At 32.8% G+C, this 56,332-nt stretch overlaps 2 protein-coding genes, 1 long non-coding RNA gene and 1 pseudogene across 4 annotated transcripts in view; all 4 read right to left on the bottom strand.

Moving 5' to 3' along the window:
- The window catches only part of LOC127732575 (BTB/POZ domain-containing protein 2-like), a 5,079-nt gene extending 1,690 nt beyond the window's left edge, over positions 1–3,389 (bottom strand). The window contains exons 1-2 of the mRNA XM_052241643.1: positions 3,329–3,389; positions 1,623–1,882 (exon numbers count right to left, since the gene is read on the bottom strand). Coding sequence (XP_052097603.1) covers positions 1,623–1,882 — 260 coding nt within the window. The 5' untranslated portion in view covers positions 3,329–3,389. The remainder of the gene's footprint in view (positions 1–1,622; positions 1,883–3,328) is intronic.
- Positions 3,390–12,745: 9,356 nt separating this feature from the next.
- Positions 12,746–32,057, bottom strand: LOC127732482 (glyoxal reductase-like; annotated as a pseudogene).
- Positions 19,527–27,164, bottom strand: LOC127732589 (uncharacterized). Its single transcript, XR_007996326.1, has 3 exons — positions 26,804–27,164; positions 22,144–22,235; positions 19,527–20,448 (listed from the first exon to the last, which is right to left on the bottom strand). It is a non-coding gene; the product is annotated as an uncharacterized LOC127732589 (long non-coding RNA).
- Positions 32,058–43,825: 11,768 nt separating the features above from the next.
- On the bottom strand, positions 43,826–51,721 carry LOC127732572 (BTB/POZ domain-containing protein 6-B-like). 2 transcript variants are annotated; one of them, XM_052241639.1, is made up of 4 exons: positions 51,668–51,721; positions 50,572–50,629; positions 45,823–46,076; positions 43,826–45,117 (listed from the first exon to the last, which is right to left on the bottom strand). In XM_052241639.1, the coding sequence occupies exons 1-4, from the start codon at positions 51,712–51,714 to the stop codon at positions 44,058–44,060; spliced, it is 1,419 nt and encodes a 472-aa protein (XP_052097599.1). In that variant the 5' UTR covers positions 51,715–51,721; the 3' UTR covers positions 43,826–44,057. The 2 variants fall into 2 exon arrangements, with proteins under 2 accessions (XP_052097599.1, XP_052097600.1); XM_052241640.1 differs by lacking the exon at positions 50,572–50,629 and having other exon boundaries at positions 51,668–51,714.
- Positions 51,722–56,332: the final 4,611 nt, after the last annotated feature.

The raw sequence follows: 56,332 nt of genomic DNA on the forward strand, positions 1-56,332 counted from the left end.
ACGTCCATTCTGTGGTGTTGTTGTATTTTGATGTATTTCTGCTTAGTTTCCTTTTCAACTGATTTCTCAAAATAGTGGCTGCGAGGTTAACTATACCCTTTTTCGACCGTTGGAAGTAATACTTTGCTGGTGACAATACTCAATCAAAACCTAGTTACATAAAACTTAAACAAAAATTTCGCATATATTCGTTAGGTTCCAATATAATATTAAATGTAAAGCTGGCGGCTCTGACGGATGAATGATGTATACACAAATATCAACACTTAAAGGGCAGACGTACACACATGGCTGCTTTTAAATTAACAATAACAATGTTCAAATCTCACAAATCAATTGAGAAGACAACTCAAGACAGAAAAAAAAACCAAAAACTGAAGGAATCGCATGAACTCTAAAAGGAACGATATCGGGTTCGTCTCCTTTTACACAATGTAAGCATGCATCATGAAACATGGTTATCCACTGTAGGTAAAAATGTAACAACCGGATACAGGACACAATCGGTAATTTTAGAGATTAAATGACTGTTCTGGTATCCAAGTTTGTGAAAACATGTCGCTAGTGAGTTGAGACACTATACATATCGTCTCGGTTTTTAATCATCGATTTTAATCAATTTTTCCATAATTCCTTTGTTGAAGCAGTTAAACTACTTTTTTAAGATAACAAATATTTCCCTTTTTATTTAGATCAATAAAAAGGTACATAAATTATCAGACATTAAAACAAGGAAACGAAGAACACTTAACTACTGTACATTCAGATATTAATGCGACGTTTTTATTAATGCGAATATTACAACTCCTTGAGTATCGCAATAATAACTCGCGTTGTGATTTATGATATATAAATATACATTATATATGTTAGAAGCTTTAATAATTAAACTCGCATTTTCGTTAATTTCTTCACAAATCGCAAACATAAATGCATGCAATAATTTCTGAATTGACAGTATATGAAACTGGAGTAAAAAATTACAAAAAAAAAAGTTTTAATCAATATCAAAAGATTGATGATTGATTGTTAGTGTTTAACGCCACGTTAAGCACTAATTATTAAAAGAATATGTGGTATGATTCCCAAAGAGACAACTCTCCACAATAGACCAAATGACACAGAAATTAACAACTATAGGTCACCGTACAGCCTTCAACAATATAATAAGCATAGCCCATACCGCATAGTCAGCTATAAAAGGCCCCGAAATGACAAACAATTCAAACGAGAAAAACTAATGGCCTAATTTATGTACAAAATAGTGAACAAAAAACAAATATGTAACACAGCAACAAACGACAACCACTGAATTACAGGTTCCTGACTTGGACAGGCACATACTAATGGCTATTTCATGGCTTCCAGTTTTTATTGCTTCGGTTGATGGAAAATAAACAATGCTACATTTAATATTTAAAGTTTATATTTACATTAGGTTAAAATGGCTCAAATGGCCGTGTTGACATGAACATTTTTCCAGATGCACAGGTTTGTCTGTACGCAGAGTTCGTTTTGTGATGTAAACAAACCCATTTTACTCCAAGGGTAAAGATGAACCTTCACAATGAATACCAAAATGTGGTAAACATCATGTCAAGGGTTTGAAAAATAAAACTTACACTAAAATAACGTTAAAGGTGTTTTCCTCAATATCCGGAATATCTATCTCTCCTGTCTCCGGCATAGAACCCTCAAACATAGTGTAGAATACTGGACTCCGGCTAGCTAACATGTATTTGTGTGCTTTGATTGGTGATCGTCTTTCCCCTACCCTCAGTGTGACGTCACACATTATCTCGTTCTTCAGCATGTGCCTCATGCATTCTGCCAAAGTTTTATCATCACGCCAATCACCTGTTTGTGTTTCACAGACAGCCATCTAATACAAAATAATTTTATGATATACAAGAAAATAAATTATATAGACGACATTTACACCAGAAAATGACTGAAGATAAAAAACACAAATATGTCCTTCCCATAAATCCCAATTTGTCAATTTCAGTTTTTTTACAATAACTTCAGATTTTCGAACTAATATATTCAGGATTTTTTCTTAAACGATGCTCCATTGTCTACTCTTATAAACCTATTAATTGTTGACCGTCACAATCCACAAGCACTTGCAGTCTTCACGATGAACTTTAAAATCTACAGGTCCGGAGCTCAATTTTTTGAAAATTCTAGTTAGATTCTGTTGGCCTGTAGATATGATTTTTACAGGCCTGAGAGCAATTTTACAAGCCTAGGCTGCTTGGCCTGTGAAGACTGGACAAGTTTGTCTCTGAAAAAAATACCTGTGTACTTTTTTATTATTAAAGAAAAAAATCTCAAAGACAAGTGCCTGTGTCACAATCTCTATAAATTTGTCCACAATTAACTTCCAAGCTCATAATCTCACTTGGTCAATTTCAGTTTTTTACCCTAACTTTAGATTTCCGAACATAAATCTTTTGGAGTTTAAAATTTCCTAAACGATGCCCCATTGTCTCTTCTACACTATCTGTACATATCCTCATTTTGATATAGTCGTGGATCGTCACAATCTCCATAAACTGGTCCAAAATCAACAAAAAGTGTCCCCACCCCTCACAAAATCGCAGTGTGTAAAAGAGGGACGAAAGATACCAGAGGGACAGTCAAACTCATAGATCGAAAACAAACTGACAACGCCATGGCCAAAAATAAAAAGACAAACAGACAAACAATAGTACAGATGACACAACCTAGAAAACTAAAGACTAAGCAACACGAACCCCACCAAAAACTGGAAGTGATCTCAGGTGCTCCGGAAGGGTAAGCAGATGTGTTGCCATATGATCATTGTAGTTGAGCTGTCTACTGAATTGCAAATTTATCGATTTATTAAACTACAGAAAGGAAAGTTTTGTATTCTTTCTCAAGTATGATATCTCATTCGTTTTAAGCGATTTTTTTCGTTTTTGTTTAAGATCGTATGTATTCTCATAATTGTTGGCTAGCTTTCTGTATTTCTTAATTATTTTTTAGTTATTATACCTCGTAACTGTAGCTAATTGTTCACTATAATTGTTCGCTAAATAAATTCAGTTAACTAACTTAAGATTTTTAGCTAGGGAATCATGGATACCTGGATCCGTCCCTTCTGGTACCTTTGTCAATAGCACACCTTCTTGTTTTCTGTTTATTTTGTCAACCAAGCTGATTGTTTGGGTTTTTGTTATGAAAGCCGTATATCAGAAGGAAATTTTTATAACTATTTTAAAAACTATTACAGGTGACTTCAATTCAGTATTTTCATGTATAATTCAATACACGTGCATTTGAAAGAAAAAATAAAACTTACCAGTTAACTTATGTGGTCAACTTTCGCAGGTTAAGTATTGAAAACGCTTCCTTCTTACTTCCTTATCGTAATATTGATCATAAATAAAATATCGACAACGGAGATGTGTAAAATTTCCGGAAAAAAATACATAAACACATTAGAATATTTTCCTATTTAATGCGTACTCCATTGTATATAATTTTTCGAAAAATTATATGTGATGAGATCTTCTGATCCTCGTTAGATATTGGGGCACACTAACAGAAGTAAAATAAAGCTTACAATCGTTGTAATTAGGGGAAAAAAATAATTGTTTTATGTTTTCTATACACGGCAAAATCATATGAAAACAGTTACCCCCCCCCCCCCCCCCACACACACTATTCATCGATTGTAAGCCTTATTTACATCCTGATATAACATCACATCTTTAGCCCTCCCTATCCAACGTAGCAATGTTTTCCAGTGGAAGTTAAATTTCCCCGCCCCGTGATTGCCTCCCGTCCCACCTTGCAGAATTAACCTTGTTTATTATATTTGAGTAGTTCTTCGTCCTGGATGTTTACCCGCACAATGGACGGAGCTTGAACAATTTTCCCCTTTTTAAACTGTTCCCACCCCCCCTCACGCACATACAGTAGAAAATTACAATACGGTGCCCCATAATTAGGATGAGTACATCTTTAATCCTTTTACAAGGATCTGAAAACGCATCACACAGTGTAGCTGACATATACAAACCCTGAAACAAATTTTCAGAAATCCTTGTATTGTAGTTCCTGAGAAAGATGCGACGAAATTTTTTAACTGGCTATCATGTGTGAAATGATACAAGTATTTTGTAAACAGGAAGTTGTTGAGTGTTAAATCTGAAAACGCATCACTCGGTATAGCTGACTTATATAAACCCTGAAACCAATTTTCAGAAATCCTTGTATTGTAGTTCCTGAGAAAGATGCGACGAAATTTTTTAACTGGCTATCATGTGTGAAATGATACAAGTATTTTGTAAACAGGAAGTTGTTGAGTGTTAAATCTGAAAACGCATCACTCGGTATAGCTGACTTATATAAACCCTGAAACCTAATTTCAGAAATCCTTGTATTGTAGTTCCTGAGAAAGATGCGACGAAATTTTTTAACTGGCTATCATGTGTGAAATGATACAAGTATTTTGTAAACAGGAAGTTGTTGAGTGTTAAATCTGAAAACGCATCACTCGGTATAGCTGACTTATATAAACCCTGAAACCAAATTTCAGAAATCCTTGTATTGTAGTTCCTGAGAAAGATGCGACAAAATTTTTTAACTGGCTATCATGTGTGAAATGATACAAGTATTTTGTAAACAGGAAGTTGTTGAGTGTTAAATCTGAAAACGCATCACTCGGTATAGCTGACTTATATAAACCCTAAAACCAAATTTCAGAAATCCTTGTATTGTTGTTCCTGAGAAAAATGCAACGAACATTTTCAACTTGGCTATCATGTGTAAAAGAGGGGCGAAAGACACCAGAGGGACAATCAAACTCATAGATCGAAAATAAACTGACAAAGCTATGGCTAAAAAAGAAAAAGACAAACAGACAAATAATAGTACACAGGAAACAACATAGAAAACTAAAGACTGATGAATCTGAAAATGCATCACACGGTATAGCTGACTTATCTTAACCCTTAAACCAAATTTCAGATATTCTTATGATGTAGTTCCGGAATAAGATGCGACGAAAAATATTCATGGGGAGAATGGACGGACGGACGGACGGACGGACGGACGGATGGATGGATGGACTGACGGACGGACAGACAGAGGTAAAACAGCATACCCCCAATTTTTTAAAGCATGGGTATAAAAAAGCATATAGACAAGCATATTAGCAAAAATGAAAGACACGAAAACAGAATCATAATAGAACAATTACACAATAACTAGATGCATAAGTACAGAGCCACGTCAAATGTAACAAAGAATCACAAAAAAGGCATATAGACAAAGCATGTTAGCAAAATTGAAAGACAAGAAAACAGAAATAATCATAGAACAATAACACATTAACGGGATGTATAAGTACAGAGCCACGTCATATGTAACAAAGAATCACAAAAAGGCATATAGACAAAGCATATTAGCAAAATTAAAAGACAAGAATACAAAAATATCATAAAACAATAACACAATAATGGGATGCATAAGTACAGAGCCACGTCAAATGGATACAACACAATAACGTGATGCATAAGTATATATAGAGCCACGTCAAATGGATACCACCAAAACAGTAAAAGTAAAATTCAAAAAGACAAATAAAAGAATACTGTAACGCGTTTTTAAAATGATAAACAACGTCAGTACCAGGAATCTATACTTCAAGACCATCGTGTATTATTTGTGAAGTTGATACCCAATATTTATCAACAAGGTCTTGGTACCTTCCGATGAACCTTTTTTTAAAAAAAGGACGAAACGTTCTTTGACATAACCCTGATTCATCAACTTTCTGCTCAGACACTGATGACGTTTTACAAAGTCTGAGTAGTTGCTGCATGCTCTTGAATACCGAATAAGTTGGGAAATGTATACCCCATATGCAGGTGAAGTTAGTATATTGCTACTAAGGTGGGGGAAATTGATAATTTCGAAATTAAAATCGTCTCGTTTGTCATAGATTCTGATACTGAGATGACCATGTTTGTCAAATTCGAGGTAAAGGTCTAAAAATGAGGCGGAGGAAGCCGTGTCTGTTGTTCCTTTAATTTCTAGTTCTGGGGAATATATTAATGGAACCCAATCATAAAAGTTTGGATTGTTAATGGAAAGAACATCATCAATATATCTGAATGTGAAATTAAATGACCTGGCTTCTTTAATCTTCTGGTTTTTGACAAGTGTCTGAAGAAACTCCGATTCTAATGAAAATAGGAAGAGGCCGGCAAGGAGATGCAAACTTTTGAAAAAGCCCAATGTTTAATATCTTTTTATTATATTCTTTCATATAAATACAATATTTCATAAAACAGATTAAAATAGGTACATCACAGGGGTTCCATGGTTTGCAGGATTTGTCGGGGAAATTATCCTGAAAAAAATAGTATTCATCATAATGGTCATAAACTAACTGAATGTAGTAATTGTTTTCCTAAAACTTTTTAATATTTTGTACACCTACATGTAATTAATTCTAACACGGGACAATTTGTGTAATTTGTAATTTATGAGTGGTTTGAAATATACGTACATGTAGTTTTATTAATATTAATTAAACAGTGATAGAAGATTGATTTTTAGCGTTAAATGTTTTATGTTTATTCAGGACGGTTGGGTCATGGGACTTTATGAGACTGACCGATGAGTCAGATCTTTTAATAAAACTTTAACGTACAAAAAGTGGTACTCCACAAAAGGAGAGATATACTCCACAAAAAGAAAGATTTACTCCATAAAGCGGAGATATACTCCACAAAAGGAGAGAAATACTCCACAAAAGGAGAGATATACTCCACAAAAGGAGAGATACACTCCCAAAAAAGGAGAGATATACTCCACAAAAGGAAAGATACACTCCACAAAAGGAGAGATATACTCCACAAAAGGAGAGATATACTCCACAAAAGGAGAGATATATTCCACAAAAGGAGAGATATACTCCACAAAAGGTGAGATATACTCAAAAAAAAGGAGAGATATACTCCACAAAAGGAGGGATATACTGCACAAAAGGAGAGATATACTCCACAAAAGGAGAGATATACTCCAGAAAAGGAGAGATGTACTCCACAAAAGGAAAGATATACTCCACAAAAGGAGAGATATACTTCACAAAAGGAGAGATATACTCCATAAAAGGAGATATACTCCACAAAAGGAGAGATATACTCCACAAGATATACTCCACAAAAGGTGAGATATACTCCACAAAAGGAGATGTATACTCCACAAAAGGTGAGATATACTTCATAAAAGGAGAGATATTCTCCAGAAAAAGAGAGATATACTGCACAAAATGAGAGATATACTCCAGAAAAGGAGAGATATACTCCACAAAAGGTGAGATATACCTCACAAAAGGAGAGATATACTCCACAAAAGGAGATATACTCCACAAAAGGTGAGATATACCTCAAAAAAAGAAGAGATATACTCCAGAAAAGGAGAGATATACTCCACAAAAAAAGAGATATATTCCAGAAAAGGAGAGATGTACTCAAGAAAAGGTGAGATATACTCCTCAAAAGGAGAGATATACTTGAGAAAAGGAGAGATATACTCCACAAAAGGAGAGATATACTCCAGAAAAGGAGAGATATACTTCACAAAAGGTGATATATACTTCACAAAAGGAGAGATATACTCCACAAAAGTAGAGATATGCTACACAAAAGAAGAGATATACTCCACAAAAGGAGAGATATACTCCAGAAAAGGAGAGACATACTTCACAAAAGGAGAGATATACTTCACAAAAGGAGAGATATACTTCACAAAAGGTGAGATATACTTCATAAAAGGAAAGATATACTTCACAAAAGGAAAGATAAACTCCACAAAAGGTGAGATATACTCCAGAAAAGGAGAGATGTACTTCACAAAAGGAGTGATATACTGCACAAAAGGAGAGATATACTCCAGAAAAGGAAAGATATACTCCACAAAAGGAGAGATATACTCCACAAAAGGAGAGATACACTCCACAACAGAAGAGATATACTCCAGAAAAGGAGAGATATACTCCACAAAAGAAGAGATATACTCCAGATACTTCACAAAAGGTGAGATATACTTCACAAAAGGAGAGATATACTTCACAAACGGAGAGATAAACTCAAGAAAAGGTGAGATATACTCCAGAAAAGGAGAGCTATACTTCACAAAAGGAGATATACTTCACAAAAGGAGAAACATACTTCACAAAAGGAGAGATATACTTCAGAAAAGGAGAGATATACTCCACAAAAGGAAAGATATACTCCAGAAAAGGAGAGATATACTTCACAAAAGGAGAGATATACTCCACTAAAGGAGAGATATACTTCACAAAAGAAAGGAGAGATATACTCCACAAAAGGAAAGATATACTCCAGAAAAGGAGAGTATACTCCACAAAAGGAGAGATATACTCCACAAAAGGTGAGATATACTTCACAAAAGGAGAGATATACTCCAGAAAAGGAGAAATATACTCCACAAAAGGAGAGATATACTCTTGAAAAGGAGAGATATACTCCACAAAAGGTGAGATATTCCTAACAAAAGGAGAGATTTACTCAAGAAAAGGAGAGATATACTCCACAAAAGGTGAGATATACCTTACAAAAGGAGAGATATACTCCAGAAAAGGAGAGATATACTCCACAAAAAGGAGAGATATACTCCAGAAAAGGAGAGATGTACTCAAGAAAAGTAGAGATATACTCCACAAAAGGAGAGATATACTTGAGAAAAGGAGAGATATACTCCACAAAAGGAGAGATATACTTAAAAAAAGGAGAGATATACTTCACAAACGGAGAGATAAACTCAAGAAAAGGTGCGATATACTCCACAAAAGGAGAGAAATGCTCCACAAAAGGAGAGATATACTCCAGAAAACGAAAGATATACTCCAGAAAAGGAGAGATATACTCCAAAAAAGGAGAGATATACTCCACAAAAGGAGAGATACACTCCACAAAAGGAGAGATATACTTCACAAAAGGTGAGATATACTCCACAAAAGGAGAGATATACTCCAGAAAAGGAGAGATATACTTCACAAAAGGTGAGATGTACCTCACAAAAGGAGAGATATACTCCAGAAAAGGAGAGATATATTCCAGAAAAGGTGAGATATACCTCACAAAAGGAGAGATATACTTCAGAAAAGGAGAGATATACTCCAGAAAAGAAGAGATATACTCCAGATACTCCACAAAAGGAGAGATATACTTCACAAAAGGTGAGATATACTCCACAAAAGGAGAGATATACTCCAGAAAAGGAGAGATATACTTCACAAAAGGTGAGATATACCTCACAAAAGGAGAGATATACCTCACAAAAGGAGAGATATACTCCACAAAAGGAGAGATACACTCCACAACAGAAGAGATATACTCCAGAAAAGGAGAGATATACTCCACAAAAGAAGAGATATACTCCAGATACTTCACAAAAGGTGAGATATACTTCACAAAAGGAGAGATATACTTCACAAACGGAGAGATAAACTCAAGAAAAGGTGAGATATACTCCAGAAAAGGAGAGCTATACTTCACAAAAGGAGATATACTTCACAAAAGGAGAAACATACTTCACAAAAGGAGAGATATACTTCAGAAAAGGAGAGATATACTCCACAAAAGGAAAGATATACTCCAGAAAAGGAGAGATATACTTCACAAAAGGAGAGATATACTCCACTAAAGGAGAGATATACTTTACAAAAGAAAGGAGAGATATACTCCACAAAAGGAAAGATATACTCCAGAAAAGGAGAGTATACTCCACAAAAGGAGAGATATACTCCACAAAAGGTGAGATATACTTCACAAAAGGAGAGATATACTCCAGAAAAGGAGAAATATACTCCACAAAAGGAGAGATATACTCTTGAAAAGGAGAGATATACTCCACAAAAGGTGAGATATTCCTAACAAAAGGAGAGATTTACTCAAGAAAAGGAGAGATATACTCCACAAAAGGTGAGATATACCTTACAAAAGGAGAGATATACTCCAGAAAAGGAGAGATATACTCCACAAAAAGGAGAGATATACTCCAGAAAAGGAGAGATCTACTCAAGAAAAGTAGAGATATACTCCACAAAAGGAGAGATATACTTGAGAAAAGGAGAGATATACTCCACAAAAGGAGAGATATACTTAAAAAAAGGAGAGATATACTTCACAAACGGAGAGATAAACTCAAGAAAAGGTGCGATATACTCCACAAAAGGAGAGAAATGCTCCACAAAAGGAGAGATATACTCCAGAAAACGAAAGATATACTCCAGAAAAGGAGAGACATACTCCAAAACAGGAGAGATATACTCCACAAAAGGAGAGATACACTCCACAAAAGGAGAGATATACTTCACAAAAGGTGAGATATACTCCACAAAAGGAGAGATATACTCCAGAAAAGGAGAGATATACTTCACAAAAGGTGAGATATACCTCACAAAAGGAGAGATATACTCCAGAAAAGGAGAGATATATTCCAGAAAAGGTGAGATATACCTCACAAAAGGAGAGATATACTTCAGAAAAGGAGAGATATACTCCAGAAAAAAGAGATATATACTCCAGAAAAGGAGAGATGTATTCAAGAAAAGGTGAGATATACTCCACAAAAGGAGAGATATACTTCAGAAAAGGAGAGATAAACTCCACAAAAAGAGAGATATACTCCATCAAAGGAGAGATATACTCCACAAAAGGAGAGATGTACTCCAGAAGAGGAGAGATATATTTCACAAAAGGTGAGATATACTTCACAAAAGGAAAGATATACTCCACAAAAGGAGAGATATCCTCCACAAAAGGAGAGATATACTCCAGAAAAGGAGAGACATACTTCAAAAAGGAGAGATATACTTCACAAAATGAGAGATATACTTCACAAAAGGAGAGATATACTCCAGAAAAGGTGAGATATACTCCTCAAAAGGAGAGATATACTTCACAAAAGGAGATATATGCTCCACAAAAGGAGAGATATACTCCACAAAAGGAGAGATATACTTCACAAAAGGCGAGATAAACTCCACAAAAGGTGAGATATACTCCAGAAAGAGAGAGATATACTTCACAAAAGGAGATATACTTGACAAAAAGAGAGATATACTTCACAAAAGGAGAAATATACTTCATAAAAGGAGAGATATACTCCACAAAAGGAGCGATACACTCCAGAAAAGAAGAGATATACTCCACAAAAGGAGAGATATACGCCACAAAAGGAGAGATATACGCCACAAAAGGAGAGATATATTGCACAATAGGAGAGATATACTCCACAAAAGAAGAGATATACTCCACAAAAGGAGAGATATACTCCACAAAAGGAGAGATATACTGCACAAAAGGATAGATATACTCTACAAAAGGAGAGATATACTCCAGAAAAGGAGAGATATACTCCAGAAAAGGTGAGATATACTCCAGAAAAAAGGAGAGATATACTCATCAAATATAGAGATATACTCCAGAAACGGAGAGATATACTCCAGAAAAGGAAAGATATACTCCACAAAAGGTGAGATATACTTCACAAAAGGAGAGATATACTCCAGAAAAGGAGAGATGTACTCCACAAAAGGAGAGATATACTCCACAAAAGGTGAGATATACTCCAAAAAAGGAGAGATATACTCCACAATAAAAAAAAAAAGATATACTCCAGAAAAGGAGAGATGTACTCATGAAAAGGTGAGATATACTCCACAAAAGGAGAGATATACTCCACAAAAGTTGAGATATACTCCAGAAAAGGAGAGATATACTACACAAAAGGTGAGATATACTTTACAAAAGGAGAGATATACTCCACAAAAGGAGAGATATACTCCACAAAAGGAGAGATATACTCCACAAAAGGTGAGATATACCTCACAAAAGAAGAGATATACTCCAGAAAAAGGAGAGATATACTCCACAAAAAGAAAGATATACTCCACAAAAGGAGAGATGTACTCATGGAAAGGTGAGATATACTCCACAAAAGGAGAGATATACTTCACAAAAGGAGAGATATACTCCACAAAAGGAGAGATATACTCCACTAAAGTAGAGATAAACTCCACAAAAGGAGAGATATATTCCACAAAAGTAGAGATATACTCCACAAAAGGAGAGATACACTTCACAAAAGGAGAGATATACTCCACAAAAGGAGAGATAAACTCCACAAAAGGAGAGATATACTCCACAAAAGGAGAGATAACACAGAGCTAACCAGTCAGAGAAGCAACATATATCATCTTGAAAGTCTTTGAGTTGAATGAGCCAAGGATGAAACCCAAGACTACTCAATATGAAAACATAGGGTTGCTTCTAATTTTCAAAGAACTTTGCTTCCCATTTTTATAAACGGACATTTTCGTAATGTCGATAAATAGTTTCCTCTTATATACAAGGAACGAACAAATGTACTTTCGTTTTTCGTTGGTTTTGTTTGAATCTTTATGTTTTCGTTTGATTTGTTGGTGTTTTTTTAAATTCTTTTGTTTTGTTTTTTGTTTTTATAAATAAAAAAGATTAGAAGGGGTATGGGTTACCTATCCATGACACAAAATCAGTATCTACACAGCAAAAAAACACAAATAGCAAAGGACCAGCGCTTTTACTGCTGTTTTTCGTCTCAAAGTCACAATGAGGCCTTCAACACGGAGCAAAAAAAACCCCAACTCTCACCTTACTGCAAGTTTAAGACGGCCCCTAGCCCCTTATTGTTTGTTTTATACCTAAATTATATAATTCTTGTTTTTCCTTTGATTTTACCCAATAAGAAAACAACGCCAAATAGTCGCTGAACAAAACCTGTACTCACTAATATTGCCATATCTTCGTCATTTAATGACCAATCAAATACTAGCATATTTTTCTTCTATTCTACCATATTGTACAGATTTAGGAATTGTTATGAAACCATATTGTAAACTCCATCTAATAAGTATTTGTGCTGGTGATTTGTTGTTTCTGAAGAACATAAATGAAGCTCATTTGTTTAAATCAAAGAAAGAACGCTTTATGCACCAAGACAGGTATAATGAATGGTACAAACAACACTTTTATAGTATTATGAATACTGTACATAATCAATGTAAAATTAAACAAAGATGATATAAGGAAGAAAAACATTTTCGTATACTTTTATCGTCGGACGACATTTTTATTTGGGACCTTAAAAGGCTCTTTTTTGACAGTGACCATGGGACGAGAACGAAATGAGTTGTTTTATCACCAATAATGCTCATTGTTCGCAATAGGATATCTTACATGCATAAATTGTTCCTATATTTTTGTTGAATATCCTTTATGATTTAACGCTGACCTTTTGTCCCCTTTCATGAGTTGTCTCATCGTGTATTTTTTCTATGTCCTCACGGCGATATCTTCGTTATCCTTGCAATACAGTCTGTCTAGTATTGCTTTACTTCATACTTAGATATAAGAAGATGCGGTATGAGTGCCAATGAGACAACTCTCCATCCAAGTCACAATTTGTAAAAGTAAACCATTATAGGTCACAGTACGGCCTTTAACATGGAGTCTTGGCTCACACTGAACAGCAAGCTATAAAGGGCCCCAAAATGACTAGTGTCAAACAATTCAAACAGGAAAACCAACGGTCTAATCTATATAAAAAACGAGAACCGATAAACACTTATGAACCACATCAACAAACGACTACCACTGAACATCAGGTTCCTGACTTAGGACAGGTGCAAACAAATGCAGCGGGTTTGAACGTTTATCTGGCGCCAACCTTCACCCTAACCTGCGACAGTGGTGTAACTTAGTTTGCATTTACGTCATATTAATATATATTTTTATTTTTCGTCTTATTTCTCCATGGCAATGGTCTTGTATTGTCCTTTTCTTCATCCGCTTTTTTTTAATTTCTGCATTTAGATTTATTCCCACGATATAAAGAAAATTATATCATGATTTTAGGCCAGAAATATGGCTACAATAATGCACACGAACCTTTTTGCAATCTCACAAAGTGATTTGTCATCAAATCGTTGTCCTTTGACCAGAGGAGCATATCCCATAACTGCAATATTATTATTTCTACAGTATTTAACTATATCTGGTTTCTGTTGCCATGGATGCAGTTCTATCTGATTAACTGATGGCACAGGAAGTCCATTAGACTTTTTACCCTCTAAATGTTGGATACAAAATTGGATACACCTACAGATCTATAAGGTAAATCTTCCGTTACATGCATAATGAATTTTGAAAATAACCCTCTCTCTTAAACTAATGCTGTCTTATGTGTCACATTAAAATTATAGCACAACGATTATTAAATTTTCAATGTTTGTTTGAGATAAATGTACAAGTTCATAGCTATCTTCATCAACAGAAAAGAAAAATGGAACAACACTTCGTTTTGCTATTCTTTAATAATTTTCAAAGTAATAGTAAGGCTTTCAATACGAAGAAACATCTTGCATTTCAGTAAGGTTCAGACTTCTCTCATAAAATAGAGAAATAACTGAAACAGTCAGACAACCACGTGGTACAACACAATATTAAATAAATATAAAAATTAGAAGCTGGTATATAATTGCCAATGAGACAACTCTCCACCAGAGACTAAATGACGTACCAATTAACAACTATAGACTATATATATATGATACGTAATTGAATAATAATGATGTTATAGAATTACTTACCTAATAAGACCTTGTTCCGTCAGTTCCAACATTGCTTTGTATGATATGATTATTTTACCACTTTTTGGTGAGTGCACTAGGTAAAGATCTATATACGGCACATCTAGTCTGAAAAATAAATATAATACTTTTTGTTTAAACATATTATCTCTCTCTCTTTCTCTCAATATGGGTGTGTGTAGTAAAAGTCTACATAGGGCACATCTAGCCTGAATGTTTTAATGATCATGTAATTTTTTTAAAATATGTTCCATTTTGAAATGCCATGTGATTTCTTTTGAATAAGTCGTCTCTCTCTATCCCTCCATAAATGATTTTTAATTATTTTGGAAAATAGATTTTGTTTTAATATGAGTGAGTGTGGTTAGAATTAGGTCTTGCATTTATGCTTCGGTAGCAATAATTACTTTTCTTTTGATCAACAATTCTTTTTTTTTATACATTCGATGTGAGACCATGCTTTATTTTCTCCACTACATATATAAAATTACCATTGACTGATTAATCTATGATTCAAAAGTAAAGTGTAGATTTTCCCCCCGGACACTTGTTTTCCTGGTAATATTAATGAATTCAATTTATTAAATTTACTGAATGATGTATATATGTTAATTTGTACCAAATCGAACTCGACTGAATATTTGTCAATCGACTGCGGTCGATTGAACCCGTTTAATCTTACCATCACGGAAACGCGTTTGGACAGATACATCTGTTATTAGATAGTTACTTGGGTGACATTTTTGAACGTGGTGTCAGCAAAAGTTACCTACTTTTCCAAGCTTTCTTTGAATATTTTCTTGCATCGATCGTAACCATTTTCACTGAGCTTTGTGAAAATAAACACATCTCTGTTTAATCCGGATTTCTTTAGTTCTCTTCCTACGTCGGGTTCATCCTGAAACAAAACGAACAAGCGTGTTGTATTATAAACAGGAAATGTCACTCACATCAATATCACGAGAATTTAAATTCATGTGAATCTCACGTGAAATTCACGTGAATTTCATCTCAAACGAACTTATACGTGAAACTCACTTGAATTTTTTGAAATAAAGTAATTCAAATAACATCTTAATTTTTAAACTTAATTAAAATCATGAAAAGTACCAAGGTTTTTCGGTAAAATTCTCGTGAGATTTATGTTAATCTGAATGCATGTGATTTTCATGTATAAGCTTGTTTGAAGTCAATCTCACATGAAATTTTTCACGTGAATCTCATGTTAGATTCATGTGAAATTCACGTGAGCAAATTTTGCCTGTGTATGTCACGTGGTGTAAACAGAAGACAAAAAGCGAGCAACATACATCAATAGACATAAAATTATGTCATGCACTAAATCTCGATTCCAAAAAAGTTGTGAATGAAATAAACAGATACTATAAAAAATCTGCCATCAACAAATAAAAAAGAAGCATACATGACATAAAACAACCACTAAAGAGGTTCCTGACTTGGAACAGATACATAAATATATATTATGTCTTTGTAAAATTTGGATTTTTAGATCTCAAACCTTCCTTTAAAAATAAACTGTTGAAATAGTGTCTCGCCAGTCGGCACAAAATTCAGAAAAAAGACAATCTGATGGATAGCAACATTGCTTATTTATTGATAGTCCCAGGACCATGATCTAGTGGGCAGTTGACAAACTGTGATGAACAGACGGTAATGTAATTTTACAGAACATATCGTTGTCTATTGTAAACAGTTCCAAATAATCTAACTTAAGCAAAAAACTTTTCATTGAAAATTGCTAATGGATTTAAGTTGCAGGGCCATGTCCTAGGGGGCAGGGCATCAAAATAGTCGTCAAACTGAATGTACTGATAGTAATGCAACTTCGTACAAAATATCAATGATCTTTCACAAATAGATCCTATCATACTAGCTTAAGCAGAAAACTTAACAATGAAAATTGCTTATTAATTCAAAGTCACTGGACCTTGGCCTAGGGGGCATGGTCTCAAAATAGTCGTCAAATTGATATGTACTGATAGTACGCAGGGACGTTAAGGGCGTTTCAAGAAATATCCCATTTTTATACACAGGAAAAATCATATTGAACTCAAAGTTAGTTTTCTTTGCTTAACGGTTAAAATGCACGCCAAACGCGTAAACAGAGGGAAAAGGGTCTATTCTGAATCACATTCCAAACTTTTATTTATAGAAAAATATAAATACACTAGTGTCACGTGACTTCAAACTGAAAGTAAGGACATTTCCTAAAAAAGTCAAAAGGGCAGGTGCAAGATGAAATCCGATCGCCCTGGTTTTTGGCTCACTGTAATCAGGATAACTTATTTTGCTTGAAAAGTGCTGTGCCTAGTTTTTAATAGAGGTGTTGTAAATAAAAAACAATAAAACGTGGAGAATTTTTTCGATTTATTGACTTTTTGGCACTTCGGGTTGTGAAATTTCTTTTACACGAACGCTATATAACTAGGCACAGCACTTTTTGAAAAATTTGAAATGTGGCCTTTCTACCAATACCAGAATCAAGTGGGTTGGTATAGCTCTTGCACCTGCCCTTTTCAATTAATTTAGCATGAAGTAGCATTATCGCCTTGAAATGTGAGAGAAAAACGTTTGAATGACCCTGCAGTAGTCGGATCGGCTGACGGAAAAACTCAAGTGTATTTTTTGTACTCACCGTGTAGCGTTTCATATAATAACGTCATGTTGGAGCGAATAAACAAATATTCTCTTATTGCTTGCTTAATTTATTGAAGCTTCCTATTCAGTATTGTTTTTTTTCAGGGAATTTTTATTGTGACAGGCTGGACTTTCATAAAATAGAATATTTACATCTTCTTGCATTCCGCCTCTTGTGTATATCACCGCAAATGGCTGAAACGGCAGAGGCGGATTCATGTGGGCTCTGATCCCTTGTGTATCAACCAATTTATGGTTAATGTATACACTTCTTATATGTCCATAACTTCGATTAGTGTTGGGACACGCAGCCCCCCCCTTTTTTGTCTAAATCCGGAATCCTCATCTGGGGTCACTCATAGTGCAGTTCTCATTTTTGCAAATGCAAGTTCATTATATAATTAATAGTATACTATAAAGTTTCTTCTAGTGCTTGTATATTGGGAACCATTAAAATTTTAATGAAACAAGTTGCATTTTCATACAGAACTTTATACCAAAATTCATGATTTTTTTGTTTGCTCTTTGTCATTGACAATGAATGTTTAAATCATAAATATTAACTCCTACCTGCATATAAATATTCACATTTTACTAGTTAAATATCTCCTGTATCTCAAGTGTGACTGGTATCAATTTGTAAATCATGATTGGGAGGTCTTTTTGAATTTTATTCTGGTGTGGTAGGGTTATTTTTTTGCCTATGAATGAATATGAATTTTCACCAGTTACCAGGCCAGTATTTTGTATGGCTTGCTACAGCATTGAGTACCCCATACTTCAAAAAAATGTACCTTGAGCTCTCATTATTTATGCTTACACTATATCATAAAGCGATAACCAGTTTGACAAATAACGGATGCATATATATACACGACTAACTTTAATCGCATCTGTGAAAAAAACCCACATCCAATTAGTTTCAGATACATGTACATGTACCTATGATTCAATCAACAACCTTGTCATATATATCATCTCAATTTCTCAACCTTATAGTTTACATTTATCATGTTTATACCATGAAGTTGGAAATAGTGACCTATTTTTTTTCTGCTGCTCATTTCATATTAAATCCCTGTCTACCAGTGTTCACCAATACAAATGGACAGCCAAGAAATAGCCAAAAGTGCTTACATGACATTCAGCACAATCAATCAATTGTTTTTTCATTATCAAGTGCCATAATATTTTAAGGTTCATCTCAAACATGTCAAAATCAGAAAACTTATTTCCCATCACCTGCTGAGATTGGAGGCAACTGAATGGTATTTCTTTTCTGTCAGAATAAAAGAAATTCTATGTACCATATATAATATAAATACATTGTACACAGAAATGACTAACTCAATCACAATTAATACATATATACACAATCCAAAAGTTTCAGGCAGTGTCAGGTGAATGAATCATGACATAGCGGACAGGACAAACTAGTCAGCATGGAAATTAAAATGATGTGTAAATGCTTATAAAACTACTGCCTACAAATATCATTGACAAGGGTACAATCAGTGGTTAATCTTTACCTGAACCAATCACAAGAGTAAAAATAAAAAATGACTTAATTGTAAATCAAAACTTCATTGGCAAATATACCACATCATCTTTTTTTATATCAAATTCTAGCTGTAATACAAAAATATGTGTGCAATTTCAAACTGAGAACAAAGCAATTTCTGTCTGTTTTGGGGATGCTGTCTCATTGCCATACATGTATACCCAACATCTTTTGCTAATCATGCTAGATATAAGAATCTCTAAAACAGTAACTGTGAAAATATTCCATCGCAAGTTTCCAAGTTTATATATCCTTCAAAAAGACTCAGAATTTTTTGAGTAAATTTATTCCCAAGATAATTTTAATTATTGAACAATGTAAGGACAATTAAAGATGCGAGATTAATTATTGCAGTTTCAGAAAATCCTGGATACAAATAATACCATCATTTAAATAAATTTATATATTTTTTTTTGCCAAACGTATACAATTGTATAACCAATTTTAATTTAGACAAGAAATGAAAAAAAAATCTGATTTCTAAGTATAGATAAATATATAAGTATAGATAATTTTTTTGTTCAAACATTCTGTGGCTGTTACAGAGGTCTTGCTCAGTATTGAAGGCCAACATCAATATGACTAAGTCACTTTAAGATGAACAACAACTGCAATTAAAACACTTTTTTATGCTTCTGAACTTTTTGTATACCTTTATTCTGTGTTAACTGTTATGAAATGAAATGAAATTGAAATATAAATCATGATATAATATGATCTTCTTGTTCTCTGGTCATGCTGGTGGACAATATATAATATGACTATTTGTTCTCTGATGAAGAGTTGTTAATTTATTGGCAATCATATGTCATATTCTTAGTTTTATAATTACATGTAACTCCATTAGTGGTGCATAAGTGAATTGTATGCCTACATGTATATGATAGTATATCTCATGTATATCTAGGTAGGATTAATGTTTAAATCAATTACTACATGTATCTTTTCCCCGTAATTGCCATAAAAATAACAAAACACTCATATAAGTCTTATAAATGAATATCTCCTTCTTCACCATGTTTACAGTTCAACTTAATATCATATGTCTATTTGTAGATCTCTCACTTGGACAGATACAAACGTATTGCAGATTTTTCAAATATTTCACGAAAGAAACGACAAATTACATCCATGAAATATAATTTTGTTAAATTAAATCCTTTTTTGAAACTCCAATTGTAAGAAAATTCACAAATCTCCAAACTGTCCATATTTAGAATTCATTTTAACTGAGGTAAAAGCTCTTTAAGATGGTAAACATCAACTTCAGTGATACATGATGATGAAAAAGAAGCTAAATTGTGTAGTTAATTTTCCTCTGTCTCTCAGCATCAAAACACTAAATTCCAATTCATTTGGTCTTGAAACAGTCAATGCTTCTGCTTAGTACTTATATGTACATTATATAGAATTGCTGTCTTTTTTCTACTTTTCATGGACATATTTGGTGGCTTTCTAAACAAATTTTAATCAGATCTTCCGTAATGGCCATGATGAGTTATAAGGAACTTTCTACTGCAGGTCATCATCCCTGAAATATGAAAATGCAAATATTCAACATGTGAAAAGTAATCAAAAGTTAGTGCAAACATATTTCTTCAAGAAGTTACTGTTAAAATGCTAACAATATAATTTCCCTGTCCTTATTTAATAATGTCTTCATTCATCATTTGAACAAGGATTTAATTTTCCACACACATTTTAATAAGGTGCACTACATGTACTTTTATAAAATTTAAAGTTAAATGAGAATAACTGTTATCACAGAGATATGTCTCGCCTTTTTGTAATTTTGATAATGCAAATGTTGAAATTAAAATAGCAATACTTTAACATGTAAGTTATGCAAATATTCAAAGTCGATGAACCATGACTGAAGGTACATGGCTAAACAATCTCCATGGAATGAGATGTGCCAATGCTAATACAACTGCATACCAAATACCATTGACTTATTATAAGTCGTTCCCTTAAAACAAACCTAAACACAAACATTAACTTGTAAACTATGTAAAAGTTTCAAAGTCAATGAACCATGATCAGGGGTGGGGCTACATAATCTCCATGGAAACGATACTTGCAAATGCCAATACATTTGCATACCAAATATCATTGACTTAACATTAGCAGTTCATCTTAAACTGATCTAATCACAAAATAATACATGTAAACTAAGCAAAAGTTTCAAAGTAAATAGACCATGACTGAGGGGGCGGAGCCAAATAATCTCCATGGAAATGAGATATGCCAATGTTTATACAACTGCATACCAAATATCATTGACCTACCACTAGTGGTTCCCCATAAATTGACCTAATCACAAACTAATACATTGTTGACGCCATCGCCAGAAACAGCATACCTATGTCTCGCTTTTTGACTCCGTCAAGGCGAGACAAAAACCCAGATGTGCCTATAAGATGTATTATGTAATAAATATTTATTTATGTTAATTTACTTTGTTTTGTATCTCCTTTTCCGACAGGAATACTTCAATATCAATATCAGTAATCCACAGCTAAAAAAAATTTGCTAGCAAGTTCAGTACATTCTTGTATTAATATCTGTCATGTCTGTGTAAATAAATTTTATTGCTGGTACAGATACTTCATTAACATTGATAAAATTAAGAAATTATGATTATTGGGTACATTTATTTTTGCAATGTTTGAAGAATGGACAAAAATGTGAGATTTATAATTACGATTTCAGAAAAATCTGCATAATTGTACAGTTATATGTATAGATTTCAGAATGTGAGTTCCTTTTATTGCGATATTCAAGGTTGCCTCATAAAAACATTGCAATAATTTCTGAGTTTACATCATACAATATTCTTACATTGTACATGATGTAAGAACAGAAATTTATTTGGACAAATTATAAAACAGGAAGAAAAACCAGGCTCGCTAACATGTTTAACCCATCCACATTCTGTATGTACAATGTATGTTCCTGTAATTCAGTGGTTGTCGTTTGTTGCTGTGTTACATATTTCTTTTTCATTCATTTTTGTTTACATAAATTAGACCATTAATTTTCTCCTTTGAAATGTTTTACATTTGTGATTTTGGGGCCTTTTATAGCCAAATATGCAGAATGGGCTTTACTCATTGTAGAAGGCCATTCAAAGACCCATAGTTGGTAATGTCTGTGTCATTTGGACTCTTGGGGAGAGTTGTCTCATTGTACAATAGTTAGCTGATATCAGGATAAAACAATTTACCTGTCTATAATAATAAAGCTCTCCAAATCAAACCATTACTTTATTTCATCAAAGCTGGAATGGCATACTGTATCTTGTAATTGACAGGGGAGCTAAAAAAAATAAGAGAAAGTAATTATTTAATTACATATAGGTACTTTTTTTTAAATAAGGAGCATAAACATATGTATAATGTTAGATTCATATAATTTTTAAAATAAAGAAATAACGTCTGCCACACAACCCTAATTTGATATCAGGATTTCCTCCATAGATATATACATGCCTATTTTTTCTTGGATTTCTAGAATTGCTGCATCCTATGCTAAATAAAGAGCTGTGCTAAAAAAAAAGCCAGCCCCCCCCCCCCCTCCTCCCCAAAAAAAAAAATCTAAAATAAACAAGTGAATCTGTGAGCTACTAATATACCCCCATACCCTTAAAGTAAAAGGTAAACAAAGGTTGTTGAGTGATGAATCTGAAAAAGCATCACACGGTATAGCTGACACATATAAACCCTGAAACCAAATTTCAGAAATCCTTGTAATGTTCCTGAGAAAGATGCAAAGAAAAATATTCATGGGACGGACAGACTGACCAGACAATTGATTATGTGATTTGCGTACTTTAGCGATTCCACAAACTGGTCTGTTGTCATAGAATAAACGACTTTATTACAAATGGGGCTTTTTTCTGCCTCTCTAACTAGTGGTCTCCCAAAGAAAATTTTATAAATGGGTCCCTTCTGTTTACCGGGGATACATCTTCAAGTAATAGATTTAATTCCTGCCAACAGGGATACAGTTCAGATATTTTATGTAATACTCTATTTTTAGAACGATGATGCATGCAGTGTTTTTCAATTTAAATACTGTTTTACTTATACATATATGTAGGACTCTAAAGTGAGATGGGAACGCTAAAATGCGATGGTCACCCTAAAGTGAGATGGTTTGATACGCTAAAGTGCGATAGTCTGTGCTATTTATTGAACACGCTAAAGTCTGATGCTGTGATACGCTAAAGTGCATTTGTTCGCGAAAGTATTGACGTTTGCAACGTTAAATCGCATTATGACGCCACAAGCCTTTTGTACAAACAAAAATGGACATGCCCGTAAACCAGAATGTTAGTGCAGATAAAGATTTTTTAATAGACAAGAAACAAATGACCCCAATCCTGAACATTTTTGGTCGGTGCTTGAAGAGTGTGTATGTGGAGGAGTTACTTCCCAAAAAATCATCCACAGTAACAGAATGCAAACCTTTGATCCCGCTATGTCGGCGGGGACAAACATGATTCTGTCAGTATACTGGAAAAAAAATACTTTTCATAAACATAGACTGAAACTGACGTTAGTAAGGGGACGGTGTATACCATAAAAGAGAGCGAAATGGCAAAATACACCAAGTGTCAAAGTATTTAATTCGTCCCATGTCATTTACTGGAAAAGCATAAAGCTCTTCAACTGTTTCGGTACTTATCATGCTTATACATCCTCGGATTTCAAATGTTTGGCTTTGAGCGTTCCTGATGAAGGTAAATCCAGAAAAGCGCTTCGGACGCATGAAATTATTAAACATTTTGTTTTCAAATTTTTACTTGCGTGAAATAAAAGCCACTTTTAAACTTTCGAATTGAATAATTTTGTAAAAACAATTTTTTAAAATATGGTTCGTCATGTCCATAAAAGAGATGGATACTCGTCGACAAGACAGTAACATAACGACCAGAGGTGTAGTATCATAATATGATTGCCAATGCGACAAGTCGCTATCCAATGCTAAATGTCATTAATGTAATTAACTATAGGTTACAGTATGGCTAACCCCGCAGATAGTATTTTATAACGACCAAAGAGTATCAAAACGACCAGTGTATAACAATTCAAACGAGAAAGATAACAAACTGATTAATATACAAAATAAACAATAAACAAAAAAACAGATAAGAAGATGTGGTGTAATTGTCAACGAAAAAAATTCCACCAAAGACCAAATATCGTTGATGTATGCACCTAATAACGTTATGACCTTCAATGTGGAGCCTTGGCTTACGTCGAATAGAAAGCTATACAGGATCACGAAATGACTTGTGTAAAACAATTCAAAAGAGAATAACAACGACATGATTTAGAAACAATACAATAAACGAAAAATTAATATGAACACAGCAAAAAACAATCGCCTGAATCCCATTCCCGTTACACCATCGCACTTTAGCGCGTCATCTGATCGCACTTTAGCGTCTGACACCATCGCACTTTTAGAGTCCTACATATATATAAATAGAATATGTCAAAGTGGGCAGTCTTGATGAGCAAACTACATATTAATTAGTATAATATTATTGTGTCATGAAAAGCTTCTTCAATTTTTTGCTGCGGTTCCTTCCTAATAATGACGGTCATAGGAACATTAGGAAGGCGTCCCAGTTAATCATTAACAAAGCCTTTCAAGAAATTATAATATTATTTTGACTATGTATTAAAAATTGTTCTATTTAGCCAGCAATTTAAGTACATAAACTTGCAATTGGTTATATATATATTTCTGACTTGGTAATGATTTAAAAAATACTGGTTCACAGATAATAAGATAATTTATTCAAGGTGCACAGGCTTTTTCCAGAGAAAGACGCACTGTCCAGGATATTTCCAAATAATTACCCAGATACTCAGCCTTCTGTAGTCATTTTTAATGGACATAAAGATGTAATCATATTGCTGTCACCTTTTAACTTCCTTAACAGCTTAAGTTGCATCCGATTTCAAAAAATTATTATTTATTGTACATTTAAATTTGAAGTTCTTTACCACATATGTAAGTGATAAATTTGTCCTGGTAAAATATGTACGGGCGGACACATATTACTAGTATAAAAAGTCCATGGTTACAGAATTTACTAGTATTTTTAGTCCGATGTTAGTAATTTATGTCCCCAGACTAATTTTCCTAGGAATTCAAGTCCATGTCATTAATATTCCTAGGTAAAAACGTCCATGTTCTTTTTTTAATAGGAAAAATATTAATGAATCTAATCATTTACATTTATACAATATTGGAAATTTAAATATTAAGTTTTAATATTGTTTAAGAGTTGTGTATTTATATTTTTAATAAAATTCATGTCCCCAGACTAATTTTCCTAGGAAATCATGTCCATGTCATTAATATTCCTAGGTAAAAACGTCCATGCCCTTTATTTTAAAAGGTAAATATAAATGTTATGTTTTAATATTGTTTAAGAGTTGTGTATCAATTTTTTTAATATAATGTTTGTCCTCAAACTAATTTTCCTAGGAAATCATGTCCATGTCATTAATATTCCTAGGTAAAAATGTCCATGCCATTTATTTTAAAAGGAAAATTTTAATGAAACAAATTATTTACATGTAAACAATGGAAATTTGATTTTTATGTTTTAATATTGTTTAAGAGTTGTGCATTAATATTTTAATAAAATTCATGTCCCCAGACTAATTTTCTTAGGACATCATGTCCATGTCACTAACATGCCTAGGTTATAACGTCCGGCCATGTCCTTTATTTTAATAGGAAAAATTAATGAAACTTTCCAATCTTAACTAAGAAAAAATGTTGTTTTTTTATTTGCAATAATTTTTAAAATATAATAAAAATTACTAGAAAAACAAGTCTTAGGACAATTTTTCCTAGTTAAATAAGTGCCAGACATATTTTACTAGCTATGGACTTATTTTCCTAGGAAAATTTGTCCTGGGACTTAAACTCCTAGTAAAATAATGGTCATGGACTTGATTAACAAGGAAAAAAAAACTGGCGGACAAATTTTACTACCGGACCAAATTTACTGTTACAATTACATAAACCATAAACATTCAATAGAATTGCAAATCTTTTTCGACAAGCATGAGAAATAAATTGTATGACAGGAAACATGGAAATAAATAAGGGGAAACATGTAGCATGCACATCGAACCAAACACGAGATACATGTATTGAGAGGTCAAACGTCAAAACACGAAAACAAGTGAAATAAAATATAAACACTGGGTAAATAGAAAACATTGCATAAAATTAACCCTTTACCGCCCTTTTAAATTCAAAGTTGATTAATACAGCACTAAGCAGAAAATAATATAATAATATAGTATGGACTTCACACTGATTAAATGGTGGGAGTAGAAGTTGGAAAGAGAGTGGGGGGGGGGGGGGGGTAGTCCAAATAATTATGTCTTGCAAGGCTTCCTTTTGAGCAAGTTTGTGTACCCTGTGTTACAAATTATGAGCTCTATGCTATGAAAGTAGGGTTCATGGCTCCAGCAATGTGGGTGCCGGAGAGAAGTGAACGGTGGAATCCCCACCCCCTTTTTCCCCGAATGGCAGGTACCTGCTAAACGAAAATTAGAAACGAATTTCAGGGTAAAAGTTGAAAATGGGCTCTCGGTATAATGGAGGGATCTTGTTTCATTCGATATTCTGTTCATTTATTGACGGGATTCGATAAATTATTCAAATTTCAGATATTTGTTGCAGTCTAGTTTCGTTTTGAACACCATGACCACGTGTATATCATGCTTGCCAACACTGAACTCGTTTTTATCTATAAGTATACAGTTTTTTTATTTCTGAAGCGAATGATTAACAAAACAAGCAACGTATGTTTCATAAATAATACATATTTGGAGGCTCACACTTACTTTTCTGGTTAGATTTTCACATAGAAGTGAAAATAATTTTCGCTGCAAGGTTCTTTCCATTCTGCAAACTACAAACATCTACTTGACGGCGATCGTCTACTGATTGGTTAGTCTGCAAAAGGAGGCGGGGTCCACAAGCCGACAATCTCGTCAACAAAAACAGCTATTGCAACTGTTTGCCATAATAATTAAAGCACAAACATACAATATTCGTGTTTCGATAAACAAATTACATCATATGGATACCCGTTTTAGTTAACAGGCATGTATGTAATTTGATTTCATACAGTTTCATCGGTAGACGCAGCTTACGGAATCTTCGCCATTAATGAATATATGAATACATAATGAGGTCCTTACGGGGTTATCTGCCCTTGACAAAATCTTATCGAAATTGCCTTAACATCGCTGCGTAATGCAACTTTATATTGAATATCGATGATCTATCACATATAGTTCCTATAAAACTAATTAACCTAAGCAGAAAACTGAACAATTGTTGTCATCACCTTCACCGAAAAAGCAATCCCTATGTCTCGCTTTCCGCGAAGATTTAAGGTGGATCATCGGTATATATTTCCTCAGATAGAAGTTTTTTATACTTTGCCAAAATGAAGATTTTTCAATGCTTTTTTTCAAAAATACAATAAAAAGTATGGGTCACCGTGCTATTTTTCAAGCTACAAGTCATGCAAAATTGCCCAAATTTGTATAGATTGTTCATGATAAAACACATTTTTTTGAATAAAAAGAAATCTATGAGATAGAATTTTGAAATAAAATATGAGAAGATAGGTTTTATAATATGCGTTAAGAAAATAAAAATAAAAAATGGTGTCACCAAATTTGTTTTCTTGCTACAAGTAAAACATGAAAATTTCACTATCATTCCAGTATGAAATTTTTACTATAAGAGTTATCTCCCCTTAAAAGGCCAAGTTGAATAATTGATTCTAAAAACATAAACATTTAGTTTTGTTTAAACATTTTGATAATGCAATGAACCACTTATTTTTCTTTAAACAAATAAGCAGTTTTACACATAAATTGCAAATCTGTCTCAAAATTTGAAGATTTAGGCAAAGAACTAGACCGATTGTGTACTGCTATTGTACAATCCAAGATGGCAGTATACAGTGAATCTACCTTATTGTCAAAAAGCAGTTTAACAACGAAATATATATTGATGCGTCGTTCATGTGTTTGCAGTCGTTACAGTGGTCTTAATCCACATGGTCTCTTATATTGAGTAAGTTTGCGCTGATGGAAGATCTTTGATAATCACCTTTAAATCTATTCGCTTCCTCTCTGCTTCACGTGTATATTTTGAGATATAAAATAAATATGTTGAGCTCCAAATTATGTGTAGGGTTATTGTCTAATTAACTCCGCATCTCCATTTACATGTTTAAATCGAAATATATTTTGAAGAGATTTGTTTGTAAACAAAGGAATAAGACTTTGAAGTTTTGAAAGTTTGCTGTTTACTGTTATAGTCAAATACTTGGTTTGAGAATACATTTACAAATACTAAAAACATTGCATCGATGTTGGCGTGATAGCGTAGTGGGTTTATAATCCACATGAGTCAAACCAAATTCTTCAATATTGGTATTTGTAACTTCTTTGCAATGCACGAAATTAGTCGGCTTAAAGTCAGAAACATAAATCCGGGTATATGTCTTCCTGTGGACTATTGCCATGTGAACTAGCATGTAAACATATATATCCAGCCCCATATCAGGGTCAGGTACAAAGAAAGGCTTTTCCGTTCTGTAGTTTTTAATTTTCATGGCATATTTCTCTTAATAAATTCAAGACTTTTTTCAGTTATATTCTAAGTTGTAGCAGTCTATTATAATGCAAACACAAGGGTGACTGTGTAATAGCAATAGGGTCATTTAGGTCCTGACTGGCCGTAAAACCAGTGGAGCGTCCGTATGACTGTGCGGGATATACAAGTTTGCAGCCACGTCCGGTGAGAATGGGGATATTGAATCCAGTGCCTCGTGTAAAGAGAGTGCCACGCCCTCTGCACTTTAAGAACTCTTTCAACAACTCTTTGAGGGGTCCTTAAGTGATCTGTTGCAAGGCAAAATTTCTGACCCTATCCAATATATCCTCATTTTTCAGTGGCAGTCCTTATTTCCCCGACCTTCATCCCGGACGACCTCTATTACAGGACCTTCGTATTGCATTAACTGTAAATTTGTTTTCGTCCTGAAAATGCATGAAACATTTGTCAATGGAGTTAAGAAACAAAGAATCAATTAAATTTGTTCTCGTCCCGAACATGCATGAAATATTTGTCACTGGACGTTAAGCAACCAACAATCAATCAATCCACTATTATGGACCATTATGCTCTCTATATATCCCTATTCATAAAGTCCTATGTTGTAATACAGAATATCATGTTGATTTGGTGTATTGTTTTATTTTGTTGCTTTTCTGTCTCATTATCAAAAACCTCACATTTCCCTTAATTCATATTGATATCGGCTTTGAAGAAATGAACGTGTAATTATTGACATCATGCAATGTATGATACTTAGAAGATTTTGCCGTTAGTTATTCTAATAAAATTTATGAATCAATGATCCTTACATACATACATGTATATATGTCTTAGTGATGAAGTTTGTTTTATAGTTACCTACTCATACATTTTAGCCGTGTCTATCATTTGATATCCTTTCTGTAGTGCTAACTCCACGGCTTGTTATGTCTATCCACCCGGTCCCGGCGAGGATCGCCATACACCAAGTCCAAACAGTGGCATACTCACTCCATTGTTTAGTGTAATCTTAGAAGTGATATTTGTAGCTACTGATACCACTCTTTTTCTCATAATATAGAGTTTTGGTTCTCTGCATATATCAATATGTGTTGCTCATTAAGTATTGATTCAAGATAATTGTCGCAATCAGAGATTTAACTCGTCCTTAACACAATCGTTTCCAACATTGTAGATTTTGTTGGTACATGATTGTTTTCCGTTTTTTTTTGTTTTTTGTTTTTTCATGAATGAGCGTTTTTTTTTGTTATAATCTGTATAACAATAGCTTCTATATATGCACTTCTCTCAATAATAATGAAAACTAGACAATATGTATTTGTATGTATATTTCTGTTTATATGATAAGGAGGTGTGGTATGAACTATCCACCAAAAATTATTTGAAGTGGATGTAAGCAATTATAGGCAGCCGTGCGGCCTTAAACAATAAGAAAAACACATTGTTTAATATATGAACGATTGTGGTTTCAAAATCAGCATTGTTTCCGACGTAAAAAAATTATTGTGTTGCCTACATTTATCACAAGAAATATTTTTCTATTGTTTCATGCACTCAAAGTAGGTCGATATGTAACAGTAAATTTGATCCGGTAGTAAAATTTGTCCGCCAGACTTTTTTTTCCTAGATAATCAAGTCCATGACCATTATTTTACTAGGAATTTAAGTCCCAGGACAAATTTTCCTAGGTAAATAAGTCCATAGCTAGTAAAATATGTCTGGTACTTATTTTCCTAGGAAAAATTGTCCTAAGACTTGTTTTTTTAGTAATTTTTATTATATTATAAAAATTATTGAAAATAAAAAGAAAACAACATATTTTCTTAGTTAAGATTGGAAAGTTTCTTTAATTTTTTCTATTAAAATAAAGAACATGGCCGGAAGTTATAACCTAGGCGTGTTAATGACATGGACATGATGTCCTAGGAAAATTAGTCTGGGGACATAAATTTTATTAAAATATGAATACACAACTCTAAAACAATATTAAAACATAACATTTAAATTTAACTTTCAAAATAAAGGGAATGGACATTTTTACCTAGGAATATTAATAACATGGACATGATTTCCTTTGAAAATTAGTCTGAGGACATGGATTTTATTAAAATATTAATGCACAACTCTTTAACAATATTAAAACATATAAATTGAATTTCCATTGTTTTGCATGTGAATAATTTGATTCATTAAAATTTCCTTTTAAAATAAAGGGCATGGAAGTTTTTACCTAGGAATATTAATGACATGGATATGATTTCCTAGGAAAATTAATCTGGGGACAAACATTTTATTAAAAAAAATTGATACACAACTCTTAAACAATATTTAAACATAACATTTATATTTACCTTTTGAAATAAAGGGCTTGGACGTTTTTACCTAGAAATATTAATGACATGGACATGATTTCCTAGGAAAATTAGTCTGGGGACATGAATTGTATTAAAAATATAAATACACAACTCTTAAACAATATTAAAACTTAATATTTAAATTTCCAATATTGTTTAAATGTAAATGATTTGATTCATTAATATTTTTCCTAAAAAAAAAAAGGATATGGACGTTTTTATGTAGGAATATTAATGACATGGACTTGAATTCTTAGGAACATTAGTCTGGGGACATAAATTACTAACATCAGACTAAAAATACTAGTAAATGCTGTAACCATTGACTTTTTATACTAGTAATATGTGTCCGCCCGAACATATTTTACCAGAACAAATTTATCTCTTACAGATATCGTTGCTGACCAACATTGTTGTTGTTGGGTTGTCGTATCCCTTTTATTATACAAATTCCCTCCATATTTTTAAGTTTCTTTTCGTTTCTTCCAAACATTTGATATTGTTAATAATTTTCTGTGTATTGTTTTCATAAAAAAATAGTTTTTAAATTTTTGTAAACACATTTAATGATATCGAAAATAAATATTAAATAAGCAAGTAAACAAAAACATCTTTTAAAATTACATTCATATCTTCATTAATCAAGTATGAATAAATATAGTAACAACTCAGATGTGTTTACCTTGTCATGTGTTGTGTGTAATGGTTTATTTACCTAACACACACTCACAGGTACGTTTCACAGGTTTTGAACACTACCTTATATGGATATGCATAAATAAGCATGGTTATGTCCTTGCACATGTAATTGTCTATTTACGTATGACGTATTTTTTTTACCTGGGTTTTTGACCAATCCACTAAATGAGTAACAATGCATGATGGACTACTACGTGTTTACGATCAACCGAGAACTTGTGTTATTTACTAAAATACAATACATTTTTTCAAGCATTGCGGGATAAACAATTTCGCTTAGTTTTTCATTTTTTGTATCCACATTTATAGTCCGTTGTATAAAATATTCGTTCCATGGTCAGATTAACGAAGAATTGTTTCTATGCGAAGAAACGAGTGTTTGAATTACCCGAAATATAGCCATTAATATGATTAATGATTACACGAAGATTTCAGATATTCGTCCACAAGACAGGAACGAAACAACAGTGAAAACACTTTTACCAATAAGATAAACTATCATTCAGATAGTTAAAAAATTAAGGGATCCTTGAATTTTGGGTTCGTAAAAAAGGGGAAGACTTAAAGTGTGTCAAATATCTGTTGGGGTCCTAAAATTTCCCAGCTTTTCACAAAATTGATGTTATGATATTGTACCTTCTTTTATGATTCAAAAGTCATTTAAATCGAGGAAGGGTATATGTTTATTAATTTGTCTTTAAGAAACAAACACGTGTAATCATCAATCGGGGCCATTTATACCCGACTGTACGGTAAAGGTTTTTCTCATTGTTGAATGCCTTACGTTTGCCTATAATAGCTTATATCCACTTCATTTGAACTTTGGTGGATAGTTGTCTCATTGGCTATCATACCACATCTCCTTATTTTTACATACAAACACCTTTCAGAAAGATTGGTTTTCCATTATCTTGAAAAGAGATATTTACTATAAAATACTGTGTAATATTTTTATATTTAGAATTTGACAGGTACAGAACATGTATAAAGCCTATATCATCTATCATATTTCATCAAAACTGCTCAAGACATTTCTTAATTCTTGCCTGACAATTTTAACAAAATCTATAAGTATTTTTTGGCATATTTCAGTTTTTTGGACTTTTTTTCTATTTCAAACTGTTCCCTTTATTCTGAAGGTAAGGAAGCAATATTTTCCTCAATCATTACAAGCAGTTGTAGTTTCGTTTTGTTTTTGTCTTTGCAAAGTTCGTTTTCTCCTAATGCAGATATTGGAATTTTTGATATTCTTAACGGACTTGGATATTTGCCAATCTTGATAAAATCATGTATGATGCTATCCATGTTTATGTGTGACAAGGACGTGAACGTTGACATGTTTTGTGAAAATTGCAGCGTTGGATCTAAACCTATTATATTTCTCTCATTTATTGGAAACATAATATGTATTTAAATTGATAACAACAGAAAATCTATAATGGCCCTGTTCGTTCAGAAGTGACCGGCTCATTCATAATTGCCAGGTGTAAGTCTGTAATGGACTGGTTTGGCTTTTATTGATAAAAGGTGAAGTTTTATTTATAATACACTTAATTATATATTGGTTAATAATGCAAAACAATATAAGTCAAACTATCACGTACTAAAGACTATAAAAACGACAAATAAACTTTCTCTTCTCGTCTTGTATATAAATCAGGTCGTTGGTTTTTTTTTCGTTTGCATTGTTTTACAATAGTCATTTTTGGTCCCTTTATAGCTTACTTTTTTCAGCGTTGAAGGTCGTACTGTAACCTTTGATTGTTTACTTTTCTAGATTGTGTCTTGGATGGAGAGATGTCTCATTTGGCACTCATACCTCATCTTCTAATTTCTATATACATAGCACGGTTTAGAAAACCTAAATGGATAAGATGGCACCCACTATGATCCGGAGGATTTAAAAGATTGAAGATATTACACGCAAGTCAATAGGACAGCAGCCGAACGATAAAAATACCTCTTAGGTATATTTTGGGATAAAATTAGCAACAGACGGACTTCATCGATGGACAAAAGTATACAAAATATGTTAAGCTATTTACCGTTCCCGTTTTTAATAACACATTTTTTTGAGAATACTGAACATGATGTACTTACATTTAGATCAGGTCTTGATAAAAAGTTTACACATCCAATGCAGATAAGTCTGCGTCTATCGTTACATCCATATTGCCGGGCAGCCTGTAACGCCACAACGGGAACATGCTTGAAATTAAGCAGTGTTTCAGTTCCATGTTCTTTGTGTTTTGCGAAGCAGCAATGTTTTTGAAATGACATTATACAGGATACGAAAAATCCAATAGCATATATATAGATAGACGTGTAACCCATTCCTTCTAACCGTTTTGACAGGTTTAAAAGAGGTCAAATGATGTTTATACTGTACAGTGGTCACTTCATTGGAAATTTCACTGTTTCACGTGAAATTAATGCACAGTTACAATGATGCATAACAATTGACAAAACCGGTGCAACTACTTTTACAAGGCGAAAAAGAAAGTTGAATCTTATATATTTTACATTAAACACATTCGCTGAACAAAAACATTTATTATGAGAGTCCCAACCACTATATTAGTTGACAGTTTTCCCACTAATTCAACGTGTTTGTAAGTGGTAGTAAAATTGTAATAGCCCACAATGCATTGTAGTTCATTGAGTCGATTGGTCAGTTTTTCAAGGCCATGTTTACCTTCTATATGGGAAATTACTATTCAAATATATTCTGACGTCAAGAAATCTAGAGTTCCTGACCTGTTTCAGATAGGAAACAAATTATCTCCCTTTCGGAGTGATACCTATTAATATAAACCTTGACCTACAACACTCACAACGGGTAATTTTAAAAAATCAACCAATTTCAATTTCATGATAAATGTATATGAGTGCATAGATGTATACATCTATGATGAGTTTATAACATGTCCGGTCTTTGTTTTCGTTAGATGTTTTCGACTTTTTCAATTTAATGCAAATTTTCAGTTTGGAAAACGTTCTACCAAAACTTTTAAGTGTTAAATTAGAAATTACTGGATCCTTTATAAAACGGTCTTTAGAACATAGTGCAGGGGACTCATGATCTTTTCAACTTCATTTCATGCTACTTTTGAATTTACAGTTAATAATACTTTTTTGTGGTGAACCCTGGAGTTTTTAAAAAAAGGAGTAAGAAACCTACTGAACAGCATTGAAGAATCAGAAAAATGCAATGTAATAAATAATATTCTACTAAAAAGGGCCTGCCCCCGCACCCACAAAAAATCCACACACACTCAATCCGCCCCATTTTTATTCCCATCGACAATAACATCTGAATTACACTTCATATATAATTAAAGGGGCACTAGCTACGAAATATAGAAAATAAATAAAATATGATTTTTTTTTCGATCATCAATGAAAGTGAAATAGTGAAATATAAATTCGTATTTAGCATCCAGTTTGGTTCAGTTTTGTCAGAATAAGCAAAGAAACATTGCAACTGAATTATTCACTTGCAAGTGAATAATTCGACCTCATTAAATCCGTATTCATGCGAACTTCAGTTGAACCTCTTAGCTAGCGATAGGTTACGCATGAACCAGGCGTGTTCAGCTAGTGAAAGGAAAAGAATGTCAACATTGAAAGTGAAACAAGGGTAAACCATTTGATTGACTGATTCGATCTACAAAACCTCATTCTTATACAGGTAAAAACGATTATTAACATATTGTTTTAACTAAAAATATGAAATCAAACAGACCTAAATCCAATTTCACGAGTTCGCTATCTATTTATATCTATGTTTGTGTTTACAACGGGTTTTATAGCAGTCGACAGTCTTCGGAAGGTCGCCGCGATAGTTAATAAGATGGTGTCTAGACTAAAATACACACGAAATGCTGATACATAATTTCGAGTCTATGCAGTGTAATTTGTTTATTTTAGACTTTTTTATTTGGATATACGTTTTAGTATGTTATAAGTCGAATATGAGAATTTGAATCAAATCGGTGAACACGAATTTGACAGCTAGTGCCGCTTTAACAATTTAAAGAATAGTTTATCAGCTTAACACACTATATGTATGTACGTGTCAATCGAAATTGTCTATGCTTACATTAGATTGTTGACATCACAAATATATACTGTACATGCACAGGCACTTGTCTCAGATAAGAAATTCCTATATACTTTAATATATTAAGGTATATAAGAATTTTGTTCTGAGACAAGGCCTGTGTGTACGTGTAATTTATAAGATGTGACAAACAACAATATATACAAATGAATGATACTTGTTTATAAAATTTAAGTGTTAGTACACCATTATAAAATAGTAAAATAACAAAATTACCGAACTCCGAGAAAAATTCAAAACGGAAAGTCTGTAATCAAATTGCAAAATCAAAAGCTCAAACACATGAAACGAATGGATAACAATTGTAATATTCCTGACTTGGTACAGGCATTTTCTTATGTAGCAAATGGTTGATTAAACCTGGTTCTATAGCTAGCTAAACCTCTCACTTGTATGACAGTCGCAAAAAAATCCATTATATTGACAATGAAGTGTGATCAAAACAAACAGACATAATAGGTAAAAATGTCAAAATTAGAAGTACAGCAGTGAACCTTGTGTTATAATAATCTTAATCACTATAAAAACAAACAAATATGTAACAAAGAAACACAAAAAGGCATATAGACAAAGCCCATTAGCAAAAATGAAAGACAAGAATACAAAATTTAATCATAGCACAATAACACAATGACGGGATGTACAAGAACAGAGCCACGTCATATGTAACAATGAAACGCAAAAAGGCATATTGACAAAGCACATTAGCAAAAATGAAAGACAAGAATACAAAAATTAACCATAGCACAATAACGGGATGTATAAGTACAGAACCACGTCATATGTAACAAAGAAACACAAGAAGGCATATACACAAAGAACATTAGCAACAAGAATGTGTCCATAGTACACGGATGCCCCACTCGCACTATAATTTTCTATGTTCAGTGGACCGTGAAATTGGTGTCTTAACTCTAATTTGGCATTAAAATTAGAATTAGAAAGATAATATCATAGGAAACATGTGTACTAAGTTTCAAGTTGATTGGACTTCAAATTTATCAAAAACTACCTTGACAAAATATTTTAACCTGAAGCGGGACGGACGGACGGACGGACGGATGAACGGACGAACGAACGGAAAAACAGACCGAAAAACATAATGCCCATAAGTGGGGCATACAAATGAAAGACAAGAATACCAAAATGTACCATAGCACAATAACACGATGACGGGATGTACAGAGCCGCGTCAAATGGATACACCAAAAACAGACTAAACAGTAAAAGTAATATTCATAAAGACAAATAAAAGAATACTATAACATGTTATTAAGATGACGAACAACGTCAGTACCCAGAATCTATACTTCAAGACCATCGTGTATTTTTTGTGAAGTTGATACGGAATATTTATCAACAAGGTCTTGGTACCTTCCTATGAACCTTTTTTTTATAAAAAGGACGAGACGTTCTTTGACATACCCCTGGTTCAACAACTTTCTACGAAGACACTGGTGACATTTTACAAAGTCTGAGTAGCAGTTGCAAGCTCTTGAATACCGAATAAGTTGGGAAATATATATCCTATAAGCAGGTGAAGTTGGTATATTGCTACTAAGGTGGGGGAAATTATCAAACTGATGAATGCATTGGTTTCGTGGCTTGAAAAGTACTTAGTTTTAACATTTGGTTTTGTTTTTAAACCTAAATACACTGACACATAACTTTTTAAGCTATGGGAAATTTGTATAATCACTCGATAAAACAGACGCACTATAAAAAACTCGGACTGCTCTCGAAAAAACCCGGACATATAGAAATAAATTTAGTCTCAAAATGTCGTTTTCAATACAATAACAAGACTTTTTTTTAAAGTGTCTGTAAATCTAAATATATATAGACTCCATGGATGCATTTCAGTCGACATTTGCAATGGTATGTGTATAAAAAATGGCTTTATTCTGTATTTTGGAATAAAAGCATTGTAAGGCTCAATTAAACTTTTTTAAAGAAAAATAATGTCAGATTCATAATATCTTTTTATCTCAAATACTAATATACCTTGTATAACCTTGTATATTAAACTCAAGCTTCTTTATCACGTCTTGTCAGAAAAGATGTCTGTTTGTTTTCATTTTTGATCATTTTCACTCACGGCCCGAAAAAAAAGTGGTCACACTCGAAAAAACCCGATCAAATCACTCGAAAAACCACGATCCTAATCGGACACTATACCTACCGTGTTGTTCGCATATACAGTAGATGAAATAACTGACTTGATGCATGGGAGTTAAAAGTAAACATAAAGTAATTTGCATTGCGATCAACAAATGTGCGAACTATGTATAAATTTGTAAAACAAAGATCAATATCACCCAAATAATTGATTTATAATGTCATATTTATGCACAGTTATGGAAATATGAGATTTAAATCTCATGTGAAAAAAATTAAATACCTTTTGTTGTCAGCATGAATGATTATACGTGAGAATAATTACTGTAACACCTTCATAAATAAAAGCAGAGCATGTCAACTGATAGATTTATCCGGATGTAGAGTGGTTGCAAAGAATGTTGTTTAACGTCCAGTGGGAAATATTATGTGATCACCAAGACGCGATATGTTATGGAATCTGCTATATGTATTAGACAATAACATTTAGTCGTTAACATGTTGTTATAGTTCACAAGGTAATAGACTTGGACAGGCACATACATAAAGTGACGGGCTTAAACAGGTTCCGGGCCTTTTATAGCTGACTATGTGGTATGGGTTTTACCCATTGTTGAAGGCCGTACGGTGACCTATAGTTGTATGATTTCTGTGTCATTTGGTCTCTTGTGGAGAGTTGTAACATTGGTAATTATACCACATCTTCTTATTTTTATATTTATTACCTATTTTGTTACACCCATAAACCATTTCAAGAAAGGAGTAGGCCCCTTTTTGGCCCCAAAATATAGCGTTTTAAAAATTTGTTACATAAATATGGGCTATTTCTGACAATACAATGCACATGCATCAGGTACTAGCATCATTAACCCATGCAAAATTACTGAAATCTTCACAATTTTAGCATTTGTGCTAATTTTTAAACGATTTTTGTCTAAAATGGAATTGCCCTCACTAAAGTCTTGTGTTCAGTCTTGATATTTAAATATATGTTGTATTTAATGATTATACATAACATATATAAAGGTAGTGACTGAACACGAATGCGGCCACTTCCATTTTAGACAAAAACCACCTGAAAAGTGATGTTTTGTGGCAAATTTGAGAGATTCTTTATATTTAAACTCGAGTTTGAGCGTCTATAATGACCAAACCAATTCAAATCTTTTACCTAAACTAATTGAATCGACTTAAGTAGACACTTAGGTGTTTATAAAATGTAAAAAATCTCTCATCAGATGTACTTCAAATTTTAGGCCAAAATTAGCCCTTACCGGACCTTCTCCTTCAGATATTAATCATATATGACCAACAATATCTCAAAAGGTATAGTCAATTAAGAGAACGGAATTGGTAGATGTATCTAAAAAAGTTATGCTTTACCTGATGAAGCTGTTTACTGAATTATTAAAAAGTTAAATAATTAATGAAAAATACTCCTTAAGGATACCAGGCTTATAATGTTGTAAGTCAGACGCGCGTATCGTCTACAGATTATACGATTCCAAATGGTAAACAGTTTTATTTATGCGGAGATTTTAATTCAAGATGTGGTGATTTAAATGACTTTGTTGAAGGTGAAGATACCTTGCCATAGAGACAAGTAGTTGATTATAAAACTAATAAATACGGCAGCATTTTCTATGAATTTTTAGCGGACATTACCTGTTGTATGTTGAATGGTAGGAATAATAGTCATAATGACTATACTTATGTATCGAAAAGAGGATTAAGTGTTGTTGACTATTGTATCGTGCCATGCGAAATGTTGAAATCTTTTGATTTGTTTGAAGTTGGACGCGTTTCTGCGCTTATTCAAGATCTGGATATTATCGGTATTGTAGACCCGACAAGGTGTATGCCAGACCATTCTTTACTTAATTGGTCAATGCACTTGAACTTTCCTGTTGATCAAAATAACGTACCAAAAGCCAACGCAGCTAGCTTGAAAACCAAATATGACCTTGGGAAAATACCCGACGACTGGTTAAGTAGTGAATCATTTATCTCGGATATAGATCGTATACTATGTGTATTAGAAGAGTCTGAAGCGAACCAGTGTGATATTGACAAAACATATGAAAGCTTTGTTAATAGCATTAAGTCGGAAATGTCGGAAAAAATCCCTAATAAGATGATTCATATTAACAACGGTTCCAGTAATAAGCATCGGAGATTCAAGAAACCTTGGTGGAATACAGAATTAACGGAGCTTTGGAACGAAGTGTGCAAATCAGAAACTACGTATCTTAAAACCAAAAGTCGTCATTCTAAAAAGCAGTTGCGCCATTTATATTGTCAAAACAGAAAATTCTTTGACAAAAATGTACAACAGGCAAAACGTCGTTATTGGTATAAAATGCAGGATGATTTGACCATGCAGTTCATGTGATAATCCGAAGGAATTTCGGCGTAAAATTGGAAAGATAGGCATTGGTTCAGAATGGCAACGTAACATACCGATGGAAATCAAATTAGATGATGGTTCGTCTGACCCCAGAGATCGTCTTTCATATCGTGGGATAAATTTAGCTCCAGCTACTTACAAGTTGTACTGTGGTGTTCTTGACTGTCGGATGCGGGAAAAATTTGATGCATCTGATATTATCCATGATGAGCAGAATGGTTTTCGAAAAGATCGTAACACAATTGATCACTTTTTGTCGATAACAAGTATTATAGAGTCTAGAAAACTACGTAAACGGTCTACATTTGCTGCTTTTATTAACTTTAAAAAGGCATACGATACTATAAATAGAGCATTGTTATTTAATAAATTAGAGTTACTTGGTGTTAGTTCTAAAATGATAAAGGCATTAAGATCTTTATATAATAATGTTCAGTCTTGTATTAAGTTAAATGGTATTTTAACTGACTGGTTCCCAGTTAATACTGGTTTAAAACAAGGGTGTATAATTTCACCATTATTGTTCAATTTTTTCATAATTGATTTAATTGATGAAGTCAAAAAGTTAAATGTTGGTATTAACATAGGGGGAGAAAAAGTGTGTATAATGTTATATGCAGACGATGTAGTTTTCTTAACAGAAAGTGAAAGTGAATTACAAAACATTTTGAATACTTTAGAAGACAAGAAGATCAAAGAAGCCAGGCTATTTAATTTCACTTTCAGATATATTGATGATGTTTTTTCCATTAACAATCCGAACTTTTCTGATTGGGTCCCATTAATATATCCACCCGAACTAGAAATTAAAGAAACAACAGACACGGCTACCTCCGCCTCATTTTTAGACTTATACCTCGAATTTGACATACACAGTCATCTCAGTACCAGAATCTATGACAAACGAGACGATTTTAATTTTGAAATTATCAATTTCCCCCACCGTAGTAGCAATATACCAACTTCACCTGCATATTGGATATACATTTCCCAAATTATTCGGTATTCAAGAGCTTGCAGCTCCTACACAGACTTTGTAAAACGTCACCAGTGTCTGAACAGAAAGTTGATGAACCAGGGGTATGTTAAAGAACGTGTCGTCCTTTTTCTAAAAAAGTTCGTCGGAAGGTAACAAGAACTTGTTGATAAATATTGGGTATCAACTTCACAAATAATACACGATGGTCTTGAAGTATAGATTGTGCGTACTGATGTTGTTTATCATCTTAATAACGTGTTATAGTATTCTTTTATTATCTTTATTAATATTACTTTTACTGTTAAGTCTGTTTTTTGAGATATCCATTTGACGTGACTCTGTACTTATGTATCCCGTCATACTTTGAACGACAAAATTATTTTATTTATTAATATTACTTTTACTGTTTAGTCTGTTTTTGTGATAAACATTTGACGTGACTCTGTACTTATGTATATCGTCATACTTTGTACCACACAATTATTTTATTTTATCTATTAATATTACTTTTACTGTTAAGTCTGTTTTTTGTTATATTCATTTTACGTGACTCTGTATTTTTGCATCCTGTCATACTTTGAACGACAAAATTATTTTATGTCTACCTGTGCGAATTTCAAACGCGTGATTTTACGCCAGTACTTAAAACCTTCCATCCTTTATGGGTGGATTTTACATAGATAAATAAAATCGTATAATATAAACAAAATGAGGATGTTAAATTTGAGGTATGCCTTTTTGTGCTTCTTCGTTACATTTGTTTATTTTTATAGTGATTAAGATGATAACACAATGTTGACTGCTGTACCCCTATTTTTGACATTTTTTACCTATTGTGTCTGTTTGTTTTGTTCACGCTACGTTGTCAATATAGTGGAATTTGATGCGACTGTCATACAAGTGAGAGGTTTAGCTAGCTATAAAACCAGGTTCAATCTACCATTTTCTACATAAGAAAATGGCTGTACCAAGTCAGGAATATGACAGTTGTTATCCATTCGTTTGATGTGTTGGTTTTTTTTTATTTTGCCATTTGATTGGGGACTTTTCTTTTTGAATTTTCCTCGGAGTTCAGTATTTTTGTGATTTTACTTTTTAGAATGTTGGTGTGATAGAAACATGATAAAGGTTAATCTAGAATAAAGTTATACATTTTAGAACACCTTCTGTGCCATGTACTAATTTTCCTTTTGTTTTTAATGGAAAATATGTTGATAAAGTATCAAATTATACATATTTAGGTTTATTGTTAACTGAACATTTGAGTTATGAGGATATGACAAAAGCAGTTGCTAAATCTGCCAGTAGGTCATTGGGGTTATTAATAGCAAAATGTAAAGCTCATGGTGGTTTTCAATATGATGTATATACAAAACTGTTCAATTCAATTGTATGGTCAGGGATTTACTATGGTGCCTCTATATGGGGTACTAAGGAATTTTCATGTATAAATGTTGTTAAACATAAGGCTATGAAATTTTTTATGGGAGTGGGTAGGTATACCCCTAATTTAGCACTTTATGGAGATATGGGATAGAAACCATGTATTGTTAAACAATGGTCTATCATATTTAGGATTTGGTCACGATTTAATAAGATATCTAATTGTAGACTTAATAAGAAAATTTTTCTTTGGAGTAATAATCTCAGTTTTAATAAAGTAAACAATTGGAAATGTAGAGTGAATACAAAGTTTAAAGAACTTGATCTTAATCAGTATTGTAATATTGAATGTATTTTGAGCAAGTCTGTTATTTTAAAAAGATATTGAAAACAACCTATTTATTATGTACCAGAATAAATGGCATTCAAATTTACTAGCTAATGAAAGCAGTAAATTGCTTACTTACAGGTTATTTAAATCAAATTATTGTACAGAAAAATATTTAAGTATTACTATGCCGGGTAAATATAGAAGTGCATATGCTAAATTTAGAGCAGTTGTTGCTCTGATTAAAATTGAAACTGGCAGATATGAAGGTATAGATGTAACTGAAAGGTTTTGTTTAATTGTAGAAAAAATGATTTTAATATAATTGAAGATGAAAAACATGTTTTATTAGAATGCCCAGAATATGCAGTTTGGCGAACGATCAGTTTTAACAGTGTATGTAATATAGAAAGTAGTATTAGTAATTTGAGTATTGAGGAAAAGTTTTTATTTATGTTTCATGAGTTTGATATTTTACAGCCAAAATCTGCCATGAAGTACTTTTTAAGAGAAAGTGTATTTTATACTCGTAATAACTGTATATAATGTTGTCTGTTTTTTGTTAAAACGTTTTTATTATTATGGTATTTTATGCTAAGATATATTGATATATGTTATATATGTAATATAAATGTATTTTTAATGTGTGTTTTACAGTCTCTCATAACTCTTTTTAGAGTGTCTCTTTTATAAATTGATCTGTTAATATTATATTTTGTTTAATATCAAATGTTTATAAGAGGTGAGACTCTAATAAAGTATTTGTTTGTTTGTTTGTTTGTTTACAGACGACTCGTTAGTGAGGTTTGAAAAAAAAGATAAAAGAAAAACAGTACAACATTGCAGAGCATTAAGGACCAAAAAATCCGAATACAGCTCAGATAATCGTTTCATGGAGTTAAACTCATTTCGAACAATTCAACGATTTTTTTTAAAACAGTAAGTTTATAATTATGACCATATAAATGATATTTCATGTCAACACAGAAGTGCTGACTACTGGTCAGGTGATAACAATAAATTATTAATTGTTAATTGTTGTTTGAAATATCAAAATGCACAAATTTAAACACTAAATGATAGTCCTGCAAATTGTCCGGTACTAATGTTTGTTTCATTATCACCAACTGAAGAGTCCTTGAACTTTACAGTAACTCCAGATTCCGATTCTGTGACAGATTCTTTACAGTTTATTCCACAATAAGTTTGATAACACATTCCGTTCATTTGAATTGTGTAATCCCTCCTGGCATGGATATGAAGTGGTTTAGAAAATTTCACTTCCAAAACTTGATCGTAATTTTGACCATAGGTTATTCGTTGATCGTGGTGAATTTTTTCTTCATTTGAATCATTCAGTATTTGTATGCTTATGTTAACGTTGTTACTGACAGCAACTTGATGTCCGTAGGTTGGTTGAACGTAAGGAAGAAAAATGTGTACACCTTTAAGCCAAATATCATTATCTGAGAGAAAAATTATAGACTGTATTCCTGTTGTTGCCATAGGTTGGCTTATCTGTTCATATCTATAGACTGTAATTGTCTTTCGTTGCGTAACAGTATATCTTGGGATGTTTGAAAAGATTTTCGATACTTCACCGAAATGTGACTGATAAATGGATACCGTCTCGTCATCTGTAAGTAAGCCAGAAACGACGATCTCTTTTGAAAAAAATTTCATATCAACATCTTGGAATCTAATCATGTACAAATTAGTCCCCAGAACTTCTCGAATGTTTCCACCAGAGGGCTCTAAATTTGCCAGCTTACATTGATGTTTACCCCATTTTATAATAAAATGGCAGATGTCTGTTTCTGTGCAGTTTAGATAATCTGATTTCAAAATGAGCCCTAAACAATCTCTGGAAAGACTTAATGCATATTCGGATAGAAGACATTCCTTTGTATTAATCTCAATATAGTCTAGGCTTTCCCGCTGTAGATCTAATAGACTGTGTTGGTATCCAGTTTGTAAAGCTTTGGTCGCATGCTCTGATTGTGCCGTTTGTTTTAGGACTGTCTCGCATTCTCTCTTAACAGCAGCTAACATATACTTGTCAGCTGCATACAATATCTCCTTCACATTGTCGTTTGTAATTGAAATTTGATCGCAATAAATATATCTGTAAGATAATTTTAAAAGTATTTAATTATTCCATGGCACATCGAAGTGTAACACATTGCAATTTGAATATAGATGTTATTTAAAAAAATGGGAGTTAATCTAATATATAATATTGATGACAGCCATACAAAAAAAAGAAGATGTGGCATGATCGCCAATGAGACAATCATTCACCAAACAGAAACCAACGACTACCAACCAACCCTCAAACTTCTTTTTACATCTATCTGGAAATATCACAATAAACTATACACTTAATTCCACAAGAAGATATGATACAACACAAGCAGAAAGTAGACAAAAAGAACAGGATGATTAAAGTTTCAAAACTCTTCATCTATTTGAATATCCTGTAAATTTGATTAATACATGATATCAAAACAGTATGGTATTTAATAATGGTGAAGAAATGTCATCGTGAAAATTTTTATTTTGTTTATACATTTAATTATAAAATTAGAAATGAGAACAGTGTTACACCACAAATAAATATCTAAGCAAGACTGATGCTATAATCTAGTGCTGCATTTTTCTGTTTACTAATAATGATAAACTCCATAATATAAAGAAGTCAAATGCAGAACATATCTCTAGGCTGTTGAACAATTACTGCTTTGTTAGAACCAATCATGTTGGTAATTTGCACCCAACTGGTAATAAACTAATTTCTGTTGATACAAAAACGTTTTGTAGAGATACTCACTTCAGAATATCTCGAAATGTATTTTCTTCAATATCAGGTATTTTTATGTCCCCTTTTTCTGGCAGAGACCCCTCAAACATGGTATGGAAGACATCACTTCGGCTCGACAACATATACTTGTGTGCTTTAATAGATGTTCTATAATGGCCTACTCTGAGTGTGACGTCACACATGATCTCGTTCTGTAGCATAAACATCATACATTCAGGCAAAGGTTTATTATCCCGCCATTCTGCTGTATAATGTACATTCATCTGAAGTGATATGAGGGATACGATTATACACAAAATGATACTTTTATATGTCAGACTCAGATCGACGTCCGGTGTTTAATCGACGGTTGTTCTTAAAATCGACGTCCAAATCTGACGTCACATTGAAATAAGATTACAAATCGACTGCCAATTTTATTCGCCTCTAATCGACGTCCAATTTTTGGCTTCTCTTATCGACGTCTTACTGAGTCCGAATTATAATACTCTCAAAACAGTTGGCTCTACGTGTTTGTTTTGTCCATTGTTGAAGACTGAATGTTGCCCTATATATGTCGTTTTGTTTTGTTTGTCGTTGGTTTGTTTTCTTATTGACGTATACATACATGTCATTTATCAATATAGATATGAATGACATTCGACAACGTAGGTCGATTGGATTAGCTTCTATCAAGATACATATTTATATATATGTATATGTTATAAGATGTCGGTGGTTGTCGTGTTGTCATTTATCGATGTTAGTCCTTCTATTTTTATTTTTTATTTTAATACGAATATTGATGACACACGGCAACGTAGATAGATTGGATTAACTTCTATCAGGGTTGAAAATTCTCTATGGAAAGTATATATAACTGTTCTTATAAGAACACTACAAATCAGACCCAAATTCATCTTTTATTTCGTATTTGGGTGTTTCAAAACCAATCAACGTCTTATACATGTACATGTATACGTGCAGTAATAAATTATATTTTGAAATTAGACATCGGTTAGAGAATATTACAATCAATCGAACGTCGTTTTGGCAATACATGACGTCACATTGGAAGTCGATTAGAGGATAAAAATATTGGACTTCGATTTGAGAATGTGACGTCAAATTTTGACGTTGATTTGAGGAACGTACGTCGATAAGAGATTGGACGTCGATCTGAGTCGAACATATGTATGGACACTTTAACATGTTAAATGATGAAAAAGGATCAACAAAAAAGTATATAAGAAATACATAATGCTGAAATAATTACATTAATTAAATAAAATAAATTAATTCCTTTCATTCTTGTACTTTAAAATCATTATAATCATAGAGACAACATTTTCATATTGAAAGATATCGAAGGAATGACGAGTAATAACCAAACACCTTGACTAAATTAATTTGGCTCGTTTAATTTTCATAAAATTTTGACACAATATTTACTTTGACCCTTTGACAAAAATATTTGATTTAAAAAAAACTTGAACCACACACTTTCATCTGAAAAATTATATTGGTATTATAGTATGCCGAAATAATTCTTTGAAATATTCATGTCATGCTATATGCTCTATGCTCATTTTAACATTGGTAGGCATTATATTTGTCAATATCTTTATACCGAGCGTTAGCGAGGTGTAAAATGTTGAAAAATATAATGCATACCCATGTTAAGGTTAACATAGAACATAGCATGATAGAATTATTTCGATTCTAATAGGAAGATTAAGAACTTTTGTACTTCGAAGAGGACCTATGATAAGCGGTCAAAAGGCATCCATTTTGATTTGATGAAGTTAAAACATAGAAAATTAACCGTTTCACGACAAACAAATGAACAGATACATGTAAACATACTTTTAGAATGATTTAAATAATTTCCTATCGCGCAACACCAAAACAAATGTCCGTTTTAATTTCCTGCGTTTTTGAAAACACCATTGATGTTGCAATTCAATTGTGACGTCAATAACGTTCAGTCCATGTTTTATTAGAATTAAACATGACTTTGTTTCCAAATCGAAAGATGGACGTCATATTAGAATGTGAAATCAATATCAAAAACAAAAAAAGAAATATATTAATGGAAAGTGAATTACATTTTATAGGTTTATATCACATATATCGTTTTTTCGTTCATTGTTAAAACATAAATCGCGCTGTTGGTTTTTGTCGAGAAAGCTCGACATAGGGAAAGTGATACGGCGGCGGCGACAGCAGCGGCGGCTTTAACTAACTATTTAAGTCTATGTATTTTAGAAGGTGGAAGACCTGGATCCTTTGTATATAGATGCATTATGTTATGCAGTTTTCGTCTGGCATAGTCCATTGTCATTGACTTCAATTTCATGGTTCAGTGACTACTTGAAAACAAAGATTTTTTGTAATTTTAATTTCTGTCTAATTATGAGTAATAAGATAACTTTATTTTTATTTTCGTAGTAAAGTCCATTTATCAGATAATATAATCAATAGGTATACTAAATTTGGTGTATCGTATGATTGTAAGGTGTACATGTCTAGCTGCAGGCAGGTGTCATCTGACCTTGACCTCGTTTTCATGGTTCTTTGGTTAAAGTTAAGTTTTTGTGATTTGGTCCGTTTCATATACTATATCCAATAGGTCAACTATATTTGGTGTGTGGAAATATCTTTTATTTGACCTTGACCTCATTTTCACGGTTCATTGCTCAGTAAATAGTTTTTTTGTGTTTTGCTTAAGGCACAAAGATAAGTTGCAGCTGCTGAACTGGAGTTTTTGTGATTTGGTCCGTTTCATATACTATATCCAATAGGTCAACTATATTTGGTGTGTGGAAATATCTTTTATTTGACCTTGACCTCATTTTCACGGTTCATTGCTCAGTAAATAGTTTTTTGTGTTTTGCTTAAGGCACAAAGATAAGTTGCAGCTGCTGAACTGGAGTAACGCTTTTGGAGTCAAAGACAGACAAGCGTTAATCGATCTTCCTGTCAAGACTGAACAAGAGGCTGTCGAGTGACAGCAAACCGGATTTTCCTGCAGAGGTCGAACCCTGAACAGTTGAGCAAGTATGGACACAACATGTAAGCTAAAAAAAGCTCTGAATTTTAGATTGTGATTGAATATTTGAAATAGATTATTATCTAATTAATAATGAAAATGATATTTGCAAATCTGAACCCCAAACAGGATCATGTAAAAATTAAACATTAACACACACAAAAATAATTAAATACCACATAACAACTGTTACATCTACCTTCATAACACACATGCCTTAAAAAAAATTGTTATAAAGAAATTTTGATGTTATCATTACTGGTTCATGGAATAAGTTTGAGTTATTTCCCTTTGGACAGAAATATGGTTCAACATAGTACTCTAACATTAGATATGATTAATAGTTCTCTAAAATTAGATATGATGTAACACATTGTATATCTATTTTTAAATTATAATCAAATATAATTAATAGTTCCTAATATTTTTTCTTTCATTTGTCACAAACTTATATACATTTGCAACTTATCTATCAATGTCAACTTTATGTACGCAATGTAATGTAATAAAATATATCCTTTAATAAAAATAGATTATTATCTAATTAAAGGAGTTCACTTCATAAAACAAATATTATATATATAGCATTCAGAAAATTAGTTTATACAGAATAACAAACAAACCTACCACAAAATTCTTCAAACAATTTACCAAAGAAAAATAAAAAAATCCAAAATGTCATTTATCATTAATACAATGTCTTTTAAAAATCTTTAAAAAAATGAGTTATTTCCCTTTGTACAGAAATGGATTAATTCATGACAAATTGAATTCTTGGGAAAGGGCTATAACTTAACAACGAGAAAAGCTAAAATCTTGAAAATTGAACTTGACCTTCTTTTAGCATTGTTTAGTCACAGGAAACAACATATCTAAATTTAAAAAAAATTCTTCAAAGCGTTTTCATGTAAATGAACAGACACTGTTTGGCAGCCGCCCGCTCGCCCGCCCGCCCGCCCGCCGTACTTCCCCAAATCTATAACCAATTTTTACTTTGAAAATCCGGTTAAAAAAGGATGTCCAATTTCAACAATAAACATCTTAACTTGATTGTCGTACTGAAAATCGTAGACATATAAAGATAAGCCAGACTCCAGTTGCAGCTGATCTAATCATAAATCGTCAATTTTTGTGCCACCTATGACACCGAACTTGCAATTATAATCCCCTGCTGTATTTCATCCAGATGTTACGTCACGTTAAACATTGCCGTGACGTCAACCTATTCTTCTTCCGTGGTTTCTTTTTCTAGAATCAACGGCCGTTCCTAAATTTGTCGCTGAAATGAACTCACTAAAATACATTCATTTGTTTCCTTTGTTTACCTAATTTCATTAAGTTTGAATTGGCTAATTTACTGATTTTCTATAAAGATGAAATTTACGAGAGGTGATATATTCCTGAATAAATCTTTATCATGGCGAAATTAGCGAACATTTTCCCCTTTTCAGTAGTGTTTGATAAACGGAATGTTGTATATATTAAATATTAAAATTGCACCTAAGCTCCGGAAAAACATTTGTTGATACTTGTTACAGGCATATAAATTAAATGACACGGATTTAAGTTGTGATTTAAGCAAACCGTCGTTATTCTTAAACTATGTGGCACAATAAATATCAATTATTTAAGAACTGGAAAAGACATTAACATATATGGTATGACTACTACTAATGTAAAAATTATTTTTTAAAGAACATCTAAGGTTCAATTACATTTACATTTACCTCAGGATGAGCCTTATTCCTTCCAACTTTATGTTTATTCATTCCAGACTCATAAAGCCTACAGAAAAAAGAGATTTATACATTAAATGAAAATGACTGAATGCTGCGAAAAGCCACAGAAGAATGCTTTGGTCGGGTTGTTGTCTCTTTGACACATTCCAAGTTTCCAATATCTCATTATCTATGCTATTAAAAAAAATGAAAATAGTTTAATGCTGAAAACATAGGTTTAAACTCCCTTCTGCAAAAATGAATGAAAAAAACAAACAAAAACCGAATTTCAAAAAGAGAATGTCCTTAAAAACTTTTTCATCCAACGAAACGAAAAAAAACAACTGTTACATTCCTGATTTGATGATGGGTTAAACCTGATTTTATAGCTAGCTAAACCTCCCACTTGTATGACAGTTGTTTATAGTTTTGTTATATTGACAAATTGGAGGAGCATAATGATTCAGGTCCCTTTCTGTCATTTTGGCACCCACCGTTACGCATCAATGGCCTTTAAGTATTTTGATTTGAGTGTTTCTTATAAAAGTAAACCTAGTTCAGTGTTTCGCCAGCACGAAATTCATAAAATATTTATATAGCATAAAATAATGTCCCCAATACTGTCCACCGGACTAAATGTCATAGAAAATACTGTCCGCAGACAATATTTTGAAATAAGGTACTGTTTAGGACAACATTTCAGTATTAAATAATGTTCTTTGCTATGAAATGTGTCGAATTCTTCCGGAAAATATTTAATCATGATAATGTTTCGCTGTGAACTCATGTACATGACAATATGTTCTAATAAAAGTTAGTTTTCCATGTCTTCCTCTTGAAACGTATGTGTATAACCTTGAAATGCTGTATCATAGTAAATAATAATCAACTACAGTAGACCAGCATGAAGCATGCACATTTTATATTAATAACTAAAAATATGTGTGAATGACTAAAGTCAGTTGTGTTAATTATACCATAGTATACTGTATAAATATTAGTTTAAGTTCTGTTAATCACTTCTAATATATGCTTGTTATTATCAATAAAATAAAAAATTTAGGTTATTAATGATATAACGAAATTAAAAACAACCATAACCTACCTAGTTTGTCCCAACTTGTCTTTGTCAATTATATTTGTGATACCCATTTACATATGTTTTATTCAATCGATAGAATTTGACGCTTTTCAATACATGATAATTGTTTTATTGTGTATGTCACAGTAAGGTATTCAGTGTCATTTAAAATTTATATCAATACTGAATATTCTAGGAGGTCATTCGGTTTATCTAGAAATCAGTTTGTTAAACTACAATTGTTTTGAATCGGTTTTGTGATCTGTTGTTGCATGTTATATCATTACAATTTTAAACTATTTTTGTACTATTTATCTCGTTAAGAAATGAGCATGGGGGAAAATTAAAAAGGTTTTTGTATGATACCATCGCAATACATTTAAAATTAAACCACGAGAGAAATAAGTAAAGGCGTGTTTCTTGTATCAGAATTAAATGGATAAACTCAGACATGTTACAATGTAGGTATTACCATTAACGGAAAATGCACGCAGGAAAGGAAATGTGTTGAAATCATAACGATTTATGATGACATTACTTGTTCGTATATCTGAGCGTGTTCTGTATTGAAATAATGAAAGTCCGTACGATGACCATGAAGCTAACTAGGAAAATTAACATGCGAGGAACTTGCAATCAATTTCTGTATATATATATTTAGTAACATTTCAGAAGCTTGTATAACGTATTTCTTAGAATGATTCCAAATCAGATGAATTCCGATGAAATAATATCAATTTATTAATCTCACTACAGAAAAATCCACAAAGAAAGAAGCAATTTAAAGGCAAACTGATTCAGAATATGTATTTAAAAAGATCAATTAAAGGTTTACACGCAATATCCTTCTATACAAGTAGTGATTTAGGTGTAATACCACCATTGTGTTTCCCCATTAGTCTTTGTTAAATTTGCACTTTTCAAAAAATTGTGCAGAATTTATCTTTGTTTCAAATAAAGAAATACTTGGCATGAGTAAAGTTTTATCCTGTTCAGTACTAAAGAAATAATTTCACATTACATTTCATTGATAAATAATATAAATAGATAAACCATCACTGGAAGTTAACCAATAGAATGTTCAGCCCCTTTTTACCTGTGTACAAGATTTTCATGTAACCTCAAGTTTCAAAAGTATTGAATAGAAACACCAAATAAAAAAATAATGGTGCTTTGAAACACCAAAGATATATGTTTATGACTCAGAAATTTGTTACTGCAATGAAATGAAGGATTAATTTCCTTCAACTGTCAAATTCAAGGGAATATTTTTTTCGACGCTTTTTTTGTTGCACTTCAGTGTTCCTGTTGTTCGTTTGTTTTCCTCTTATAGTTGATGTGTTTCCCTCGGTTTTAGTTTGATACCCAGATTTGTTTTCTCTCAATCGATCTATGACCTTTGAACACCGGTATACTATTGTTGACTTTATTTTGTATGTAACCGGATGTGACGTACTGTGATTAAGTGGTAAATAAAGGCAACAGTAGTATACCGCTGTTCGAAACTCATAAATCGATAGAGATAAAAACAAATCCGGGTTACAAACTATAGCTGAGTGAAACGCATCAACTATAAGAGGAGAACAACGACACAACAAAAACACAACATTAAAATGTAACACACACAGAAACCAACTATAATATAACAATGACCATTTTCCTGACTTGTTACAGGACATTTTAAGAGAAAAATGGTGAGTTGAACCTTTTTTTGTGGCATGTCAAACCTCCCGCTTTTATGGAAACGTCAAACACAACACCAAAACGACAACATCACATGACAGGACGACAATACAAATAAATGGGAGAACATATAGGACAAAGAAACATACGAATAATAGCTAACAAAAGGTACTAGGCTTAAAATTCAATACGCCAGACGTGCGTCTCGTCCACACAAGACCAATCAGTGACGCTCAGATGAAAAAAGTTTGAAAGGCAAAACAAGTACAAAGCCGAAGAGCACCGAGGACCAAAACTTCCAAAAAGTTGCGCCTAACACGGTCAGGGTTTTCTGCCTGGGTCAAGAACATCTTTATTATTTAGAATAATTTATAATTTTGCAAACAGTAAATTTTATAAAATGACTATATAATAGATATACATGATAAAACCGAAGTGGGGACTAACTACAGAATAAAAACGGAAACATTACATAAAGAAACTTAATCCAAAACATAAAAATACACAGCCGAGTTAGCCAAAGCCTCAACGCACAAAGTGACGTCACATTTGAAATTCTAAAAAAACACACAAAGTGACGCCACATTTGAATTTGTAAAAATATTTCCCAAAAATAAGATAGGATTAGGATTGATTCAAGATTAGATTTGTAATACTGACATTACATTAATTAATAACAATGAAAATTACAATACTTATTAATATCAAATTGTGGTAGTAATTAGATAATTAATTTTATTATCTAGCTATGTCGGTGTTTCTTCTGAATCAAACTGTAAACCAAATATATCGTATCAAATTCAGTGAACCAAATTAAAATCTAATAAATGAAGGGGGTAATTAATTATCTTTACCATAACACACGAATATAACAGAAAAGACGTTAAGACATTTGACAAAATCCGACGAGAATAACAAATATAACATCAAAATTAAATACATGAATTTGGGATAGAAAAGTACCGTGACACGTCTTATAGCAATGCGGTTTCACACTCAGCAAAACAGTCATAATCGGGAATAAGTCACGTTCGGTAATTAAAAGATCAGACGACGTAATGACAAACCACAATCTAACACGTGGTAAACATGTCCTTAGTTAGTTTGGACAAAGACACATCGTATCGATCAACCAATTCGTGATGGTGTCCGTAAAATTTACGGAGTGTCATTTTTAATCTGTCCTCCTCATAACTTTGTTGGAGCAGTTTCTGCATAAGGAGCACACTCCTGTATATGAAGTCCGTATAGTGTGAACAAGCACGAGAATAACATATCAATTGAGATATGTAAACACCATACGAAGGGGCAGAGGGTATGTTACTGCTGAGAAATGGGAAAATGATAATTGGGAAGTTGAAATCGTCCTGTATGGTTAACTGGAGTCGTTATAGGTTGTCCATTTGTCGACTTTCGAAACAAAATCTTTTGTTTTGAACACTGACAGCTGAATTACAAGTACTTTCTTATAACAACAGTCCTGTTGCCAGTTCATTATAAAGGTTTCAGTTGGCCGGAGAGAACGGCGAGATGTATGGTAAATGTCACGATATGATTCTTAAAAGCAAACTGAAGATTTCTGATAACCAGCTATATACATGCACTTTAACAATAGAAATTACCAAAACAGCTTCTGTGGAATATATGTGCTATTTTTGAAATAGTGGCGTAACAAACTATTAGCGACAGTATAACGGTCATTTTCCAAATTTCAACAAGATCCAACGCCGGAACAAACATACGACAAGGCCAGTTTGCTGGATTAATATTCGACATTTGTTGCACAAAGGAAAATTAAATGCTGTCTATCTAAATCATACTTTATAAAAGATGAGCCTACCCGATTTAATGTGTGTACTTAGTTTATTTAGTAAAAATAACCAAAATAACAAGTAGTACAATTTAACAAAAAATTCAAAACATGGGATTTGGAAACATTTTTGGAAAAACTTTTATGAACCTGTCCCCATAACTGAATGTTCATACTGGAGTAGCATGCTACTTGGGTAATGTTAGCTGATAGCTAGTTGATTAAGATTGTTTTGAATCTTATATGTTCATCAGTATTTAAGAAAAATGAGATTATTAAGATCATCATTGACAAATTACATATGTTGGGTTAAGACCGATGGCTACAGTGCTGAAGGTCCCGAGCTCGATTCTCACTCGGGGCGATAAAATATCATTACATCAGAAAGGTGATTTTCACCCTCTCACACACATTTCTGGTACCCAGACCAGAGTTTAAACTTGAATGGGTCCTTTGGGGGCCTCGGTTGGTCAATGTTGCCTCGACTTTGACCTGGAGATGAATCTACTGATATTAGTGACACATCTCCATTAATGTGTACACGGATTCCACTATACCCTCGCCGCTCTCGTGGGGGGCTCCATAAACGGAATGATATACATACATACATACATATTAAGTCTAAATTGAAAACAACGTTCAAACCTATGTTTGCGTTGGATACACACCGCAATTTTTAAACGTGTGCATGCAAAACAAATCTCTTGGTAGAGGGGTCTAAATACAGCACAAACAACATTTTCCAAAAGACCAAAAAAGTGAAAAGGTATATTTAAACAAAACGCATTTGACTAACAGGTTAAACAAGGATCGATGTTCTTAAAACCCTGCTGACTGCCATTGGCGATTGCCAAATAAACGGATTAAAAGATGTAACAAAATGGATCTTTATTAATAATTTAATACCAAACAGAAAACAATAAACTTACGGAAAAGATGGTACACCGCAATTATGAGGTGCAAAAATTTGTACACCATTTCCGGATTTCGACAATTATTGTCTCTTCAGTGATGTTAGGAATCGAAACGGTATTTGTAAGGCCATATAACTTACCTCAATTTAGGATAGACTCTTGAATTTTGAAGAGTCGAAATAGGATGAACGGATCATATAAACCCGAAGGCAAATATAATACAAGCCCAAACGAAATAATATAAATAAGTCTAAATTGAAAACAACGTTCAAACCTATGTTT

The sequence above is a fragment of the Mytilus californianus genome, unplaced genomic scaffold, assembly GCF_021869535.1.
Source record: "Mytilus californianus isolate M0D057914Y unplaced genomic scaffold, xbMytCali1.0.p SCAF_25, whole genome shotgun sequence".
Lineage (NCBI taxonomy): Eukaryota > Metazoa > Mollusca > Bivalvia > Mytilida > Mytilidae > Mytilus > Mytilus californianus.

Coding starts and splice junctions, on each gene's coding strand:
- LOC127732572 (XM_052241639.1), bottom strand. CDS start 51,714: ATGGGTATCACAAATATAATTGACAAAGACAAGTTGGGACAAACTAG. Junction 50,630..51,667: donor GACAAGTTGGGACAAACTAG/GTAGGTTATGGT, acceptor TTTTTTCTGTAG/GCTTTATGAGTCTGGAATGA. Junction 46,077..50,571: donor GGAATAAGGCTCATCCTGAG/GTAAATGTAAAT, acceptor ATATCACTTCAG/ATGAATGTACATTATACAGC.